The sequence below is a fragment of the Haematobia irritans genome, chromosome 4 (genome assembly GCF_050003625.1).
Source record: "Haematobia irritans isolate KBUSLIRL chromosome 4, ASM5000362v1, whole genome shotgun sequence".
NCBI classification, from domain to species: domain Eukaryota; kingdom Metazoa; phylum Arthropoda; class Insecta; order Diptera; family Muscidae; genus Haematobia; species Haematobia irritans.
In genome coordinates this window covers 4,901,970-4,963,517 of record NC_134400.1, presented here as the reverse complement: position 1 = coordinate 4,963,517, position 61,548 = coordinate 4,901,970, and the positions used below count along the sequence as shown (strand labels likewise).

The following is a 61,548-nucleotide window of genomic DNA, read 5'->3' as shown; positions in this document are numbered from 1 at the left end:
TGAATTTTTTTAACAATTTAGTTAAAATGTCAATAAAAATGAAATTTTCTCTAACGACAATTTTTTATGAAATTTTATCGAAAGACAATATTTTGATTAATTTTAATCTACATAAGCAATTTAGTAAAAAAAAATTATCTATCACTAAAATTCTATGAAATTTTATCTTAAGCTTCATAGATATTTGGATATTACTTTATTTTAATCTTTCTAAAATATCGGTATAAAAAATCTTAGTTAATAAACTCTATGTTAATATAAACGCTATGTGAATAAAGCTATTGCAAATTTTTATTCTAAGCATAGAAATAAAAGGGTGGAATATCGGGCAATCATGGGATTTAGCATTTAATTAAAAAAAAAATACCCTCAAACCCAGATTCAAATTTAAACCAACAATTAAACTTTATTTGAGGTCATTAATATCAAAACACGTTACTGCCATACACACATCTGGTTTTATAGATATTTGCATTTGTGGTTAATGTGCCGATTTTTAATTGCCATAAATAAACCCTACAAATAATTTATGTAATTTTGTTGTTTAAAATAGAAATTAATTTAATTGACACATGGGGAATTATTGCAGAATAAAAAATTAACACATGTTTATATATTATAAACGGAAAGATGAAAAAAACAAATTGTGGTTTATAGCAATTAACTTTATTAGTCACTTTCAACCATAGTATGTAACAATAAATTTAGGGGAAATTGAGTCAAACCATTACATTGTAATACACAAAGAGAAAAAAAATGTTTGTATGGACTGAGAAGGAATATTATCATATCAAACATGTTTCAAGAGCATCACAAGGAACATGGAACATGTTTGCGACAAACATGTTACCCCGTGGAAAAGTAACATTAAGGTCTTGATACATGTTTGAGGTGATAATATTCTTTTTTTTGGTGGATCGTACACACAAAAAAATATTTATTGTCTTCAATCACGAAATTAATTAATTCAATTAATTTTTTAATTGAAATGTAGTATCAATTAAAAAAATTATTGAATGTCAAATAAAAAATTAATTGATCCAATTAAAAGAATAATTGATACTATTAATTTTTGTGATTGGTTTTTGTTTCAAGTAAAACATTTGTTGAATCAATTAAATTTTTGATTGAATATTTTTTAAAACTCAATTAAGACTTTAGTTGGAAAATTGTTCGTGATTTTTTTTTTTACATCATAGTCATTATGTAAGAAAAATACTAACAAACACAATATGGTCAGGGTTATAATGTTATGATCTGGAAAAAAATTATTTTAAAATCCTAGGCATTGACAAAAAATATAATGTAATATCGATTAAAACACTTTTTCCTATGTCCAAAATAAAAAATAATAGATTCATATTATCAACAATTTCGCTCAACTTATTATTCCCATTTAAAACTAGCCATTGTCAAGGTTAGTTATTATTTTCGCATTTTCTATCCGCCTATCATATCTTTTGTCAACCAACCCACTCATTTTAACTACAATCTACAACAAACTCAACCGTTTACCTCAAAACAAAAATGCGGACATTAAACGAACAATTAGCTGGACTCATTTTCATGTGCTTAATTTAAATTGAGTCACACCTCCTGAACCATTTAGCTGAATCGGTCCATATGCAAAGTGATGGCATCTTCTCATCGTTCATCATTCAGTATGACGGGATTTCTGAATTTAGGTTTGTGTCAGTAGCATTTAGAAATTATCGTATACTTTTTAATACATTTTAACTTTTTATCCGTGCTATTTTACCTTCATGTGTGCCTCTTTTTAAAACAGTTCCTTTTATTCTCATGCAATTAAAATTATTTTATATACACTCATAAAAAATGTACCAATATTTCTTAGAGAAAATTTTCGTCGATATTTTATTCCTATAGAAAATTTCGTCGAAATTGTATTTCTATAGAAAATTTCTTCAAATTTTTATTCCTATAAAAAGTTTCGTCGAAATTTTATTACTATAGAAAATTTCGTCGAAATTTTATTCCTATAGAAAATTTCGTCGAAATTTTATTCCTATAGAAAATTTCGTCGAAATTTTATTTCCATAGAAAATTTCGTCGAAATTTTAATTTTTATAGCCAAAATGTTATTTTTTATAGAAAATTTCGTTGCAATTTTATTCCTATAGAAAATTTCATCGAATTTTAATTTTATAGAAAGTTTTGCTGAAATTTTATTTCTATAAAAAAAAAAATATTTTTAGGGACATTTTCGTCGATATTTTTCCTATTCCTATAAAAAATAGGAATAAAATTTCGTCGAAATTTTATTTCTCTAGAAAAATTTCGTCGAAATTTTATTTCTCTAGAAAAATTTCGTCGAAATTTTATTTCTATAGAAAATTTCGTCGAAATTTTATTTCTATAGAAAATTTCGTCGAAATTGTATTCCTATAGACAATTTCGCCGAAAAGGACACGGAAGAATGCACGAGAATGTATCGACACATCATAAACAAGCATCGACACAAACGAAGATTAGTGTACGGTGAACGAACAGCAGCACACGAACTCACGTTAGCTATTTTTAATAAATTATATCTCAAATAATATTTGTGATTTGTGAACATTAAATGTAATTTAATTTTTGTATTTTATGTAGATACAAAATCCCAGAAGATGGTTAGTGGCACTAACCGAAATATTGGAAATAAATATTAAAACAAAATAATCGAAATTAAAATTAATAATCAGAATAAACATAAAATAGGTCAACAACACCCAAAAATACGTAAAGAAATTTTATTCCTATAGAAAATTTCGTCGAAATTTTATTCCAATAGAAAATTTCGTCGAAATTTTATTCCAATAGAAATTTTTTTCTATTCTATTATTTTTATAGAATATTTTGCTGAAATGTTATTTTTATAGAAAATTTAGCCAAAGTTTTATTTTTATAAAAAATTTCGTCGAAATTTTATTTTTGTAGAAAATTTCGTCGAAATTTTATTTCTATAGAAAATTTCGTCGAAATTTTATTTCTATAGAAAATTTCATCGAATTTTATTATTATAGAAATTTTCGTCAAAATTTTATTTTTATAAAAAATTTTGCTAAAATTTTATTTTATAGAAAATTTATTTGTATAGAAAATTTTAATTTTAGAGACATTTTCATCAATATTTTAGTTTTGTAAAAAATTGCGTCGAATTTTTTTTTCTATAGAAAATTTTGTCAAAATTTTATTTCTATCGAAAATTTTGTCGCAATTTTAATTTTATAGAAAATTTTCTCAAAATTTTATTTATATAGAAAAAGTTTATTCTATAGAAAATTTTGTCAAAATTTTATTTCTATAGAATATTTCGTCGAAATTTTATTCCTAAGAAAATGTCTTCGAAATTTTATTTTTATAGAAATTTTCGTCGTTACAAATTTAAATTTTATCTTATTGGTGAATTTAAAAGTTTTATTTGTATTCTTATATTTTCGACTTAGTTGCTTTATTTTGTTTTCTTTTGAGTTTGTGTTGTTTTGCATTATGATATTTTAAGCCAAAATAGAATGTTAATGAAATCTCGTTCAGTGTGGGTGGAATCGGTATATTCTTCACATAACTGGTCATTTTACTATTCAAAGATAGAAAAAATGTTTAAACCACTTCAAACAGGAAATATTTTTGTATATTTTGGGTATTTGCAAAAGCAAAATTAATAGCCAACACCTTTTTATGTTACTGTGACAATTTTAATACACAAAATTATTTATATTTCTAAATACACTTTATTGATAATACTGTATGCTTTGAATGCATATCATTTTGATTCACCACTACTAATTCTCTGACAGATTTGTTTATGGTTTTGCTACTACTAAAACAGTGTCATTTTAAATTATCCGTTCTCACATCGAATTGAGCTATGTTGAACGGCAAACACCTTGAGTGGCTTTGAGTTAAAATGCTTAAAAAATACACTCGAAAAAATTCTGTTGCCACAAACATGGGAAATATTTTCAATCCCATTCGGCGTCTTGAACCGCACATATTTTGATATAGTCCCCTGTAATCTTGAACACATTTTTAAAGCTTCTAATTTTGGAAAAAAATTAAGTTTCGATAGTAAATGTATTCGTTTTGCTATGTATTTGATCTATGCAGATGATATTTCTTTTTTAAGATATTTTTGAATGTATCATGTTTAGAAGACACGTTACTGCTTCAGGACGACTTGAATCGACTTGCTGTTTGGTGTAGTGAGAATCATTTGAGAATCATGTTGAGAAGTGTTATTTTCTTCCTTATTGTCGGGGTAATATGAGCGTTTCTTCGAATTATTGCATTCATGATGTCTTTGAAAGTGATTGATAGGATCTTAGATCTAGGTGTTTATTTTGATAGTAATCTAAGTTTCAAATCCCATATTGATTGTATCTTGCCTAAGGCATATTCTACTTTTGCATTTATTAAAATCAATAGTAAGGATTTCATCAGTCCATATACCCGCAAGATTTTATATACTTAAGTAAGTTAATTAATGGTTATATTAATTGCCCGCCTTTGCTTCGTGAAATTGGCTTCAATGTTCCTGCTAGGAGTTTAAGATTTTTCCAATACTTTCATGTACCTATGCATAGGAATAATTATGCTTGCAATGAGCCTGTTACAAGAGCTCTGAGAGAAGCTCTTGTAATAAATTTAAATTGTAATCTTGATCTATCCGTTCCTTTAAAAGATTTTGATCAAATTTTGGATGTATTTTATTTTAGAAATTAGTAAATTTTTAAGTAAAACATTTTTGAAGTATATATACAATTTAGAAATTAGCGAGTCTGTAAGAATTATATTGTGAATTATCCAAAGACTGAATAAAAAAATAAGATTATTGGCAAAATTATTTCCGTTATCGGTACAAAATTTCGAATTCAAATAAAAATGAATAAGCAGAACAAGAATTACCTATCAAAAAATTAAAATGGACAAAAATTGACTTGGGCGGTTTCTTTTTTTGGAACCACAGATATTGCAAATAATTGGATATGAAAAAGTATACGAAAACCATAAAATTAATTTTCCATTGATATTTTATTTTCCAGTTTCCATCTGATAATCAAATACACGAATATAATCCCACCTATGGAATTAGAAACGTTGGCCCAACGATGATCCCAACATCATTCCCATCGGTGGTGCTTGTGGTTTTCGTGAATGGACAGCAACGGCAGCACCAGGAATTGTTACACAGCCCACACAGGTGTGTAAAGTCTCATGTATAAATATGTCACAATCCAAACAATATATCTGAGAGCATTGTTCACAACGATAGACATTTTTGTCGGCAGCTTCTGTCAAAGGCTTTTGGCATGCATAGCAAATAGCAGCTTGCCCATTATAGACAAGTTCTGTGAAATTCTGTACTGGAAACAAGTGGTGGTAGGATCGTGCCAAATGAGGAGCGGACACCAAAGTCAATCCGCACGTTTGACATTCGACAGGCAATTCACAGTATTTACTTACACACTGAGGACAATGAAAACCACCGGATGATATTTTGCTAGGTTCATCCCCATTTTCTATGTGGCACATACACATGGATAATGGTGGTTCCTTTTCTTTACCCTCGTCCTGTCTGGCATGGGGAAAGCCCATCTTGATTAGGGAATTTTCTTGGGTTTGAGCAGCTGGAGGAGGATCGACATGAGAAAGGAGTTGATCGCGATAATGTGAATCATCCAAGACGGCACCATATGTACCTCCAGTCTGTTGTGTGAGATGACGACAAACATGGATTTCTGCTGACAGCGAAATGACCGAACACCTTATACTCTCTTGTTTGAAAGCATCAATGGTGATATTGATATCGATTGGATCACAAGTGGTAAGTGAACCCATAATAATCAAAACTTCCCTAGAAGCATGGGAAGGTACTACTTTAAGCGTCTTAAGGGCCAAATCTAATCCATTCTGCAGGGATGGTTCGCCGGTTAGATTTATTTTTTGCAAGCTGTAATATATAGAGGAAATTGCTATAATGTTTGAATAAGCTGTCAATATTTAAATACCCTTCCAAAGCTTTCAAATGCAATTTAGCCGTGCCTGTTAATTCTGTTATCTTTTCGGCGCGTTTGCCCTTTAAGATAATAAGACCCATTTGGCTAATAGGGTTTTGATCGAAAAACTCTTCAATAAACTTTTCCAAAAGCTAGGGATATTTAAGATATTGTTAGTTTGTTAATTAATAATTTGATAATTGGAAAAATCACCTTTAGCGTACACAAAAGCCTTGTCGGTTTCAAGTCTGGCACTGACATCGATTCCGAGCAATCCAACATTAAATATAAATGACGCATCATACCCAATTTATTCTGCATGGTCTTTTGAGCCTGCCGTTTTCTTTTGGCTTTTTGGATTATGTCCGCAATAGCCCCATCCAGCAAGCCATCATCATCTTCCTTAATTGCTTCCCTGTGATAGTAAATCATGAGATGTTTATCATTGAAAAATCGTGTTCCTCTGAAAAGTATCACTCACCATGTTTTTTCATAGCCCGTCTCCCAACGATACTCTTTTGGGTCTTCTTCATCACCATGATGATCCATCTCTACAGAAATCAACGTTACTTTTTCCCAGTTATTCCCGGTGTGTTGATTGTTTATTCTTTTTCCCACAGCTGAGACGCAGTGTTGCCAACTCCCCAAGGCCAAAAAGCACCAAAAATATATTATACATTCTAACATCACAAAATCGAAAATTAAATGCTCTGCTAACAAACAAAAAAAAAAACTTCCGAAGATGTATTATAGAACTTTTGTGAATTGAATTTTATGAAGTTAAGCTGCACCCTCACAAAAAATCGCTTCTGTAACATATACCCCCAAACATATTTTGCAAACATATTTTGCTTCAAGCATATACATTTTTGGGTATTTCCTAAACATTTATATGTTTGATCTCTACCAATATATAATATGTTTGAAAGCATATTGGTCTAAACAATATATGTTTTGGTAGTCTAAGTTCCAAACATTTTGTATTTTTGCATCCAAATTCAATAATGTTGTCTTCCAAAAAACAATATGTTATTTTGTGAACATATAATATGTTTGGAAGCATTTTGCACCCAAAAATATTATATGCTTAAAAAAATTCTCCCAAACAATATTGTGCTCAAAATTTTATTTATTTATTTATATATTTACAATCATAATGAATTATGAAAATAAACAGGTAATATAGGTGCTAACAACATAGGTTTTCGACCTGAATGCTCAAAATTTTGTTTCTGCCTAATTGTATATTCCCCCACATCTTTCTCACTTCCACGAGATTTTTTAGTTCTTAGCACCTTTTTCTGTAATACAAACATTGTAGAAGAAATTATTCAATTATATGATTTTTTTTTATTTTAATTTTACCTTTTGCCGGACGGGGATTCGAACAGCGGACCACACAATTTGTAAGGATCAAAGAAGTAGCTGATCAATTGCCCAAGGAAAAATAAAATGTTAATTTTGTAATAACAAGCAACAACCACCAACTTAATTCAATATCGCTCCCTGTTAAATAGCGCTCCAAGCTACTAAACACATATATGTTTATAGGTTATTTCTTAATTTATATATGTTTGCATCCAAGCATATTATATTTACAAACATTTCATGTCCCAAACATAATATGTTCTAACATATTAACATATATGTCCCAAACATGTTATGCTAGTTTATGAACATTATATGCTTGCACTCAAAAATATTGTGTTTAAAAATTTGTGTTCCAAACATATAATGTTTATAGCCAAACATATGAAAAACAGTCTTTTTCATCCGTGTGGGTATTAAGATCGAGTTTAGCTGCTAAAATAGTAATTTTTTCACAATTACTTTTCTTTAATAATTCATTTTAAGGAATACAAACTTTGTGAAAATTTGCTTTTGGCTATACCCCATCAAGTTATAATAAAATTTGCAGCAAATATGCATAATTTTATGCCTTTTTTACTGATATAGTTTTCACTTTAGCGGCAAAACTCAAACTTAGTACCCACCATTATGAACCGCTATTCAAGTATACACCTTGATCAGTTTTAATGCTTTCGTCGAATTCATTTTGATCAGTGATGTTTTTCATCTTTCAAAATATTAATATATGGAAGGAGTCTATTGCTTATTTCAGTCGTGCGTGCTTTTGTGAATTTAATACAAACGTTTTTAATGACATCTTTACCAAATTCAAAAATTCGGCACTCATCGTTCGACTTTCCTACAGAATACCCTAAATAACAATATTAATTAAAAAATAATCATTACCAACTTCATAACAATCAAATTCTATATTTGGCAATAAATTTGAGTTTATTCAGCTCTTGAAAGTCTAACTAAAATTTTTGTATCAATTACTTAATACTGTTCAAAATAAAAAAAGCACCAAAAGCACTAAATGAAAATGCCAGAAAGCACCAAGTTGGTGCTTTTTTTGAAAAGGCACCAAAAAGGTAATTTGGTGCTTTTTAGAAATCAAAAAGCACTAAATTTGGTGCTAAAAGCACCAAATTGGCAACACTGCTGAGACGTTCAGTACAAATTGATAGCAGGGTTGAATTACAACAACGTTGAAAAGGCCCAATAGGCAACAAGAGTGTTGGTTATATATAGTACGTTCACACTTGGGACGAGATAAAACAAAACTCATTAACATTATGCTCAAAATCCTTATTTTTCGAGATTTAAGGTGAGTATTAAGTTCGAGTTCGAGTCATTCACATTATGCTCAAAATCCCTATTTTTCGAGATTTGAGGTGAGTATTAAGTAAGAGTTTAAGGTAAGTGCTATGTTCGCTTTTCGAGTTGAAATTTTCGTGGTTACTTTATTAAAACAGTTCAATATAAAGCAGACAAATTAACTCAATTGATGCACAGTTTCTTTTTCCTCTAAATTTTGGCAAGACATTATAGGAATATGCTGCGTTTTCATTTATAATTTTGATTATTTCAAAAAAAGTAATTGCGAAAATAAAGTGATTTTCAACTCGAAAACCGAACATAGTACTCACCTTTAGCCGCTAAAATTCACATTTACTCGAAATTCACATATATGCAACCTATGTCCAAATAATTACCGCGAGCGCAAAGGGAAAAAATGTTTTATGTTATTTTCACATGTCCATGTTCTTAAAAGCCTTTGTTTATTCTTTTTTTTCTATGAAACTTATTTCAATATTTTGGCATATATTTTGGTATGTTGTGCGCTTTACAGATTATCAGTTATTCCGAACGGAATGTCGGTATTTGTAAATAATCTTATAATGTGTCGGATCGATACGACTTGTCGGCGATGACTAAATAATCGGTAAATGTGTTATCGATCCCATAAACATGCAGCAGTATCGATTATGCCTTCGGACTTAACTTATAATGTGCACAATATATGGGATATGTTCGACGCGAGCACTGTCGTCCGGAATAACTGATAATCTGTAAAGCGCATTATTCGGGGTATATTCCAAATTAGGTGGGTTCACATTCTAAAATTGACACGTTTTGGAGAAAAACTTGTGTTTTTAACTTCCCTGCCAACATTTTTTGAATTTGGGGACTCTTTTGAGAATCCCCACTACGTCGAAAACAATCATATACGACATCAAAAACTCGTCGGAAAAGCGCCGTCACTATTGAGAAGTTGTACCACGCCAAGTTACTACAAAAATGTTTCGCATGAGTGCAATTATTAGGTGCCTTTATAGATCAATTTAGAACGACGCCAATAAGGGACCCTCCAAACAATCAGAAAAAGTGCATTTTAAGATAGTTGTAAAAGATTCATTGTGGTCGAGTAAAACACGTTTATTTAGATATTTATTAATTTGATTAAACATTTACAAATTCTTAAAAATATAACATTTATACCACTATCACATTACATTTAACATAATTTTTGGCATTAATGATGATGTTGAGTTACAAGTAGCGAGTTACATGTTGCTGCGTCTATCAACCAGTGTTTTTATTCCATGGAGGCAGCGTGTCTGTAAAATATCTGAAAAACAATCACTTTATTCCATTTGGAAAATCACCAAATTGTTCACCAATATACCTTTCACAATTTTAAGCGTATAATCTATGTTTTCAGAACTTTATTTTCGTTTTTATTTAATTAAAATATAACAAGCTGGTTACGCTTGGCGTTTCACAAAAAAAAATGGCTTTTTTAACAGTAGGGATGGCAAATTACTTGCATGTACTTTTTGATGTACCTTTTCATGATGGTTGAAGTGACATTTACGAGTCTGTGGTAACGATGAGGTTGAAATGGAACTTTGAAATGCTGGCAGGGTTGTTTTTAGTATGGCGAAAACGACTCGTTTTGACCCTGCCAACATTTTTTGAATTTGGGGACTCTTTTGAGAATCCCCACTACGTCGAAAACAATCATATACGACATCAAAAACACGTCGGAAAAGCGCCGTCACTATTGAGAAGTTGTACCACGCCAAGTTACTACAAAACTGTTTCGCATGAGTGCAATTATTAGGTGCCTTTATAGATCAATTTAGAACGACGCCAATAAGGGACCCTCCAAACAATCAGAAAAAGTGCATTTTAAGATAGTTGTAAAAGAATCATTGTGGTCGAGTAAAACACGTTTGTTTAGATATTTATTAATTTGATTAAACATTTACAAATTCTTAAAAATATAGCATTTATACCACTATCACATTACATTTAACATAATTTTTGGCATTAATGATGATGTTGAGTTACAAGTAGCGAGTTACATGTTGCTGCGTCTATCAACCAGTGTTTTTATTCCATGGAGGCAGCGTGTCTGTAAAATATCTGAAAAACAATCACTTTATTCCATTTGGAAAATCACCAAATTGTTCACCAATATACCTTTCACAATTTTAAGCGTATAATCTATGTTTTCAGAACTTTATTTTCGTTTTTATTTAATTAAAATATAACAAGCTGGTTGCGCTTGGCGTTTCACAAAAAAAAATGGCTTTTTTTACAGTAGGGATGGCAAATTACTTGCATGTACTTTTTGATGTACCTTTTCATGATGGTTGAAGTGACATTTACGAGTCTGTGGTAACGATGAGGTTGAAATGGAACTTTGAAATGCTGGCAGGGGAAGTGCTTATAAAGGGAAAACATCTCAAACCCCAAAATATGCTTGGTAAGAACACCATATTAGATGTTTATTAATTCGATTAAAAATTTATAAATTCTTATAAATATAACATTTATACCACTATCACAACCCATTTAACACAATTTTTTTCATTAATAATAGAATGGTGTTGATTTACATGCAAGGCATATTAAACCTTTAATTAATATGCCTTGATTTACATGTTGCAGTGTCTATCAGCCAGTGTTTTTATTCTCGATGGAGGTAGCGTGTCTGTAAAATATCTGAAAAACAATCACTTTATTCCATTTGGAAATTCAAAAATTGTTCACCAATATACCTTTTACAATTTTAAGCGAAATAACTATGTTCTCAGCACTTCATTATCGATTTTATTTAAATAAATTATAATGCGCTTTACAGACGGATCGATACGACTTGTCGGCGATGACTAAATAATCAGTAAATGTGTTATCGATCCCATAAACATGCAGCAGTATCGATTATGCCTTCGGACTTAACTTATAATGTGCACAATATATGGGATATGTTCGACCCGAGCACTGTCGTCCGGAATAACTGATAGTCTGTAAAGCGCATCAATAACATAATTATTTCATGATGTGTACGTTACATAAATGCATACCATACTGCATATATCAGTGTGGTGAGTATAAAACAATCGGCTAGTTCTTCACCACGACGCGTGATTGGCTCAAAAACTGCTTCCATTTTAAGGCGAACGGAAAAGCTGGTCAAAGAGAAATGTTAAATGTTTCTTCAAAGTCTTTGTAACATTTTCATCAAATAATCCACGGAATTTAACTAAATAAATCGCTTTTAAATGCAGTGCAAATTGAATTTGGATAGTGTATCATATTAAAAATGGAGTTTCAATTCCGTAGACAGTGAAATTAATTCAAAAAAACTATAATAAAGTGAAAAATTTTAGTGAATAAGAATATTTTCGGTGAAGACAGTATACGCTGCTAAATATTGGTTGGTTTACGATAAATTATTGTATTTGCAAGATCGAGTTGAAAGTGGCTCAGGTATATTAAATGCTTAACATATAAAATGTAATTCCCTTATGAGATTCTATTAAAAACCGGAGTGCTTTCGGATCGTGCAACGTGATAGCATTCCATTTTTTTGGCGCCGTTTTTTATGGGATTTATAGAACCTTTGCAATCGTTCCTGGGAGTGCAACTCTTACAGATAGATTTCTTCTTTTTTTGGCTTGAATTTTATTGTGTTTTCTGTTTTCATATCTTCCCAATTTACAATTGCATTCGTATTTTGCATAGAATAGCGTGGAAAGAGCATAGAAGAAACCTATTCAGTGTTGTATTGGGTCGACTGTACCCGAGTGAGTTGTTGCAACATACATTCACTAGGGAGTGATAGTTTGGGCAGCGGTAAAAGTTTATATTTGAGACACTGCAGTTCACCCACTAATTGTGGTATAATTGTTTTATACTGTCCCAATTTGGATTAAAAATAACGCAGTAATCTTGTCACTGAGCTTAGCATGGAATCGGGCAGCACTTAGTGATAAGAGAGAATGGACTACTGAATAGTCTAAGTGAACCTGATACATCGGGCTGCCACCTAATCTAACCTAACGCAGTAATCGCCAGTATGGGAAATTTGTCTGCCTGTCCCATATGTGTTATTCCTGGCAAATGTGTATTGCAGTTGTTCCTGGAACGCTTGGTTTCTACAATACCGTCGAACGAACAGGCCCTAGTAATGTGTACCAATTTTTTTAATGTTGGGTTCATGCCCAAAAAGGTAGATTTTAAGCGACCGTGCTTCACTAGATACATTAATATGAATATGGATTGGCCCATAAACATTTGTGTCCCACAACAATTGATCTTATAGATTTAGAAAGTTCTATATTAGGCTAGGTAGTAAGCGCTCCATTTTTCATAGACATAAGCTAATAATTTGCATTCTCCAACAGTATTTCCCAGCTCTTCTCTAAAATGGTGGGCCGGGAAATTGCGCCAACAGAAATTGGCAAACATGCCAAATTAATTAAAGGTAAGCTACACCAAATATATCATTGATATCCTAAATGCAAATTTGTTTTCCTTCCAGGAGCTCAAGAGGAAATGTCAACTATGGATGTTTTGGTATGCGGTCGCTGTTTGAACGTATTCCACTTCATAGAAGATTTCAAATTGCATAAACAGAAGACATGTTTCAAAGAAAACAACAATGTACGAGAGTGCAATGATACTAAGCCCAAAATATGGGCATTTTTACTATGGAAAGCTACCCAGTTACATAATAGTAAAGACACCAATGCAACCAGTCCAAATTCATGGGCTCTATATCAAACCTGGGTCAAAATGGAAGAAAGTTTAAGGGAGACTTGGATTGTTGCTGGTAAAACCATACAATCCTTTGCCAAAGTTTCTCAAGGCAATCTCCAAGAAATGCCTGTGAAGATAACAAAAACAGTTGTGAACAATAACACCGATGGCGTATCGGCAGGAAGAAGTATGTAACATACTGAAATTACAATAATATATATTATTGATATTCTTTTCGCATATTTCTTTGACATTTAGAGCCTCTCACGCAGACCAAACCACAAGTTGCTAATCTGAAGCCTCCAGCTAAATTAAATCTCAGCAACAAGTCAAATATCGATTCTGAAAATGAAACTTCGCCCATGAAGAGTCCTTTGGCGAATAGTGCTTTGCAAAAGATGGCTAAGAAACCAGTAACAGTTTCGCCACAGTTACCCACCAAACCTCTAACATCAGCATCAGTTACATCAACGTCTCCAGCCACAGCACCAACAGCTGGCGTAATTGGTGCAGGAAAAAATTTAACGTATGTATGAAAAATACTGGGAGTTCAAAATCAAATTGAAAGAGAAACATAAAGCGTTGAACTAAATAATATTTTATGTACATTTAATCGGTATTTGTCACACTTCCAGGAAATTCCGTTTTTTTAATTAGTGGGAAATATGTCACAAAATGTGTTTGAATGTCAAATAAGAAATTGTAAAGAAGTATTTTTTGATTTATTTTCAATTTGATACCAGTTTGTTTTAGTAGGTTACGGCTGATATATTAGATATGGATCATTTTAAAGAGAATAAATGCTGGCAATAAAAACTAGTTTCCACTTAAAATTTTTTTCTTAGATAATACAAGTTTTGTTAATACTCTCAGGGCGAATCAACTTCTGGTAGCCCTAAAATTGATTTTAAACTGAGTCATCATTCTCGTTCCACCGGATGTGAGAGTCTTATTAGTAATTTTGGTTCATTAGCTCTTTGTTATTACCACATTTTGGATAATCATTCTTTCGAAAGATACATCCTTATAAGCAGATAATATAAACTCACGGCATATATTGGTAGTTTATAAGTACAATTCGTTTATGTTTTCGATAGATTTTTATGCCGGACAGAGAAATTTGGTTTGAAGCTTTATGTTTTAATTTGGCAATATGACTCAAAATAATTATATTTTATATCCAATAGGCGTCGAGCAAAACGCACTGTTCCCAATACCGACGATTTTGTTGAGGAAAATGTTGAGAAAATCGTTGCAAAACGTTTTAATCCACGACGTCGTATGCATGAATACTTGGTTAAATGGGAGAATCGTACATTAGAACAGAATACATGGGAGCCAGCGTCTCATTTGGAAAATGTTCCTCATCTATTAGACACATTTGAAAAGCAATTGGCCCGTCAAAAAGAAACGAGGGCAGCTTTACAAGCGAAACAACAGGGTGCTTCCACAGCCAACAAGCCAGGCGAAATAAAAGTGTCGACCAAGGATTCACCATCTCAGCATCCATCTGCAATGGATTCACAAAAAGGTCAATTAGGCTCACCATCAGAAAGACCACAGCGCTCGTCAAAAACAAAAGCTATGGATCAGGTTAAACAATGGGTAGCCGGCAACTCTACTTCTTCAGCGAATTCCCCAAACTCGGAGGCGGCCTCTCATCAAAACGAAAATGATATGAACACCAGTTCTGGATCTATTCAAATGGGAGGCCCAAAACGTAAACTTGATGATTCTGATTACAATGATTCAAATGCTGAAGATATGCCACCAAGTACGACAAATACAATGGAAGATCTAGAGGAGGATCTCATACCATCGCATACATTGAAGAGAATGAAATATGGAAATTCCGTTTCAGTTGAAGTCAAAACCAAGACAGAAGTTGTAAGCATTCTAAGAGATTTATGATCATCTACCATAAACCATTTTTATATATGCTCAGAAATGGACGCAAATGCATTATGTCTAATTCATATCAATTTTTATTGCAGCAAACCAAACAAATTAAAGTTAATGGTACATCGTCCGCTCGCAGCGAAAGCCAGACGTCGTCATCGGCCGAGGTAATTATTACCCAGGACACTAATGCCTCAGGGGTTGTTAAAAAACCAGGTTTTAGTGGAACAGTAACAGTAAGTACAATATTGTCTTTCCTTCTCAAACATTTCCAAAATGTGCTGTGTCGTATTTTAGAACAATAAACCAGAAGCACAAGTCCGTCTCCTTACTAAAGGGGAGTCGGCCATCTCTCACAGTGGAATAGTTCGAGTTGGAAGTAACAATGAAATAAACGCAAGATCATCACCAACACCAACTTCCCAATCAACACCACTTGCGGAAAGCAAATCACACGTTGTTAGTCGTAGTTCCCATATGCGTACAGTAACCAACAATTCGGCTGGCCGTTCAACCCCCACTCCGAGCAGACAATTAGTACAACAAGTCGTCCGAACACCAGGCGGTACAACAATACAAAGGAAAACTTTACCAGCCTCCAGTTCGGGTGCTATTCAGCGAGGTCCTGGTGGAATGATGCAATCTCGTAATGTGACACAGACATCACCATCGTCTGGAAGAATGATTATATCCCGGCATGGAATGTCTGCTAATTCAAGAATGGGTCAACAAAAAGCCGTAACACCCGAACAAAAGATATTACAACTGTCCAAATCGGGCGACTTAAAGGTAACCAAAAAAGTAATGACTCGAGAAGATATTGTAGCGAATCGCCAACATCAGCAGTTGCAGCAACGTCAACGGCAACAGTCTCAAGTTCATATTCAGAAAGTTCAACAACTATCTGGCCCAGCACAGCGCAATACTCCCATAACTCAAAGGAAACAAGTTGTTCAACACCAAGCTGTCCACCAACCGCAGCAACAAGAAGAAGAACACCAAGCCCAGTTGTGTCCCATAACCGGAAATATCATAGGTCAGGAAGATCATCAGCAAATGGGTAACGCCATAGGCCAGGAAGATCAACAGCAAATGGGCAATGTCATAGGACAGGAAGATCACCAGCAACAACAACAGTTAAATGATATTGATCCCAATCTACTTCTTACACAAGATCAAATGTTTACAAATGAGGATGGTACACCTTTGTTGGTCACTGGAGAGGATGGCACTGTATACCAAGTAGCTGGTAAAAATGTAGATGGTCAAACTATCTTAGTAAGCCAGGGCCCAGATGGAGAACAACAATTTGCTTATGTAGCTGCAGCCGAAGGCGAAAATGAAAATCAAGTCTTGACCTTGGACAATGCTGTAGCAGAAGCTGTTGCCCAGTTACCTAATGACGGTGGTGGTCAGTATTTGGTAAAAACAACCCAAGAAGACGGTACAACGCAGGTAGTCACTATGACTGAAGCTGAATTACAACAACATCAAACCATGGCCGCTGCAGCACAACAACAACCAGGAGCGACCAATCAACTATGTATACAAACAGGCGATGGAACTGATGGGAACATACCAGCTGAAGTTGTCCAAGCAGAGTTGCCATCACCGGGTAAGTTTTAATGAAACTTATGTCCCCTTGTAGTGTTATTAAAAATTATTATGATTCTCTAAATAGGTGGAACCCGACGTGTTGTGTTATTGCTGCAAGACGGTACATTCATGATGACCGAAATGCACGACGATGAGTTCAAAGCTCTAAACATTGCAGCCTAACTTGAACAGCGATGAACATACGAAATGCAACGTTAAAAGCACGCCCTTCGCTTTAAAATCATCACTTCAAATAGTTTTCCTCTCCTTCGGATGAATTGAAACAAAAGGCGTTTTTATTCGGTAAAGCGTTTGCTCTCCATTCATTCTTAAAATATTTGTAAATTATTTAAAAAATTTCGTTCGTTAAGTTTTATTTTTTTACATTTCTATTTTAATGCACTACATACAACAGATTATATTCTTTAATAGAAGTTTTCATAAATTTATTATCCAATTTAATGGATATACAAGAATGTCGGCTATTGATAAAGGCAAACGAAAATCGCGTAGAATTTAACTTCATTTTCTAATTAAAATGATTATAAGCATAAATAAAAATAAACAATATTAATTTATAGGGTAATCTGTATTTAAAATTGATTTATATAAACTAACTATAATAAAGAATAGGTTTTAAACATTATAATCTTTTCACAAATTTTGCTATAAAAAAGCCGACGGTATCGATGAGTTTTGGCTCAGTCTTCTCGTCGTTTGGTCCAAAGCGTTGTAGTTTAAGGCGATCGCTCTCGATCAAACCATTACAGGGCCAACCAGGACCGCCATACAAAGGTGTGGTTTGCTCAAGATTTAGTTCGGGAAATTTTGACAAAGCCCAAGCAACTATTTCTTCGTTTTCTGATATATTTACTGTACAAGTGCTGTATATAAGAGTGCCTCCTTTCCGCAAAAGTTTAACGGCATTTGAAAAAAGTTTTTTCTGCACGTTGGGATATGACTTCAACATTTTTGGGGATATGGTATTGGCTAGCATTGGACGAATTCCCAATGCACTGCAGGGGGCATCCAAAAGTATTCTATCGAAAGATTCCGCTTTGAAGGGAGGTTTAAAATCTACGGAATTTTCCTCGATACACTCTGAATAAGCATTGGTGGAATCAAAACTGTGCGCTTTGACACAAGTCACACCATTTCTCTGCGCCATTTGCTTAACTAAGGCGATTTTTGATTCGGTTTTATCCAATGCTACCAACACACCTTGATCTTGCATTAGTTGGGCTATATGTCCAGTTTTATTGCCAGGTGCAGAACACATATCTAATATAATTTCGCCTTTCTGCGGGTCTAATGCCCTTGAGCAGACAATTGATGGAAGATTTTGCAATAAAGCTTCGGGACTGCTTAAATCGCCGATAGATGGTACACCAGATATAGTGCTAAGCATTTCCACAGCAATTCCAGGTATAGGTCCTTCGTTTCTGTATAGTTGATATCTTTGCATTAAGACTTTCCCTTGGCCTAAATAAATTTTTTGGTTCGATTCGTAACGAACATTTAGACCTTTTTTGCATTTGCCAGCTAAGTCTGCAAATACGTTCACCAAATCGCCTACTTTAGTGCCAGATTCCATTCCTAGCACGCCAATAGAATATATATGAGCTCCTCTTAATATTGCCCCTCCACAACAACAATCCACAATGACTTCTTTTTGTTCTCCGATAGTCCCATGGTGGAATGTTGTTTCCGGGCACTGTGCAATACACACAACTTCTGGTATATCCGGTAAAGAGAATACATTTGGTGGAACTTCATAGCGCTGTTTAAGTATGTACTCTACATGTTTTTTAAACTTGTCTGTCGACGTTTTTTGAAGATTTACGCGATATGTTGTTATTGATGGGCTTCGACATAACCAAGGTATTACATTTTCCAACAAAGATAACTGGAATTTAAAAGCACATTATTAATAGGTGATAATTGTCGAAAGAGATTAATGAGCAGTTTATATTCGAAATAATCCTTACAATTAGAGATAACTTCAGACACACAAGAAAATGAAGTAAAAACGTTTTATTTTCAGTCCCAGAAAGTTTATGGTAATAAAAGCTCACAATCATTACGTTATGTAGCTTAGGCTTGTTTAGATGCGGACAATATCATATTGAATATCTAGCTAGTAATTCAATATGGCTGAACAAAATACAAATCGAGAAGGAATACTTTCCGCCCTATTTATTCAGAAACAATATATTATGTTATGGGCATATGAGGCCCATAAACTAGCACAATGTCCTGATTCCCGAGAGCAACAATGCCACTGACGCATGGGAAATACAACAAAGATCTATTACGCCCCACAGCCTTGTGCATAAAGATGACAATTTAGCTAAAAACTACTTACATTGCCTTTGCATAATTCAGTCTCGACTTCAGGATATCGTAGAAATGGAGACTTTGGGTAAAACATTTTAATTAAAGAGCCGGCATGCATCATATGATTCTTCTTCTCGACGATGAACAGCATACCAAATTCAAACGCGTTCAGACACACCACATACAATTTATTTATTTATTAGCTCATTGCAAATCAATCTGGTCTATCCACTCATGAGTTAATATGATAATCTAGCCCAACGAAAAATTTTATAGTCTTATCTATTCGCAGAATATTTGCAGGAAATATATGCAAAATGCAAACATTTTTTTGGATTTAGCGACAAATGGATTTTACCGTCAAGGCGATATATAAAATTTATCTATATAGCTCCCCCATTAAAAGCTACTTAATTAAATTAACCAAATTCCCTAAATATACCGCTATTAGGTCGTGTACATTTAATAATTCTCAATTTGTTTTGAAATGTAAATACCGCAGGATATGCTTGTCGCTAAAAAAAACAATCAGCCTTAAGGCCGGTATGCACCTCTAGCGAAAAATTTCATTCCCATAAGAAATGCATTGCTATTTATGCTAACGAAATTTTCGCTAGCGTTCAATTTCGTAAGCTGGTACGCACCTCTAATGAAAATAAGAGGGTTGTCAAAAGCATATTTTGGCAGCAAACATTTAATTTATTACAATCATTGTGTGCATAAAAGTTTTAAAAGGTCTGTAAATAATAAACAATTTATTTGAGGAATATTTGGAACATATATTAACAATTTTTAAAAGCAATTAGCTGGTTTAAAATTTGTGTACACAGCCCTGTTTTTTTTTTTTTGTTGTAGACTTAAATAAATTTTTGCTACCGAAAATTTCGCTAGAGGTGCATACCGGCCTTTATTCCTGAAGTCGCCCTCGCCGTCGCTTTTTATCGCTTTTCGTCTGTCGCCACTAATTGGTATTCCGTTCGTCGATATATTCTGCTATCGACGTAAATCGGTATTTCTGGTGTCGCTTTTTGTCGCCGTTAAATTTACCAGCGACGAGTTTAGTGACTACTTTTTGAAGAAGTTTTTTTAGACTTTATTAATCGAACAATTGAAAAATAAATTTAAAAAATGGAAATTGGTAAAGGGACTAATCTTCAACAAATAAGCAGAGTTCAGTTTACTTTTTTAATTAATTTACGGCCATTTTCATATAGCTCCGTTAGGCTTTAACTGCCAATTAACAGAAAGTAAATTGCAAATATCTTCTCTCCAGTTAACTTTAAGTGAAAAATTTAGTCATCGCCGACAAGTCGTATCGATCCGACACACTGTAAGATTTTTTACAAACACCGACATTCCGTCCGGAATAACTGATAGTCTGTAATGCGCTTTACAGACAATCAGTTATTCCGGACGACAGTGCTCGCGTCGAACATATCCCATATATTGTGCACATTATAAGTTAAGTCCGAAGGCATAATCGATACTGCTGCATGTTTATGGGATCGATAACACATTTACCGATTATTTAGTCATCGCCGACAAGTCGTATCGATCCGACACACTATAAGATTCTTTACAAACACCGACATTCCGTCCGGAATAACTGATAGTCTGTAAAGCGCATAAAGCGCATAAAGCGCAATAGGGGGTTTCGCAACAAGTTCCCAAATTGAATTCTAAAGAAACGGATAGGCTTGCATGCCGATGAATTTATAAATACCGTCACAATTCAGTATATACTATTTTATTTGTATTTCTTTTTCAGAATATTATATTAAATCACCAAAATGTTGCACAAAAGCACATTACAAGCCTCATATATTGTAGTTTATTTGGACGACTTTGGTGATTTTGTATAAAACACATGGAAATGTATTTTGAATCAATTGAAACCAATAAGTGTCGAATAAGCAAATCACCTATATTTTACAACACAATATAAAATGCAAGGCATATTAAAGAGGTAAAGTCATGCAATCAAGTGACTAATATCGACATTCATCTTGTCAAAGGCTTTGTTTACGTTTAGTATTCAACAATGTTGATGTTTTATATATGCATTCAACAATACAACAACACTACACATGCACAAACACAACAACACTACACATACAAATAAAACTTGAGTGATCTGCCATTTTAGTTTGACATTATTAATATCATGGGGGGGTACACACGCTTGCTCGTGACTTTACCTTTAATTAATATGCCTTGTATAAAATGTTGGAATATTGCTGCGGACATTTTGTATAGCTTATCTGTGCGTGTGTGCGATCCATGTCAGTATAATTACCATCGAATGAAACCGTTGCATATATTTTAATTAGCTCTGCACTCTGCCTCAAACACGACGTGGCAGCTTTTCCATTACATTAGATTCCTATAGCTATCCTACTCTAATCAATGTGTTTTACTTGAAAAAATTAGTTTATCGATCTCTGTCGGCATTGTGTCGTTTGCAGTTTTTTCACAGAAATAATCCAATCATTGCTTGTGCGGTTTTTGAACAATTCCATCGAGATTTTTACAAAAAGTGTGTGTGCGTTTGGTTTAAGTAAGCGGTGCGTATAAAAATTGACTGAAATTATATAGTTTGATGTATAAATGTAGCTGAAATGGTCATAGTTTGAAGAGAAACATGGTTTTATGTATTTGTACTTTGGAATTTTTTTTGGACCTCTAATCCTACTTTGACGGCATGTGGTGAATTCCTGCTTGCTATTCTTTTACACACTATAGTGTCATCTCGCTCCATCAATGTTGCAGATTTGCCCCAAGTGTTGTATTTACGAGAAAACAGTAATGCCAGATAGAAAATGATGGATGAATTTTTAAGCCAATTTCGATCTGTTGCTTGAAAAAATCATATGAATCAAGACCAATAACAATTCGCTTTAAATATTACGGTGTTTTCACAAGTTTGGGGCATTGCATCGCATGAAATAAATTGTTCTTTGTTTATTTGATAAATATGGCAACACTGCCATTAACGAGCTCGTCATTGTTCAGTCTATTTCGTTAGTCATTTATGTTCACCACCGTTCCCGACAGTCATAAACGTTCGAAGAAATATTAATAAAATAATATTGCAAAAAGTAATTCAGTTTTCTGCTTCTTAAAAACATTTCAATATAAAAAACTGTCGCCATAAGTGATTTCAAGCATAGGAATATTAAATATCAATTGTACATACTAGATACATTCGGCATTCTTCTGGGTGAATATTAATAAAGTACCTATGTAAATGTTGTTTTTCATCCATTGGGTTTCGAGAATAACCCTTACCAGGAGACAGGATAATTCGTTGGTTGGCCCCAGTTTTACAATTCTACATTTGAAAAATTTCTATTTACGATTATCACGAAATAATTGAAAAATGAAAATTACGTCGCCGTCATCATAATTGTGGTGAATTATTTTCTCTCAATTGTTGTTGTATGTGTTCTGTGGTGGTGTAGTGTCATACAACTTTATGTTAAATCTCCGTTTTGTTTTTTTCTCACCATACTCTTAAGTTCAGTTTCTTTTTTCGTATTCGTGTGACGTAGGGTGGTGCTTGTTGGCAAAAAAAGTTAATTTAGCAAATTCCTCCAACATTTAAATAAAAGTAATTACTTTGAGTTTGAAACAAGTATAAAAAACGGTAAAGAAAAGTTATATGATGAAAATTACAAGAAAATTAAACTGGAAATGTTAAAAAAATACTTCTTTGTAAGATTTCCGTTCTAAAACAAGGTGGCGGCGTCTACATCGGGGTTTCGGTTTTCTGGGTCTACGCAAGCAAAATATGCCCAGACGAAAGAACTTTATGACGAGTTATTTCGAAATGACGGATATGATTAGAAATGAACTTAAACTGCTGCTTACAAATAGGAATTTTATCTAATTTTGTGGAGAATACCAAAATATACATTTGCTGCTGCTGCTGACTCACTTCTGTATTTCTACTATTTTCGTATTTAACCCCCTTTTGACGTACTTCTTTCCCCACCATTTATTCGTTGTCTTCTCGTCCCATCTATGGAGTTTTTCCATTTGCCTCTACATGTATATTCAACGTCATTGTCTTATTCATTATATATTATCTCGGTGAAATCGAATATCGCAATGTGCCTGCTTCCTTTTCATAGTAGTTTGCTTTTCACATAAAAAAGAAAAATTCTGAAAATTAGAAACTTATTTTCTAATCTTTCGAATTAATAATGTTTCTACATTTAATTGTAGGAAAATTCACTATACTACCTAGTCTGGCAATAATTTCAAGTTTTTTTTTTCCTCTTGTCTGTTTCATTATATATTATCTCGGTGAAATCGAATATCGCAATGTGCCTGCTTCCTTTTCATAGTAGTTTGCTTTTCACATAAAAAAGAAAAATTCTGAAAATTAGAAACTTATTTTCTAATCTTTCGAATTAATAATGTTTCTACATTTAATTGTAGGAAAATTCACTATACTACCTAGTCTGGCAATAATTTCAATTTTTTTCTTCCTCTTGTCTGTGTACTAAGTTTATCATTTTCGCCGGTGAACAAAGTTCCACATTTTCTTTGTAGGCATTTATTAACTTAGTACACCACGTAAAATGGGTAAAAAAAGAGAGGATATTTTCTAATATTAGCAGTCTTATGCAAGAATGGAGTTAAATTTCATAAAAATAGCGTTAAAAGCTTATCGAAGCGATAATAGTTGCTAATTGGACATTGGAATATGGGCTGACCGTCATGTTTAGTATTGGTTGGATGAGGTGGAGGGAAGTCATTCCCGTCTACTATCGCTTTAGAAATATGTTCTGTGGATATACTACTTTAGGACCCACAAAAATTTCCCGATATCAATAAGATACCGTCTCTAAGTTTAAAAATTGTATAACGTACGTTTTTCAAAAGATATATTTCTTACCATTGAGCTGAGTATAGAAGAAACAAAAACTAATGTTTGCTCGATATTCATTCTTATGTTTGCTCGATATTTAGATTGTAAAATTGTAATATTTCGCTATTTTATGCTTTTATTCAAATAGAAGTTGTGTGAGGATAACCCATATTTAAGATTTCATCAGATCTATGCCAGTTTTATGGTGGACTAGTTTTTTGTTTATCGATTTGTGTGGTATACATACATCGCAATATCACATAGCGACATAAAACAGTTAAACCAATTTCCCCTTCCCATAATATTTCCATGAATATTACTGACAGTACATGTTGCTGCTTATGACACAATATTTTCATCATCGTCCCTCATTGAATGGTTTCTGTTAAAATATGCCTTCTCCTGTTGTATTTTAATTGTAAAAATAATACAAACTTTAAGTTAATTAAACCTATATATATTCAGAAAAGAAAAATCATTTTATTTTAGGCGTTTATACATAAACATCTCCAAATAATACTAACATATTCAATAGGTGGTAGATATTGGAAATTAATCTACTAATAAAATTCTTTTTTTTTATTTTCAGACAAACCATCAATCCGAGTAGAGCTTAACATACAAATAGGCTAACTCGGAATAGGATACGAAAACTTAAGAATTCCATATATAAAAAAGAAATCCTTTTTTATATTTATAAATAAAATACAAAGTTTTACGACAAGTAGTAAAGGAAATATAGAGAGCAAACATGGGGAATGCCTTTGCAAATTTATTTAAAGGTCTTTTTGGCAAAAAGGAAATGAGAATATTGATGGTCGGTTTAGATGCCGCTGGTAAAACCACAATTTTGTACAAACTTAAATTAGGCGAAATTGTAACAACGATACCTACCATTGGTAAGTTATTTCTTCTTAAAAACATGTATTTCCTATTTAAAATTGAGAACAATATATACTTAAATTATTATTCAATATTTAGGTTTCAACGTCGAGACTGTAGAATACAAGAATATTAGCTTTACAGTGTGGGATGTGGGCGGTCAAGATAAAATTCGTCCATTATGGAGGCATTACTTCCAAAATACACAAGTATGATTTCAACCTGTATGATCTATGATGGAACATATTTACCATATCCAATTTTTATTTCTTATATCAAGGGTCTCATATTCGTCGTTGACAGCAATGACAGAGAGCGTATCGGTGAAGCGAGAGAAGAACTAATGCGTATGTTAGCTGAAGATGAGCTCAGAGATGCAGTTTTACTTATATTTGCTAACAAACAGGTAAGTCAAGTTCAACTATTCACAAAAAAAGATTTATAAAGTAAAATGTGCCCAATGTTTTCCTTGTATTTTGAATTCTACACCAAAATGCGTTTTGTTAGATAAGATTATGTTAGATAAAATGTTTTTGATAATGATTCTCATATGAATACAGAAGAGATGGTGGTGTATTGTAACATATTTGAAACCAATGAATCCGGTTTCAGAAGATAGGAAATAGGCAATCATTTAGCGAAATAATAATACATTTTTTTTATAAAAATGCTAACATTATACGAAAGTCAGAAATCATCTTTTGTGTGTGTACAATAAGTTCAAAATTTACTGTATTTAGAAAGCCACAAATAGTAAGGCAAAAGTTTGAAGTTTTCATGCACTGGTTTTAATATCAAATGGAATTTTCAATAAAATACACCGATATATCGAAATTTTTTCACAATCGAACAATAGATTTGAATATAAATCTGCGGTAAAAAATTGTTTCGAATCAGGGAAAAATAGGAAACTTTATAAATTTAATTTCTTCCATATAAAAACGGAAATATCCAGAAAATGTCGCTTACTCTACGGCGAGGCGTTGTTGCTAGTGTAATTTCTATTTTTGGCAAAATAGACAATCCATAATTGAAGTCCTTGGACAACGAGGTATTCCTTGTGTCGATTCCACCATGTAGGTCCGACTGGTGTACAGAGGGACTAGTGTTCGAGGCCTTAGATACAGTATACCATTGAATACTGTTCAGATATGTCTATGTACATCACATAAGTTGTAGTTCGTAGTCCTAATTGATGCTTTTCAGAGCTTGTATGTGATTTAACACAATTGATAACACTAGGTTAACTTCAAAATAGTTTAACTTTGTTTGCCTTCTTCACATAAAATTGTGATACCAAAAATACAAATTTATCATTTGCTTAATCTACTAATATGGGAAGAAAATAGTCTGTCCTCAGAAACTTTTTTGCGGCTTTAAATCTTTAAATAGACACAAGTATTAAATTCCATTGCTATTTAGAAATGTGGAAGAGCGCACCGCAAGTAGACGTTTGTAGGCTTTTGATTATGAATATATTTGAACATCCATTTAATTGAGGACCTGCAATTCTTGTCAAGTTGAACCTAAAATGCCTTTTTCCCTTTACAGGATCTGCCAAACGCTATGAACGCTGCAGAAATCACCGATAAGCTCGGTCTACATTCACTACGAAATCGCAATTGGTATATTCAGGCGACGTGTGCAACCAGCGGCGATGGTTTATACGAGGGTCTTGATTGGTTGTCCAATCAACTTAAGAACGCAAATCGCTAAATGAAATTCTTATTTTTCTTTAACTTAGCATCCGCAGCAGCAAAAAAGAAACAACCACAAAATCAACAACAAAATAACATACAAAATAATAAATTTTGATTTAAAAAATAATAATAAACCCGAGAATAAAATTATTACAAAAAAAATCAACCATCATAACAAAAATTTCAGTATGTACCATCCAACACCACCCATAAAAACTACTTCCCTCAGAGAGGAGGTAAAGAGAGACTCCAAAAATTTCTTTTCTCTTAAGCCCACTCATCAACATTTCGCAGGGAAAAGGTTCTTCACCTTTTTCATTTAGGCTTAACAAGATCAAAGACGGTTAACTATTATGAACCATTAAGACCACAGTGTTTGTAGTCCTCTGATTATGCGATTACCAGAAAGAAAAAGAATTTTTAACAAAAGAAAAATTGAAAACTTGAAAATAATTGTATGTTAAAGCAAAGAAAGAAAATCCATTAATTATAAAGAATTACGGAACTATATAAAACACACTTTTCTAAGTATAATTTTATCTCTACATATATATTTTTAATTTTTTAATAATTGTGTATTTTTATTATTTAAAAAAATCTCTTGTATACCATCCGAGAGAAAGAATATTCGCTTGTGTTGTCCGTTACTCTAATAAGATTACAACCCCATTTCTTTTTCAAAAATCGTTTATCCGTGTATATGTGAAAGTATTTTTTTTCCAAAAAACACAAAAATGTATCAAACAAAGAAAAACTGAACATTTTCATTTGCTACAAGATAACATCAAACAAAAACAACAACCAACTACTACAACACATACTTTATATTTAAATATAATTAAAAAAGAATAAACATTAAATTTAAATAAAAAAACTGTGTAATAAAAAACCATACAACGTTTTCTATTTGTACGGAAATGAATCATCATGTAAACTAGAACATAAATTGACTAAAGGGCAAAAATCATATGTCTTATGGGAAAAAGAAATGATAAGAGTTTTAAAAAACACCAATTGGAGTTAGTAACCCCATGGTAAGTTAGCGATTTAACAATGCGCTAGGTATCCTTTTGTATTTCAATTGATTTTGCTATTTGAGTGTTGGTGTTTTCCTATAATATTAACATTGAAGAGATACATCAAGAAAATCATTTTTCTAAAAATATTGTCGGCTCTGTATTCTGATTGTATAAGTTAGTTGTTGTTTTGTACTTGGTAAAGAATTGCAGATTTAAAGTAATCTATAATTAAATTTGCATAGTTAAAATTTGAACTATTGTTTACAATCTCTTGAAATGCTTTTCTATGAAGCTAACCTTTGGATGATGCGATGTCCTTCAAAAATTTAATTTCATATACCTTAACTCTTATTTCTTAATATTTTTCTCGATTTTTTTTTAACGATTTGTCATTAATTTTCTAATAATTGAGACCCATATGTTAAGCCTGATACTAAATCTGTAACAACCTATCGCTTACGAAAACTGGATATATATGACAAAATTCCCTGATTAATTTAAATTGTGTGTTTTGAAATCAACCATTATCTTTTTTTCAACTTTTACTCGCTTTTGCACACTCTCAAGATGTATATTTGAAACGCAAAGACAATAATGAGTTACAAATTCTCCCTTGACTCCCTCTGATCGTGAGAACGAGTGAATAAGATCTTCCATTCGTGAGTGTGAGTTTGTTAAAAGTTTGTTCATGCGTGAGTACTAAATATTTTTCCGAATGCATGGGCGTAAATCCCAAAGATAATAAAAGAGGAAGATGGGAGATTGGCTACTGAGCACATCAAACCATTTACCACATTAGTTTAATACTCGAACCAAACGCGTATACGACAGGTATTGACATAGCATTAAAATGCAAATAAAAAGAAACTAAGAGCACGAAATAAATTTCCATAAAGGGGAAAATGTAATTTTTTTTGTTGTTGCCTAAAATTTATCATTGTTTCATTAAGAAAATTAAATTTTTCATTTAAAAAATAAAAACTAAAAACAACTAAAAGGATACAAACATGTATTAAACTAATCTGGTAAATGCAACATTTGGTATGACGCAAGCCAATCTCCCATCTTCCTCTTTTATTATCTTTGGTAAAATCCTGCCATAAATATCGTGACTGAGTGAAAATTGTTCATTATGAGTGTTCATGAGTGAAATTTCACTCTCTAGGGATTATAATTGAAAAGTTATATGATATATATTTTATATACATATACATTGCAGATGCTCGTAATCAACGCTACCTTAATTTGAAACAAATACACTACCTGTCATATTTCTTTAGTAATAGATTTCTACGGCGGTTTTATGATGGTAATGATGGAGCGTTTTTTAAAGATTACACATCTCTACGGCGAATGTTTTGTACTAACTTCATATAGTTTCATTAAATGAAATGTCAGTCTGACGTTTTTGTTTTAGTACACGACATTTTTTCTGCATGTGTGTGTGCTTGTATTAAATTCATTTCTTTAAAGGAATTTAATTGGACTTTTCAATAAATATCAATTAGCAAAATGTCAAAGCAAACATCCAAGAAGAGTAAATGGTGCCTGGATTTCAATACAAGGTAAGAAACTGGAATCCCCATAGATCCATAGTATTTGCTAAATAACTCTCCCAATTGCTCTCTGCACTTTTCAGCAAATCCAATGACTTGCCTTCCCCTCCAGGATACAATCCCAGCAGTGCTATGGTAAATCAAACTGAAGTGGTTAGAGATCAACGTCTTGTAATGAAGAAATCATGGGATTTAGCTTTAGGACCATTGAAACAGGTAGGAAGTGACACAAAATAACCATTTTGGATTAAAATAAATGTTAAATATTGTTTTGCAGATTCCTATGAATCTCTTCATCATGTATATGTCTGGCAATACAATTTCTATTTTCCCTATTATGATGATTGGAATGATGTTAATAAGACCAATCAAAGCTATGTTCTCGACACAAGTAACATCTAAAATGGCCGAAGGTGCCCAAGGGACTGGACAGAAGTTGGTATATTTTCTGGGAAATTTAGCGAATGTTGCAGTTGCCTTGTACAAATGCAATAGCATGGGTCTTCTGCCGACCCATGCCTCTGATTGGTTAGCTTTTGTGGAGCCACAAACTAGACTGGAATATTATGGTGGCGGAGTTTCCTTTATTTAGACACAATAATTAGGGTGTAGTAAACAAATATATACGCATTTGGTGTAACTATATATTTTTTTGAAATTTGGTACGACTCAGAGATGTTCTATATAATGGGGTAAGTAGAATCAAAGTATAGTATTCTAATGCATAATATAATATAGAAAAAATCCATGTCAGCACGTTACTTGTGCTAAGTGATATTCAAATATTAACTGGATAATAATGCATTGGAGCGAACATATAGAGCCTATGAATACTTTCATCAGTTTCTGGAATTCATTTGGAATGGATATCATTTATTTAACTCTTATTTCTTAATATTTTTCTCGATTTTTTTTTAACGATTTGTCATTAATTTTCTAATAATTGAGACCCATATGTTAAGCCTGATACTAAATCTGTAACAACCTATCGCTTACGAAAACTGGATATATATGACAAAATTCCCTGATTAATTTAAATTGTGTGTTTTGAAATCAACCATTATCTTTTTTTCAACTTTTACTCGCTTTTGCACACTCTCAAGATGTATATTTGAAACGCAAAGACAATAATGAGTTACAAATTCTCCCTTGACTCCCTCTGATCGTGAGAACGAGTGAATAAGATCTTCCATTCGTGAGTGTGAGTTTGTTAAAAGTTTGTTCATGCGTGAGTACTAAATATTTTTCCGAATGCATGGGCGTAAATCCCAAAGATAATAAAAGAGGAAGATGGGAGATTGGCTACTGAGCACATCAAACCATTTACCACATTAGTTTAATACTCGAACCAAACGCGTATACGACAGGTATTGACATAGCATTAAAATGCAAATAAAAAGAAACTAAGAGCACGAAATAAATTTCCATAAAGGGGAAAATGTAATTTTTTTTGTTGTTGCCTAAAATTTATCATTGTTTCATTAAGAAAATTAAATTTTTCATTTAAAAAATAAAAACTAAAAACAACTAAAAGGATACAAACATGTATTAAACTAATCTGGTAAATGCAACATTTGGTATGACGCAAGCCAATCTCCCATCTTCCTCTTTTATTATCTTTGGTAAAATCCTGCCATAAATATCGTGACTGAGTGAAAATTGTTCATTATGAGTGTTCATGAGTGAAATTTCACTCTCTAGGGATTATAATTGAAAAGTTATATGATATATATTTTATATACATATACATTGCAGATGCTCGTAATCAACGCTACCTTAATTTGAAACAAATACACTACCTGTCATATTTCTTTAGTAATAGATTTCTACGGCGGTTTTATGATGGTAATGATGGAGCGTTTTTTAAAGATTACACATCTCTACGGCGAATGTTTTGTACTAACTTCATATAGTTTCATTAAATGAAATGTCAGTCTGACGTTTTTGTTTTAGTACACGACATTTTTTCTGCATGTGTGTGTGCTTGTATTAAATTCATTTCTTTAAAGGAATTTAATTGGACTTTTCAATAAATATCAATTAGCAAAATGTCAAAGCAAACATCCAAGAAGAGTAAATGGTGCCTGGATTTCAATACAAGGTAAGAAACTGGAATCCCCATAGATCCATAGTATTTGCTAAATAACTCTCCCAATTGCTCTCTGCACTTTTCAGCAAATCCAATGACTTGCCTTCCCCTCCAGGATACAATCCCAGCAGTGCTATGGTAAATCAAACTGAAGTGGTTAGAGATCAACGTCTTGTAATGAAGAAATCATGGGATTTAGCTTTAGGACCATTGAAACAGGTAGGAAGTGACACAAAATAACCATTTTGGATTAAAATAAATGTTAAATATTGTTTTGCAGATTCCTATGAATCTCTTCATCATGTATATGTCTGGCAATACAATTTCTATTTTCCCTATTATGATGATTGGAATGATGTTAATAAGACCAATCAAAGCTATGTTCTCGACACAAGTAACATCTAAAATGGCCGAAGGTGCCCAAGGGACTGGACAGAAGTTGGTATATTTTCTGGGAAATTTAGCGAATGTTGCAGTTGCCTTGTACAAATGCAATAGCATGGGTCTTCTGCCGACCCATGCCTCTGATTGGTTAGCTTTTGTGGAGCCACAAACTAGACTGGAATATTATGGTGGCGGAGTTTCCTTTATTTAGACACAATAATTAGGGTGTAGTAAACAAATATATACGCATTTGGTGTAACTATATATTTTTTTGAAATTTGGTACGACTCAGAGATGTTCTATATAATGGGGTAAGTAGAATCAAAGTATAGTATTCTAATGCATAATATAATATAGAAAAAATCCATGTCAGCACGTTACTTGTGCTAAGTGATATTCAAATATTAACTGGATAATAATGCATTGGAGCGAACATATAGAGCCTATGAATACTTTCATCAGTTTCTGGAATTCATTTGGAATGGATATCATTTATTTATGAGACAAGGTATAACCATAATGCACTTGGTACGCAAAGTTTGTCTGAACGGTGAGCCAACTTACTTCACCTAACCTAGTGCTAACAGTAAATATGTGTGTATTGCAGTTGACATCTGAAAAATCCAACAATAATACCCCTATATTGGTCGATTTTTTAATTCATTTGAACTAAGATATTATTTCCATTTCTGTGTAATCAATTGATAGCTAATGTAAGTAAAGCTTAAGCTTACCCAGGTTGAATCAGAAATATCCTTCTGCTTGGTATTTCCATAATAGTATTGGTATACAGAAAATTGCTGGTACCCCCATTAGATTAGATTAGAAATCAAGAGATTGTGGATAAAATTTGTTGATTCCAAAATCCACTGTTGGATATTCTTTATCATTTTTTACGATTTTGTCAATCATATCAATTCCCTTTAATTTGAATATAACGAAAAGTCAATTTTAGTTTTTCGAAAAAAAAAACAGAAAATGCCCATTTGTTCTGCTTACATTTATTAGTCAAATTTCATATTGATTAAAATATTCTATTGCATAATTTTACTATTCTGTAATTTACAATTCCGTAAAATTAAAAAAAAGACTTTGCAGGTTATTGAAATAGCATAAGGAAAATAAAGACTATACGCCCATCAGTGCGTGATTTCAATCCACAATTTTCTTAGCCCCTTTCTTGACATCATACAGCAGCTGTTCCGCGGGATTCCTTGGAAAGAGGAAAATAATATGTCATAAATAAATAAATTATTGAAACATTTCTAGAAAATAGGGATAGGTATGAAACACTTAATAAGAGGCGTATTGTTATGCACATTTTAAGGCGTTACACCTTAGTCTAGTATAATTTGATCTTAACAACAGATCTAAAAGTTGAAATATGTAAAATAAAATATGTTAGATATTTTATAAAACCACAAAATGTTGGTAACAGGTTTATGTCATAAGGTTTTTGTTAATTCTTAATGCTGCATTGGGAAGTCATATTAGAATTTATGTTCATCCTTATGGGAGCCAAATAAAAGATTGATTTCGGTGATATTTTGTCGAACAATCAATATACTGGAATTTTTCTATCCAAATTTTGACTAGAATTAATAATGTATATTTCTGGACATATGTATCGAGTTTGGATGTGAAAATCGAAAATGCTCGAAAGTAGTTGTGTAGTGTAAGACACCACTTCTAGAGCAATTTTACATGGGAAATACTCAAAAATGTAATGGGTTTAATGGCTCCAAAATATTATTAAATATGACTAGTTCAGTTCTGGAACGTAAAATGCTCACGGAATATGTGAAAACCACTTATGTAAAAGGATAAATATTTAAGATGGACATTTAAAGGTAAAAATGCCCATTAACATTTGTTTTAGAAAATGTTTGCCAATAGCATAGTAATAGCTTAAGGTGGATTTTCAGACTTCTTGACCAATGCAACATTTTTAGTTATTGAATCTAGAGATTTTCCCAGATTGCGACAATGAATATTATATGATTGTGCTCAAGACAAACCAACAAATCTTGAGTTTCAGCAAAGAGTTTTTATATGGATATGAGTTGTATAATATGGACAATTCAGAAACATTTCCAACTTTAGAACATGTTTATATATCTTAGAGGGGTTTTAGACGATGCAATTGGTTGCGTGCAATTTTTTGTATTCTCTTTTAAAGTTGCTTCTTAAAAACTTCAGCATTTATACGTTGAAATTTTTCATGCAATCGCTTGAAATTTCAAGTTTCAGAAATGTCAAAAAATTGCAAGAGGAACGGAAAACATGAAATTTTTTCTACCCCCTTTGCTTCTCTTCCCCGTTTGCCTACAAACAAGAATTGCGTGCAATTATTGCATGCAATTATTGCATCGTCTAAAACCCTTCTTATAATAATGTACACAACAAACACAAATTTCATAATCAAACTGCACAACAAATTTTGCTTAGGATATTTATTTTTATTATAACCCATAATGTTTACTTTTTACGATGATCATCCGCCATTTCCTTAATTTTGTCAATGATTTTGCTTGGTTCATCTACCCGTGGTACCTGCAAATAATCCCGCATTAACAAGATATGGATATAGATAATACGCACACTTACTTCATAATTTTGACTGATATATATGCCGGTATAAATGCCAGCACTAAATGTTAACTGAAAGTAGAAAAAACAAAAATAAAATTAGCATAGAAATAAAAAACATTTTTAGGTAAAACAGAAAAAAAAATACAACACATGACAATCTTTAGATGGGGAAGACATCTATGTCATGCCTAATACTAGGTGCTAAAACCTAGATGTTATGAACAAATGCTTGACATCCGGCTATACATGTTTCTGTAGTTGTCTTATAAGTTATACAAGTTGATATTTTCAAGAGAGTTAAACTTATTTCAGGGGTGTTTCTATCATGTAGCATGTTCTCTTGAACGGATTTGGATGTAGATTCCATAAAAAGTAGCTATCCCTTTGTAATATGTATAATAAAGATGGGCCGCCCATTTTTTCAATTTCCGACAAATTCTGCACTATAAGGTACCAATCTGAAGTCGCTATGGGTCTATCTCGTTTTCTTCTTGGTATTACATAAAACGTTTAAAGTCGTTGAGCCCTATACATCAGTATTGCTGTACGATATGAGTATGATATTTAAGAACGACTTATTATGATGTAAAACTTTGTTTGAGTACTTTCCAAAAATCGAATTCCTAATTTGCGTATTAGTTTAGATGGTCACGCAAAACCATTTTAATTTCTCCGTGAAATGGATGGCTCTATTACCATCTAGTTATGGAGAACATGGTAGTTAATTTTTCCATTTCAAAACAAAATAAAATACGAGAAATCAGTATATAGATATTTGCGAAACACATTCCATGAGCACATTATATAATTTAAATTTTGCCAGATTTTTATGCATAATTAATGCAAAATTGTTGTTGCAAATTAGCAACGAACAAAGAAAATCAAACGAAAAATTATAATGATGAGATGAGGGACAAGTGAAATCATAAAACCAAAAATAAACGTCAGATGAGCCAAAAAAAAAAAAAAACAACGGAATTAATCTAGGTGCGGAGAAGATGAAAAAAAAAGCAAAATCCTTATCAGCTAGCACCAATTTATCTAACAAAGCTTGGAATTTACAACAACTACAGCACCATGATTGAAGTTTCCAGATTCCGCAAGAAAAACTTACCAAAAATTTCAGCATATTTTTGCGGTCAAAGTGAAATAGCCTATCGTCTTGGAAAGTTGAATAAATAACAATAAATCTACAATGACTTCTTCGATAATCGATAACGATAACAAGAAATAGAATGATACAGGGTGCAACAACGCCATTGTATATGATGAATTTATGAAATTTTACTAGGCATTGTTTTTGCCTGTTCAGGCGGACATTCTTTTATTATCAAATAAATCAACAAAAAACATGATATTGCACGTTTTTATTCAGCTCCTTTTTAGATATTTAAAAATCATGCTTTATTGACCATCAAAAACACTCGGAAAAAAGAAGAGACGACATCTTTGCCGACAAGCTTATTGAATTTGTTGTCGCGGCAAAAATATTTCGCCTACCGCCTATCGCTATGGTTATATTTACATATAGCGTGTAAAAATATAACCATAGTTATTTTAGACGATGGCAACACTATACTATTTCCCGCCAAGGAATTAGAATAAATTTTACTTTGGTGATTGAACACTGATATCAATATCGGCGTTTTTGAAGAAAAAATAACGTAAATAATGTCAAATCTATTGGAAAAACAAACATTACGAAGAAATCAATTATTTTAACAACGAAAATATCAATTACTTTAACAAAAAAACTCAATTAGTCAATACCAATAAGGGTGTTTTTTAAATATTACCATAGAGTGCTTTCTACAACGATATAATGACCATAACGTTCGTGAAATACATAAACAAAGAAAACACAGGAACTGGTGAGTATAATATAGTATTTTTTAAGAAAACAGAGGAGGGACTCCTTGTGATGGTAGTCATGGTAAGAGTTACAGATCCCAATAAACACAAACGTTTGAAAAATACTAAAATTCAATAATTTTTCAAACATTTTTTCAAAGGATTAGGGTAATATTCAAGTTGAGAAATTGTTGAGAAAATCGCGTTCTCAACAAAAAACAGACATTACCCTCAACAGTAAAATTCAACACAATAGCAATAACTTCTCAATTGTAATCCTCAAATTGAAATGCATCGCTACTCAATAATTTCTCAAACAGTTTTCAATGTGATAAAAATAAAAAAATAGCATTGTTGCGAATACTTTCAAACCACAATTTGTATGAAAGTCAATCCTAGTTCTAACTGAAAGTCAATACTAAATTTCTAGAGATTTTGTAAATTTTATTATTTTTTTCGTTAACAAATATAATAATCTTAAAAATAACATTAATAATATATAAAAATAATAATATAATACCAATCAAAATGTAATTATCTTATTAAACGTATTAATAAATAAAACTATGAATACAACTTTAAATATCTTAAACATTTTTACATGTATAATTCCATTTCCTCCATAATGTTGGTGTCAAATAACTATTAATTAATATCCTGGCAATTTGAAATAATTACTATCGAGGAACTTGCTGGCTTGTGTGTTAGAATAGATTCCAGCAAGAGGAAATCATAAAATATCAAACTGATGACGGGATGTAAATTGATGTAATGCACATTTTCATCCAGAAGTTCTTGATATAGGAATTGTTGCACTTTGTTTTAATTGGTTGCACCTTGTAAGTTTTCTGAAAACTTTTCTTTGTTGTTCCCTTCATCGGTTTTTCATCGGCCAACATCTTCCAAGAATATACCATCCAATTATTTTAGTTTTCTGCAAAACAATCGAGTTTTGTGATTTCCATTATGTTTTCATTTCACTTTTTATTTTGACTTACCAATTTGTATTTCTTCCAACTGACCACGTACTTCGTGTTTTCCTCAAGAACGTTGGTTTTACAAAATTGTTGTTATTAAAATACTGGCAATTTTCAGGAACTTGATGACTAGATAATTGGAATAAATTTCCAGCAATTTCAATTCACAAAATAACAAATTAAACCGATGATGCGATGTAAATTAAACTATCGATGTGATGCGAATTATCATCCAGTAGTTGTTGATATGGAAAAGAATAAATACCACGTGTTTTTGGTTGCACTTTGATTTATGGAAACTTTCTCTTCTCGATATGCCACTATCATTTTTCATCGGCCAGTCTCTTAATGTGTCCAAGAATCAGCATCCAAATATTTTAGTTGTCTGCAAAGAGATTTGATTTTAGTGACTTCCTTAAAGTTTTCATTTCGTGTTTTAATTTTACTTACCAATTATTATAAGCAATTTCAATTGATTATTAAAAAATTTCCACATTTTTTTATTTCTTCCACGAACTTTGTTGTCCAAAGTAGTATTGAAAACCATGTGGTTTTTTCGTCAACAAATAAGAACAAAAAAAAAAACAAACAACAAAACTTTAAATATCTTAAACATTATTAGTAAACACTTTTGCATTTATAATTCGATTTCCTTCCTTTTGGTTCCTTCCTTTTATTAACATGCGAGCAATTTGAAATTAGGAACGTACTGGACCGCGTGTGAGAATTGATTTTCAGCAGAAGGAATTCACAAACTATCCATTTTAAACTGATAATAGCATATGAATTAAACTGACGATGTGATGCACATTTTCATCAAGAAGTTGTTGATTTCAACAATTTGTTGTTTTTAACAATTTTAATTGGTTGCACTTGTAATGTTTCTGGAAACTTTTTCTTGTCGATAAGCTACTCAATTTTCATTGGTCAGCTTCTTATTGTTTGCAAGAATGTAGCATCCAAAGATTATAGTTTTCTGCAAAGAGATTTAAATTTAGTGACTTCTTTAAAGTGTTGATTTAATTTTTCGTATTGACGTACCAATTATTATAAACTATTTGAAGCAGTTCCAGTTAATTGTCCACCTTTTTTTCATTGGTCAGCTTTTTAATGTTTTCAAGAACGTATAATCCATAATTTTAGTTTTCTGCAAAGAGATATACATTTAGTGACTTCCTTAAAGTTTTATTTCATTTTTTATTTTCACTTACCTATTTTTATATACTATTTGGTTATTTGTCTAAAATTTTCCATTTTTTTTTATTTCTTGCAATTGACCACGAACTTCGTTGCACAAATAAGTATTGAAAACCACATGGTTTTTTCGTTGCATTTTAGGGTAGTGTTTTGTCAAAGTTTTCTCATATCATCTTCAACACCTTTTCAAAGATTTCGTCAACATTTTGGCAAATTGGAAGTAATTCGCAAACAATTTGAAGATGTATTGCAGATGAGCTATTTCAAGTCAAGTTGAATTTATGTTGAAAATTATATTTACCCTCAAACTGAAAAATTGTTGCATTTGAAAAACGCTCATCCTGTGTTTATTGGGATAGCATCGTTTTTTTAAACTTCTTCAGATTGTCTTCTAAACTGGAAGAAACTGATTACTATGACAGTGGCCAATAGGCTCGAATGAAAATTACGTGCAATGGGAAGATATCTTGCAACTTCTTAACATTGTCTTCTAAATTGTAAGTTGGTAGATATGGAATCTAGGTCTGAAAAAAAGGCAGATGAAATACCTATAAATATAAGTGACTTTCGTTCTTGATTAGTTTATCACATTAAATACCTATATATGCCTCTTTAGTTCTTGATCGGTTTATATAGAGGAGTCTATAGATAAGTATAAACCAATATGAACCAATCTTCTCGTTGTAATTAGAAGGAAAAGATTTCAATCGTATACATGATGGCTAGAGACCAGATACTGACATCGTGTACCAAATGTAAACCGGATCCAATGCAATTTGCTGCCCCCAGAAGTCAAATCTGGGGACCGGTTTTATGGAGCATATCAAACCTCAACGGGATCCGATGAAATTTGCTTCTCCAGAGGATTCCAAAAGCTATACATAAAAGTGGTCAGCCTTTTACAATACTATGCGACCTAGATGGTACCGCTACTTTTGTTTCAAGTTTCAATTTCATAGCTTAGTTCGGCAGCTAGCTATCGATTTAGAATTTCACCACGACCCATAATATATGTACTTTATGGTGTACGAGACCAATATTTCGATGTGTTAAAAACGGAATGACAAAGTTATTATACCCGCCATCCTATGGTTGAGGATATAATAAAGTATTAGGATCAATACAATTCCTGTAGTCGTTTACTTACCAAAAACTTTAACATATCGTAGACACTATTTCCGTCGATAGCCAGTTTGCTGGATTTTAGATAACACCGATAAATGTAAAATTTATATTGGAAATCGTCGCACGTACACACGTACAAACAATAGTCAACGGCAATTACCTCACTTTTGAGAGCACATAAAATATTTAAAAAAATTCTCTCTTTTTTGTTGGTGTTTTTAAAAAATCAGTCGCGTGTCGTAGGATGAGGTACGTGTGTGTGTTATATGTTTATTTGGTTAATTAATAAAGCAGATGTCTAGTGAAAAGGTCGATGATGCTATTGCTAAACAAGTAAATAACGAAAATAAAGAGAAATTATATGCTCATTTCACTTTCTACACTTGTCACAGATGGGACACACAAAAGATCTAAGGTTCGTTTATATTATTTGCACTCGATTCGAATTAGATAATCAAATAAAATAATAAAGCTACATATTTTTAAAACAATTAAATATATTTAATAAACTCAAACTTGTAACAAGATTTGCTAACTATAAAAATATTTTTTTTATTGTTGAGGTAATTTGTCTATCAAAATGTAAATCTAAACACTTTTTTAAAAATTTTACTTTTGATCAAATCTGAGTGGAGAGTGCACAATTCACTATACACTGAATAACTAAATAATATGGATCGGTTGGTCGATCTTCAGCAATTCTTTTCCAACCACATACATTCGTATAAACTATTCAATATATGTATGTATAAATGGATTTTAGATTTGTTGTTGTTCATTTACTATTGTTTAATTTTATTCATGTTTATAAATGACCATGCTCACTGAGCGATAAATTTCTAATGTAGAGTTGTATTTTTATTTGTCAGCTTTTTTAATTTAACGGAAAATATAATTCGATTTCGATGAAATATTGATATCGTATCGGTTAAATGCAGATAGTAAGTTTAATTTTGGTTCTATATGAAATCACAAATATATTTTATGTGATGAATTTAAGGGGTTTAGAATTTTGTATATAGTATATGGTGCCATATCCCATTGTGTTTTTGTACACTCAGCTGCTAATACATTTTTTGTAATTTTTGGTCTAGTGGAACACAATTCATAAAACTTTTAGGTGTTGAATTTAAGTCAGCAGATTAGATTCTTCCAGATTCTTAATTTCACATATAGAAAAAATCTGCAGAAAAGCAACCGTAGTTTGCTGTTAAAATTTTTCTAATTCCAGATAGGGCAAAGAATAATATGTAAAATATTTACATTTTAAAATTTGACTCCAAGTATTCTCAAGATCCATAGAATTTTTTTTAATTTGAGAAACATTTTGAGGAATACAAACTTTGTGAAAATTTGCTTTGGGCTATTCCCCATCAAGTTATAATAAAATTTGCAACAAATATGCATATTTTTATGCCTTTTTACTGATTTTGTTTTCACTTTAGCGGCTAAACTCGAACTTAGTACTCACCTAAATGCAAAACATTTTCTAATAAATTTCTTTTGTAGTGCTACAATAGCAGCCAGATTGCCTTTTTTGGTTTAAGCAAACATGGAAATCGGGTTTAAAAAATAACTGACAAAGCTTGAATATTAGCAAAAAAGTCTGTTTTTCAGCGGATTTTTTCCTGTTTCTACTTAAAAATTGCTTTGAGTATTGAACATTTACAGATTTTTGTATGTTTTTGAAAATACAGTACATTCAAAAGATTAACAAGTATTTACGGCAGAAAGTTCGACAGGGCCGAGGGTTATGTCGCCTTGGTTTATATACAAATTCGACTAAAGACATTCATGCTAAGAGATACTGATGGCAGCATATCTTAAAATTGCTTAAGATTGTTTTCTAAACTGGAAGAAACTTATTTCGAACGTCATTCCAGAAGGGTTAAGAACAAAATTATGAGTATAGATTTTCAATCAAATCGGATCGGTTTATAAAAGGACTATGTATAATTAACCCATATGGGCTAATTTTGATATGGTAGTTAGAGAACGTATGGTAATATCAGGTCGGATGAAGATTGTTGCCCCAAGGAGACTCAATAAATCATATATAGGTTTCTAGACATCGAAGGGGCGTTCAATAATGTCCATCCGAGCTCGATATTAAATGGACTGACAACTCTGAATGTTGATCCATGTATACTCAGGCTGTTAGACGAACTGCTAATGAAGAGACGTATTTCAGCCACACTAGGACAAGCAAACATACAAAGGTATGTGAACAGAGGCACTCCCCAAGGAGGAGTCCTATCACCTCTTCTTTGGAATGTTGCTATAAATAGCCTTCTGGTTACTCTAGAAAAAGAAAGGATAAAAGTGGTGGCATACGCAGATGATGTGGCTCTGGCAGTCAGGGGAAAATTCCCATCCACAATCAGAGATATTATTCAGAGGGCCCTCCGGATGACTGAGAAATGGGCGAAAGACAATGGTCTTGGGGTAAATCCTGCAAAGACAGAATTAGTCATGTACTGCAACGATCGCAAAACTCCCACGGTTAGGCCTATTTCCTTAGGGGGTATTGAAATTCCCTTTGGTGAATGTGCAAAATACCTTGGCGTTATTTTGGACAGGACGCTGAACTTTAAGCTTAATATTGAAGAAAGGGCGAGAAAGGCAACTGTAGCTTTGTACTCGTGCAAAAAGGCAATAGGAAAAAAGTGGGGACTGAAACCAAAAATTGTGCATTGGCTATACACGGCAGTGGTTAGACCTATAATGCTATATGGTGTTGTAGTCTGGTGGCCGGCACTTCAGAAACCGACTTGTTTAGATAAAGTTCAGCGTATGGCGTGTTTGTGTATTTCAGGCGCATTCAGCAAGACAGGAACAAATTCCCTTAATGTCGTGCTGCATCTATTGCCTTTAGACATTTTGGCCAAACAGTCAGCTGCAACAACGGCTGTGCGGTTGCGCGAACTATCGCTGTGGTCGGAAAAAGGTTACGGTCACAGTTCTGTCCTCAAAACAATGCCAGATGTGCCTAACGTAGTGGATTACACTTTGGCGAGTCCACTTTTCGACAAAAAGTTTGAGACTCTAATCCCCAACAGTGAGGCGTGGTGCACACAGACCCCGGGGAATAAAGAATATATAGATTTCTACACTGATGGCTCCAAATTGGATGGACAAGTGGGGTTCGGAGTATATTCTAATGATCTGGAACTTCGAATAGCGAAAAGATTACCTAATCACTGTAGTGTTTTTCAGGCTGAAATATTAGCAATAAGAGAGGTGGCGAATTGGCTGAGAAGTAATGTTCCAAAAAATGTGGGCATTAATATATACTCAGACAGTCAACCTGCAATAAAATCCTTGGACTCTGTGTTCCTCAACTCGAAAACGGCCATCGACTGCCGCAAATCTCTCAATGAGATGGCTGAGCAGTACAATATTCACCTAATATGGGTGCCTGGCCATAGGAACATACCGGGGAACTGCGAAGCGGATGAGTTGGCAAGGCTAGGGACTACCTTACATATTCCAGGGGAACTAGAATTTGTTGGTATGCCCCTAGCTACCTGCAAGCTCATGCTGCGTGAGAAGGCTGTTATGATGGCAAATGTTCGATGGGAGAATTGTAAGGGTTGTAACGACACCAAGCAAATATGGCCCCATTTCAACTTAAACCGCACACTAGATATGCTAATGTTCTCGAGACGTCAGATATCACTCCTGATATCTGCTATAACGGGTCGCTGCCTGATAGGCGATTTTGCAAAAACTATTGGCGCGAAGTATAATGACTATTGTATGAGCTGTCATGATGCAGAGGAAAAAGAATCAATTAAACACCTCTTGTGTGAGTGTCCTGCATTTTGTGTAAAGCGCAAGCAACTTTTAGGAGCATATAGCTTCAGATTACTGGCGGATCTGGAAAACGTTAACTTAAGCAGTCTGCTACTGTTTTTGGAACAATCTGGTTGGTTCAACAAAGAAAAATAATCAAGAAGGTTCAGCGGTTAAAACTAGAAGTGCCCATATGTAATAGGTACTTTTAGTTAATGTGGTATCACAATGGACTGAATAGTCTAAGTGAGCCTGAATCTTAATCGGGCTGCCACTTTAACCTAACCTAACCTAACCTATATAGGTTTATATGGGTCATTATTTGTGTGGTAGCTAGAGGGAATATACTGATATCACGTATCAAATTTCAACCGGATCGGATGAAGTGTGTTGTTCCAGCAGGCCCAATAAGTCAAGTAAAAATTTATAATAAATATTAACTAGTTTTAATAGCGAACTGCTGGTTTACAAATTGTGTACTGTTTCTATACACTCTCTAAACAAACCATATTTTGTCGGAGACAAATAGATTTTTACTAGCGTTATTTCACAAGAGGTGCATACTAGGGCTGTTATTCGGGATCGATTTTTTCGGGATCCCAAAATTTTCGGGATTTCTTAAATTTTTTAAGTAATAACAATCTACAGCGGCAAAAAATTGTTCTGTATTAATCCAACTTAGTTTAATTTACTTTTATTAACACAAGAATATAAGAGTAAATTTAAAAAGCAATTTCAAATTGTGATAAAAATAAATTAAAAAGTAATTCAATTCAAAATCAATCAATTCAGCAAATCATATTATGGATTTTGATTAGATTAGGTATATTTTCGTACACTTGAGTTAATCCTTAAGTAACTTCTTAAAAATATCAAGGCATCCAAATTTTTATAAGATAAACGCGATCTTGTCATATATTGTTGACGGACCTTTTATCATTGCTTGAGGACCTTTTTGTTTACTTCGCTTTTTGATGAAATAGTCCTTTTTATAATATGCCTCATTTATAACAAATTCTTACTCAATGTGTTCCATAAATGTTTATTATTTTGGGTATTTGTTAGGTTTGAAATCTAAGAGCCGTTTGAACTGAATAAAGACTCCAATTTATTAATAAATAAATAAAAAATGCTAATAAAGCCACAAATTTAACAAATTTGAATTATGTTTCGGGATCCCGAAAAATCCCGGGGTTCAAAATAAAAAATCCAGGGATTCGCGATTAATCCCGCCCCGAAAACCCCGGGATTTCGGGACGGGATTTATCCCGGGTGATAGCCTTAGTGCATACAGATCTTTTATTGGGAAAGCCCTTATCCTGCGCGGGAATGTTGACAAAGTCTAAAACCTGGCAACTACCACCAATAACATATCCAAAGATAATTGAGAAGAAGATACAGTCTTGTCATAGCAAAACTGAAGCACCAGAGGACTCTGCCAACAAAATATCATAAAGTTTGCGTCGACGTGTCTCTCAAATGTACTGCCGTTTGCGTCGGAAAATATCATAACATTTGTGTTTTTCATAAATTTCTGAATAAAAACCCACAAAAGCAGTACCAAAACGATTGTAGAAAATTAAAATAAAACGTATGTGTATTTTAAATCAAATATTCATTATGGTTTTATGTGAATATTGCCGTTTAAATTTATTCTTGGGCAGAGCTGCTTTGGAAAAAATGGCAAATAAAACAATTTTTTCTCATAGCCCTCTACACCTTGACATTTGTCTTCTCTTGATAAGAGCACAATGCTCAATCTTGTTATACTCAATTATCTTTGACATATCAGAGAGAATAAAAAGACGAAACCGTGAAGCGAAACTGCGTCAGTCATGAGGAAATTTTCTCTAAATCATGCAGTTTTTGTCGGCGCTTCTCTCAAATATCATACAGTTTGAGTCGGCGTCACCCAGTTTAGTTCTCTGCCGGCTTTACGAAATGTAAGGAAAATAGGATTTAGAACCTAATTTCTTTTCATTCTATTAATTTTTTTCGGCAGACCATTTGAAATTATAACTGCCGACGCCTTTATAAACAATTTATCAAAACAGCGCTTCTACCGCAACGTCGGTAATACCACGCTGCAGGCATTGTGCGACATCTATACGGTTGACATTTGTTGTTTTTGTAGAAGAGAAATTTTCGTCCTCTTGTGTTTTTATTCTCTCTGAACATTAGTTTGGTCATACGGCAAACCAAAGCAATGTCAGCTGTTTGTGCTTCAACGAAAAACAAATTATAGAAACGATAGGCGCAATAGATTGGGATGCAATTACCATGACGCACTTTGAAGAAGATAATAGAGGTATATCCCGTTTACATATCTAGAAAACCATATATTGAATGCCTACTGTCGTTTAGAAAAAGATGCCATAACTACGACTACCATAGAAGATTTAAACGATGACTGTCTGGAATACATATTCGAATGTATCAAAGATTTACCTACACAAATCAAAATCTCCAAATGCTGCAGACGTTTTCAATCTGTAATTTTGAATCTGTGGAGAAGGCAACCGCATCTTAGAATTTTGGATTACAGTGTTTTGCCCACAATATTACAGAACTATGAGGAATTTGGCTATTACCTGCGGACTATGCGTTTAGAATTCAATACATTGCTTATTGTGGACGATTGTCTAAATGTATTCCTCAAGGAAATGGAAGAATGCGGTATCGCCAGCTTGCCGTCAGTGTTGAGATGTTGGTTCAATGATGATATTACAGAATGCTATCCGGAAGATGACGATGTGGAATCATTAACTAGATTAGTGCCTAATTTAAAATACCTCAAAATCACCGTACCAATTTCAGGGCGACATTTGTCAAACTTTCGTCATTTAGAAGAGCTACATTTGTACGATGAGAAAACAAAACTGATCGAAATTGAAGATGATGCGTTTAGAGACATTCTCTTAAATGTGAAAAACCTTAAAGTACTGGATGTACGAACTTTTGAATGCAGTCATTTAAAGCTAACTTCAGATATTTTAGAATGTACCTCGTTGGAGGTATTAAAATTGAATTTAAATACATTAAAATCCGGTTTAGAATATGTTCTACAACTGCCACATTTGAAGCAACTAAAAGTTTTATTAGATCAAGAAATCGATGTATCACAAATCGAAAACGTGGATACATATGACTATAGAATTTACGAAACTGAAGAATATTATCATATACTACGAGAGAAGGGTACCCAAATTCAAGGTTTGGCTGTGGACTTTCATTTTTTGCCAGTAAGCTCTACATGGATGAAAAACGATTTTCGCTGTTTGAAACCAGAAAACTTGAGAATCTTAGCATTGTGTAATTATGATTTCGAGGTGGAGGACTATGGCAACTGTTGCTTTGCACATTTAGAATTGCTATGTCTCAGACATTCGGAAAGACTACATGCAGTAACTATTCTTGATATGTTGCATCTTTGTCCGGTGCTTAAACATTTAGATCTATGTTACTGTCTAAATTTGGATAAATCTCTACTCAATGGTCTGATTACATTCTTGCAAAATCAGAATAGGCCCGATGCCTTATGTGTGTACTACAGAATGTCCGGCTTGGAAAAGGAAATTGAAGAGGTATATGCATGAATTTTATAAAATAAAACAAAGAAATCTTTCAATTTATATTCGGCTTTGTCCTTACAGAATTCTGCGTTTTGGACATCCCAAAAATACCTGAAACTTTCAAATGATTTTCCTCCAGATTCCGATATGGGATTAAGTTATGTCCAAAGGGGTTATGCTTTCTATTTCTGAGTTTTGATATTGATCGACAAATAAAGAGTTTTTCTGTTATTTAAATAACCAAATTATTGGTATAAATTAAAATTGATTTGTTTCTTAAGTTTAAAGGAATAATCTTCTAGTTGCCATTTCAATAAATTCGACAATTCCTTAAACCCCAGGAATATCTGGTGAACGCTACGCTAATAAATAATTGTTCTGTTCCCTTTTTTGTATCAATAGGGATTACACCCAGAATCAAATTTGTAAAACTTCGGTTAAATAGGTTTTTTACTACTTCCTTATATAGGATGTACGATTGTTGAAAATGGTATGAATGTATCATTGGCGGCGTTGCGTATCGCGGACAAGGAGAGAGAGTCCACCTGCTGAAACAAAAGCCAAGAAGAGTGTTTGTATACATTTCATTGTTACTAAACCCCACAAAAATAGAAATTTCGTATCTTAATTTGTTATTTTTTTTATTTCTAAAAAAGCTATGAACAAATTCTACTATACTTAAAATATATATACATACATACATTGGATTTGGATTGGCTTACGGAACTAACAGTTTCAATAGAATTTTAATCACAAAACTAGATTTAAAATTTAAAACATTAAATTATAATTGATTTAATATAAATATTTCCATCATTAGTTCTATTAATTCCTTCAATTAAGTTTTGTGGCGATCATATTGTATATATTAAAATCTCGTTATAACTCTAAAGACAGTTAATGTTTTAATCGAAAACATTTTGGCTAACTTTTTAGTGAGCATATTACTTTGGACATTAGGAAACGGCACGTGTCTCTACAGACCTATGTACAACAAAGTCCCAGGTATCCTTCCACCGTAAACTCAAAATATCTTGAACGTTTAATTTTTTCATTCCATAACTAATGGGCAGGAAATATATGTATACTCCAACAACTGCTAGGAACCAGGTTAATATAGCCAAACGATAAGCTCGAATCAACCATAAGCGTGAGCTAAAAAATCGTCGAATTAAATAATCAATATGATCGATGACAAAAGAAAATAATTGCACTTTATAGAGAAACGCTGGCATATAGTGATGGAGAAAGAGATCACTGTCGGTAAAAAAATAAGGTATATAGTGTAACAGATAACCCACAAAGAACGTATGGCCAACATTTGAAAATCGTTTCCACTCCTTTTCGTCAATATCAAAACAGAGGCGTCGACGTCGTAGTAAATAAAAAATGAACAAAGCAAAGTATACAAGGAGAGACAGGGTGCTTGTATACCAGATCAATATGTTGCCAAGTAAATGTATTTGGGCATTTGAATTAGACGATACCCAATATGCAATGCCTCGAGTTAATAGCGGCCAATCCAAAGGACTCGAACTATACATATGACTTTGAACTTGGCCGCTTATGGAAAACATTTTGAATTGCAGCTCCAGGAATTTTTGCATGAATGATAGTTTTGTTGGCCCCGTAGGTATCATTTCGGCATTTAACATGGTTCTTTCGCGTTCGGTCCGGTCTGAATCTGTAAAGAGATGAATTGTTTTTCAAATGTTGCTATAACAGTAAAGGAAAATATGGAATGCTAAGAGAAATGAAATAATGTCTGAACATTTGGGAAATTTCTTTCAATGTTAAACGAATTGCTATGAAATATAGTAGTTTACAGTACATTAGGGAAGTGTTAAAAAAGAAGACTTCATGTCATGGTCTAGGTAGACATGAAAGTAAATTTTTAGCCAATTTTAAGATCAGAATCAAAGCCGATTCATAAAGAAATGAGGACAATATAGCACCCGAAGTAATGCCAGAGGCGAATAAGATACTTCGTCTATACGTATATTTGTTTTTGGAATGACTTCATGGTTAGCAGGTCAGACTTGTACGAGTTCAATCTCTCTTTACTACGCCAACATATTAGCACATTATAACCTAATTCTACACGGTTTAAAAAAAGAGGTTCCAAATCATTGAGTTAAGGAAGAAGGCCGCTCTATCAATGATGAAGAAAAATGTAAAACAAAAATATAAAAATTCTTGTGCGAGTTATTACAATGAAAATTTTAACGAAAGGGTGTTAGAGGCTTCGGTCGTATACCTCTATCATTGACCAGCTTATAACAATATGGACTGTCTTTAAACAAATTGATAGTTTTAGTTTCCCATGAACACTACTTCATTTCTTTGTGGGTCCTTACTTCATAGACACTAGTTATCGGTGTATTTTTTGTTTCCTTACCCTTGGTATATCGATGTTCTTCCACATTCCATATTACATCTTTACCACCTGTTTCCCTATCCGAGACAATTTCATGTTGACGAAAGCCCCATTCAGGTAACATACGATTTGAATATTTAAGGGCAGCTCCGGTTGAGACATGTATAAAACGAACCTCCGATTTTATTGTTTTCCAGATTGGACCTTCCTAATATGGAAATAAAAAAAATATTAAGATAAATTTTATGTTCTTATTTGTGTTACCTACCTTTTCCTTATTTATTATATCCACTTTCCATAAAAGTTCACTTTTCATATTAATTCCATAATCAATATAACAAGAAACTTCTTGACAACTCGGTGTTAAAGGAGCGGCTACATCATGGGTATTTAAAGCTCTGCTTGTTATGCCATGTACCAATTGGATGATGTCCCCGTCGCGTATGTATTCTGGATTCTCACCAACTACTATGTCATCGTATTTTGGTTTTTTTACTATCCACCAATTGTTAACATCTTTAAAGGGATAACATGTCACTTGCTGTTGATGAGAAGATCCTCTACCATCCGGATATCTGATAGGATAAACATGGGCATGGGAATGTAACCAACACATATGTCCATGTGTATGTCTTAATGTTATTTGGGAACCATGTGCAACTTTAAGTGGTTGATTACGGGTAATGGATGCTAGACCACCTTCGAGAGATGCCTGGAAAGCACTTGTCAATACAACATCGTGTGGTCCAGCTTTATAGAGTGTATTCAAATGCAGGTAAAATACACCAAGATATATGAAAATGGGTACGACGGAAAATAAAATAAACTGTGCAATAGTTTGAAGAACTATGTGAAGATCTATGGTTAAAAAAAAAAAAACAATTGCAATAAATGTGTTGTATTGAAAACTGAAAAAAAGTAAATTATTTCGGTGTTTCATTAAGTCAATATATTAAAAAGAGTTTCTGCTTTCAATTACGAAATAAATTGAAATTGAATCAATCACGAAAGTGATAATATCAAGCATCGAGACTACTTAAAAATTGGCTAATTAAAGATTTAGTTAATTCAAGTAATTTTTGTTATTGAATTTTGTTTTGATTAAAAACATGGTGTTCCTAACGGCGTTGATTGATTAAATAAATGAAAACAGAAAAAAGTCTCCTGAAAAAGAGAAAACATTAGCTATTTGCTGAAATATCAATCATTGTCCTCTATTTTCTAAACTCGATTATACTAAAAAAATGTCTTCTAAGGACAATTGTAACACAATAAGGCGATTTTTTTACCTCTAACAGTCGCAAATGACACCTGCATTATAGAGGTGTGCTAATTCGCGGAAACCCTTTTGGTGTTCAGCCGAAACTGGGATGGAACTCATGGCTCTTTGTATGCTACACTGGCTTATTAAACATTGTTTCAATAAAACGTTTTTCGAAAAAATGTCGTTTCCCATTTTGTGTCCCACACTTACCAGTTTTTGTGCCATCGTAGAGAAGATCCCAGAGATATTTGAGTATTAAATATATTGCCAAGAAATAGGTAAAAAATCCAACGTATTTTACACTAAATGCAAAAGTCAGGAGAGCTGCAGATGCAAATCCATTTAAAAACCAAGAGATATGCAAAAATTTCGACCTGTGAAGCCTTAATAAAAAATACAAGCCTGCCGTGCAGAACAGCAGTAACATTGACTCCATTAATATGAGGCGTGACTGGATCAGAAGAGCATTGTCAAAGACAACAAGTAGACCTCCTAAAAATGAACTACGCCTTGATATACTCATCTCCTTTAGTAGAGAATAAACAGCACTAGGAAGTAAACTTCCACAAAGAGCCGGTATTAAACGCATCCAAAATACTGGAAATGTTGACTCATATGGAGAGCCTACGTGGGAGGCTGTATAGTTACCATCATACCCTACGGAATCGGCTACAGCAGCTATAAGTTGTTTGCCCAAAGGTGGATGAGTATCGAAGAAGAATTGATTGCGCATATAGTGGGCCACAGATTTGCCATAATGTAATTCATCAAAGACCACATTGCGTGGATATGAGAGTCTATAGAAACGTGTTACGAAAGCGAGTATAAATAAAACCCAGGCAAAAAGATCCAAGTGTATTTGGAGCATGTAACTTTGATCCTCATTGTCTAATGTCGAAGAAGTCTGCGGATTTTCTAAGGAGGGTATTTTCGTCTGGGCTATGTGGCTTGTGTCTGAGTTCTTCTTATTTCCCAATTGCTTAGACTCCGATGACTTTTCTCTGCTTGTACTTCTTTCTCGATCATCATTAGTGGGTGTATGCAAAGACCTGGAACTGGAAGTCGATGTAGAACTGCTTAATTCCGTGGCATTGGTTTTGGCTTCACTGGTCACATCTATCGTATTTAAAACACAATTGGCATCACGACAACAGTCTATGATGGGTGTTAGTAACTTGCCATTGCATAAGCTATGTGCGCTTGTCTGAATAATATTGAGAGCTGCTATTGTTGCTGTTGTGACTGGTGGCTGTGTGTTGTCATCATGGTGTTTGTTGCTTTCTCTGTCCGGTTGAAGTCTTTCGTTTACAACGACATCGTTGGCAGAATTTGTATGTTGATCTCGCTCATTGTTAACTTTTGTTTTTGAGTTTTTCTTTTTTCGCCTTTGCCCCACACCAGTTGAATTTGGAGAAGACGAAAACATTATTTTGGCCAAGAATTCATAAAAAATGTATGTCGATCAAAATTTTCGTAGCAAAAAAAATCAAGGAAGAATTCTTGATCTAAAGGTAAAACCGACTCTTTTTTTCATAATCTTTTCTTATTAATTTGTATTATTTTTTATTGGACCTTGTTTTATTAGTTGGTGTATAAGTTTGCACTTTCACCTTTTCTTTTTCATTAAATATCTTCGATTTTGTTACTTTTTCTTTTTGTAAATGATAAAATACAATCGTATTATTGAGATTTTCCATTCACTGGGTATTTCATTTCAATTCTGCCACAGAAAATTTTTGTATTAATATGCTTCCAAAGCCACGTCTTTTGAAATTGATAATAAACCTGGCAAAAAATGTTCACTTCCATCTACACACGATCCATAGTCTTTTAACACTGACCAGTGCTGCCGCTAGTGAAAAATTGAGTGAACTAGATTTTGGAAAAAAGTGGAGTAGATTGAATAAAATTGAAGTAGCATACATTTTTGAAAACAAAACAAAAGAATTCATTTTATTATACCCTCCACCATAGGACGGGGGTATATTAACTTTGTCATTCCGTTTGTAACACATCGAAATATTACTCTAAGACCCCATAAAGTATATATATTCTGGGTCGTGGTGAAATTCTGAGTCGATCTGAGCATGTGCGTCCGTCTGTTTAAATCACGCTAACTTCCGAATGAAAGAAGCTATCGACTTGAAACTTGGACAAGTAGTTGTTATTGATGTAGTTCGGATGGTATTGCAAATGGGCCATATCGGTCCACTTTTACGTATAGCCCCCATATAAACGGACCCCCAAATTTGGTTTGCGGGGACTCTAAGAGAAGCAAATTTCATACGATCCAGCTGAAATTTGGTACATGGTTTCAGCATATGATCTCTAACTACCATGCAAATTGGTCCACATCGGTCCATAATTATATATAGCCCCCATATAAACTGATATTAAATGAATAGGAAAAACAAATAGGTAATATGGGGAAAAATTTTAAAATTTGAAGCAGAACAAAAAGTGAAGCAGATTTTTAGAAGAAGGAGTGACGAAGTAAATTTTGTGAAAATGAAGCAAAATACTTCGATTGAAGTAGTAGCAGCAGCACTGACACTGACTGCATGAATCTTGCTATGCTGGTTTTTTGGCTCTCTCACATGTGCACATTGACTTTATGTTCGATTTGTTTTTTCTTTGTTTTCTCTTTAATTCTTTCTTGTCTGTTGTTTTTTTCTTCAATTAAAACTTGTTCTTTGGAGAGTTGGTTAGAGTCTGTTATGACTTTATTTACGTTTTTTTTTTGCTTTGCTTTAGACCAGATCATAAGTCGTAATAAGTCTCCTCGTCTGGCTATGTGGGGAATGTGGTGTTTTGACCATGTTAGATGATTTCGAGTGTGGCTTTTATTCTTGTAAACAAAAACAAAGCCGCATTTGTCATTTCTTACGCTGCTGTTAGTATGTGTGGTTGTGTGCATTGAGAGGAAATGTGTTTATTGTCTATAGGGCTGCTCTTTGCATCAGGGCTGCCAATAAAATTTAAAGAAAAATCGTCACTTTTTTCCGAAGAAATCGTCATAATCGTCATTTCTATTTTAAAAATCGTCAAAAAATCTGCAATGTAAATAATATTAATATTAAAATTAACATACGTATGTTAACTATGCATTTCAACAAAAAAGCATAATAAATTCAGTTTTGTAAAAAAATAAAAAACAAACATTTTTTATGATTTTTATTTAAATATAACAATAAAAATCTTTAGTATTTACGTATATAATCGGGCAACGATTTTCCAAAATTTGATCATAAAACTCTCATTGATTGACTCTCTAATAAGGAGGTACAATTTTCTATAGAAATAAAATTAAGAACATCTTCTATAGAAATAAAATGTTGACGAAATTTTCTATAGAAATGAAATTTTGCAAAAATTTTCTTAGCAATAAAATAATAAAGAATTTACTATAAAAAAATTGACAAACATGTTCTATAGACATAAATTTTTGCAAGAATGTTCTATAGAAATAAAAATGTGCAAAAATTTTTACAGATGTAAAGTTTTGAGAAAGTTTTCTATACAAAATAAAATATTGACGAAATTTTCTACAGAAATAAAATTTTGACAATATTTTCTACAGAAATAAAATTTTTGACAAAATTTCCTATAGAAATAAAATTTGTTTATATACTAACCACAAGAATTTGATCAACAACTTCAAAATATTTTTTTTTAATTTGGTAAAATTTCCTTTCAAATTTTGGTGGATTATTTTTGACACGAGTGGCAACAGTGATATTAATACTGTAGATTTAAAACGAGGTATAGCTCCTACATGTAGCAAAAACTCCTACAACCACATTCTAGCAAAAACTCTTTTTTGCTGGATCTGAACTCCTTCTATTCAAAATTTTTGAACGGAGCTAATATCGTCATTTTCGGGGCAAAAATCGGAAAATCGGCATTTGCTATTTTTTTAGTAAAAAATCGTCAAAATGCCGATAAATCGGCAAAATTGGCAGCCCTGCTTTGCATACAGCTATGTATTTAATAGTTTTCGCTCTTTTTCTCAGCTCAAATAATAACGGTATTGTTATGTCAAATTTATACCACGAACAGCCACCTGGTTTTAGATTGATGCTAACAGCTTTTTATCTTAATTACATACAAAATAATGGTGGTGCATTACAATGTAAATTCATAACTCAACGAATTTCGTAAGCAAAAACGGTAACAAGCTTTGCTGAAAAATATCATGTAAACATTGAATGGTGAAATTCAAATGTGAGTTTAGTCTCGTTTTGAAACAATTTTAAACAAAAATTGAGAGAAAGAAATTTACATTTTCCCCTAGTTAGGCATAATAAAATCGAAATGCTTGATGATTGAATTTTAATGTTTTTAATCATATTTTATTTCATGCAAATCTCTTTCTAAATTATTCTTTGAATTTTACTCCACTAGCTTGAATTTAATTTTCATTACATACATCAGCAGATAGTGGCTGCTGTTTATTGTACCATAACTTCGATTTTCTTTAAAATTATTAAAAAAAAATCTCTACAATGATTCAAGTTCAGGGTGGATGATATAGAATTTTCTGCCCGGCGAAATTCATCATCATTCTTACTTGACTGCAATGAAGAATGTGGACAATATGCAAAATGAAGTATGCGAGATTTATGTGTGAACATATCGTCAAATAGAAAATATTACAATCATAAAAAACGAACACATTTGTTCCAATCAACAGCATATAGTGTTGACAATGTGCCAATGGTGCAATATCTTTTGGATATACAAACATACATATATAGTGCTCAGTTGGCCAAAACATCGGAAATATTAACATTGAATAAAATGCTGCCGCAGCAGTTAGGTTAGGTTTAGAGGATGACACCAATTCGCAGAAAGGAAAAATTGTGTGCACTTAGACCATGTTGGTCCATTGTGTCTACTCATAGTTGTTTCTTTCCTCTACGTCATCTATCTTCCTGACTGCTAGTATCAGTCACATATCATTTGTGTTCTCGAAAAGCAAACGGTTCTCTAGATCTTCCATCCAGAAACCTTGATAAAGGCGTGTATATCCTTCAGATTACGCTACCGTAATGTCCTGAAAGAAAAAGGAACCCAGTATCTTATTTCTTCAAAAAGATAATGCTGACACAGAAAGTGGTAAGAGTCTTCCGTAACCTCCGGGTCCAGGCACCATTTACAAATATCATCGGTCATTAAGCCAATCCTTACCATGTGATTCCCAAGTGTGTTATGTCCTATTATGATGCTTATTAAGGGTCTCAAATCCTCCCTGAATCATTATATTTAACATTTACTTTATAAGTATATCAATATAGCGGGGGAAAATCGTCCGTAACGATGAAATCCATGCCGCGTGTACCTTCCTTAGCCAGTACATCTGCCTCCTCATTGCTCCTTATTTCATAATGTCCAGGTACCCTGCACAGAGTAATATTATGCTGTTCAGTGAGATCTCTAAGTTCTCTACGACAGCGGCTGACTAACTTCGACGTTGTGTTTGTATTATCCAAGGCATTTATTGCTGCCTGACTGTCGATGAAGAAGCAGATCTCGCTTCTGAATATCGGCCTCAACAACAGGAGCTCCGCAGCTTTGGCAATAGCAAATACCTCAGCCTGAAACATGCTGCATGCGCTGTCCATTCCATATTACTCTCACAGCAGTCACCAAGGTGCAATTATGTCCTAGTTGAATCAATGTTAAAAAATCAAAAGCCGATTAGTCGTTTTCGATTTTTCTACCTTTTCTTTTTTATAAAATGTCGATTAGTCGAAAAGTGGATGTTCGGCATATGAACACTAGTAGAAAAAGTTTCATTATAATAACGAAATATGTCGTTAAAATTCAGCCAACGAAACAAATTCGTTAATTCAACGATTTTTTTCGTTAATATAACGAATTTTCTGCAAATCAACGTAACGTTTCGTACTATTAACGAATATTTTCATTGTATTAATGAAAATGTTATTATATCAATGAAAATATTTCGTTGGCTGACTTTTAATGAAATTTTCTTTGTGTGTATCCCTAGTATTAGTTTCGTTAAATTTTTCTATATTTGATGCTCCATATTGTGTGACATGCCAAATGCCTTATTTAAAATAGGTCTTGAGAAAATTTTCAAAATTTAATTTTGTATTTAATAAGACGAAATCTACATGTTCATCCATATAGTTTAAGAACACTTTGGCCACTTGGGTATATTTGGCTTTCCATCCATATGTGTCTGCGTTCATCTTATCCCGAGATGATCCCATCGAAGAGCAAATATTTTTTGAAGATGACAAAGGCAAAAAGCACTTTGCGCAAATACAAGACGAATTCCAGAAACACATTTAGAGCACTTGCACTTGGCTGGTATGCGTTTTACAATGCTTTTGTGACACAATTCCATGCAGTGGCACAACTTAATCATCGTCATCCTGCACACTCAGATTCTCATACACATCGAGGTCTGCTCTTTAGGTGTCATTTTTACTGTGTGTGAATTTCTTCTTTTATTTTTGTGCTCTATTAAGGGTATGTGGATAAGGATGTACAGGGCTTGGAGTGGATGGAGTATTATCTCGAGAAGAATGTTTTTAGCAATTTGTTGACTAAGACGTCTGAAACGGTGGTTCGAGAAGGTGGTGGCTGGTTTCTTCATCACTCGACTGCAAAATGGTGCAACGGAAGTGGTACGATGGCGAAGTTTAAATGGCACTTATGCGTGAAAGAAACTTGGGATATGCAATTGAGTATCCAGATGAAAAGACATAAGGATATAAATGGCAAATACTTGAGACAGAAAATTGAAAACTTGAAAAGAAAAGAGGAAAACTCATTTTTTGTCTTTCCTCTAAAGTCAAATGGCAATGTAAATGGAGGAAGAGCGAAAGTTCGTATAGACGGCAACATAAAAAAACAAAACACTTTTAGGGAAATGATGAGAAAGCCGTAGCGAATTAGCTCTATTATGTTAAAGGAGAAGAAAACGGGTGAAGTGCATTGCGAAACCAAATCCACAGAAATCAAGATTATTTTGAACATTTAATGATGGCCCATGAATTTGAATGGTTATATTGTTATGTGCAGTTATGCATACACAATTCGGTCTAATGTGTTATAGATAAGAGAGGAACGGGTCAATGGGACCGCTTCACCGTGCTTTTTTAACACGTTGGACCCATTAAAGCTCCAGAAGTCATATGGCCCATTAACCATATACCAATGACAACAGCTTGTGCCAAGTTTTAAGCTAATAGCTTATTTCGTTTGGAAATTAGAGTGATATCAACAGATGGACGGGCATCGCTGGATTAATTCAGTATTTCACTACGACCAAGAATATTTCCATGCGTTACAAACGAAATAACTGTTATTAACTTCATTGATTTTTGAAATCTTTCAAGAAATTGGAAAAAATTAACTAAAGAGGAATAGATGTTTTTGGCAAAAAAAAATCTATATACTCCTTTTTCTGAGTTTTGTTGAAAAAAATATCATTTTGCTAATAATTTTTATCAGTGTACAAAGAACGAAATATGAACATACTTTTCCAAATTTGATTGCATATTAATATATTAATATATCATAGACAGACATACTGTCATGACTACATGGACAACATACATAACATCCGATTCCATCCAATAAATTCACACAAAACTTTCACAAACTCTCATTGACTTCCGTTTCCCTTCCGTTTGTAAAATGGTTGCTAATTTGACGTTATGTGGCTGAATGTTGATGGTTCATTTGGCCATTTGTAATTTGATTGTGAAACGTATAATTTGTGAACGATGATGTCTTAACATTGCAATTGAGCCATTGATTGCGGAAATTCGGTCAAAGGATCCTAAGGCTTCTTGGCAAATGAAATTTTGCTACTGCCTTACATAAGCCACACCCGCGTAAACTTTTGATTATATGAATGTAGCCTGCGGCCACAGCATAGGTTTGTAATTGTGTATCTGATTAAGGGATATTTCATATTTTGGTTATTAATGTTACCATAGATTACGAGGGCTGTTACTTATAGTAAGTAAGAATCTTGTGTAAAGAACCTTGGTAGTATATATGACTGATAGATGGTTGCACTACTCGATATTTAAGATATGGCGAGATACACTGCAATGGCATTGATTCGTGGAATAAACCAATTTGGAAAACTAATCCTAAGACCCAGAAATCGTCTAATGGTTGGGCCCAGTGTTACTGTTGTAGCACTTTATTGGCATAATTGTCACTTTTTCAAGCGATGCTACTTTTAAGCCTCTAAATGACATACATTTTTGCTTTTTGTGCCACTTTTTTATTGTACTGTGCCACTTTTTAGTTACATTGATGATATTGTATTATTTTTAGTACATTTTGATTTCAAATACCGTTAAGATGACCGGTTTCCTAACAAATAATCGAGTTTATGAGTCGAATGCTTGCATAGAAAGGATCATGGGTTCAATCCCAGTTTTTTCAGCGGTGGATAATACCCTCTTAGTAATGCTGATATCATTCAAAGCTTATCTTATTGGTTTTACCGCAATGTGAAATGCCGCCCAGACTCGGAGAGATAAAAATTCAAGTATATTTAGTCTTTACATGCCCATATACCCTTAAATGTCCTTTGACCGCATTTTTCTCGCACACTGACATGATTGGTTGTAACTGACGCTATTAACTCATTTACCATTGAAGGCTACATTGCTCACCGCCACCACAACTCGCTGGGCCTACGTGTTGGGCAACCCCTTCACCGACTAAGTTATCCTTAAATTAATATGCCACTTGATGAACCACAATGTAGCGTTAATGAATTTTAAAATAGCATCATTATCCATAAATGACATAATCTGTGTAAAATGGGAAGGACCACATGGGCCTCATATAGAGCGAGCAGAGGAATAATTGCAACTATGTGCCAGCTCTGACACCAACCGCAACATCTTCACCACATCATCAAAGGAAAGGACAAGTTAAAAAAATTAAACGAGACTTTTTGCCAGAACGAAACATGTCACTTAATAGACATCAACCGTTTTAACGCTCCTCCTCTAACAGCAGTAGGTTTTTGATTTAACGTTCCTTGGTGCAGAACAGCAAACAGTGTCAATAGCACACATGACAGAGCCATTACCATCATACCCGCACCAACCAAAAGACCACAGCCAGAGGCAGTTTACATTTTATTTTGCACCAGTCTCCCCCTCATTTACAAACAAAAGAGGCATCCATCCATCCTTTCGATTTTTAGAGCTCCGTTTTTTAATTTGTGTGCTTTTTTATTTTTATATTCTTCACCACATCATAGTCTAGAGGCGTATACTAATCTAGTATTGTCGTTTGTAACACATCGTTCATTTCATTTCTATAGAAAATTTTGTCAAAATTTTATTTCTGTAGAAAATTTTGTCAAAATTTTATTTCTGTAGAAAATTTTTTCAAAATTTTATTTCTATACACTCAAAAAAAGTGAACTCACTATTTCACTAAAGCCAATTTAACTATATTTTAGTTCATGAACTTATTCTTGAATTTGTCGAAAAATATTTACTTATTTTTGTGATATCGGCGCGATGCTAGCGCTTGTAATACTGTTTAGTTAAATATTTCTAAAAATATTAAAAATTTTCTAAAATTAATCAAAAGTTGTCTTCCTGGGGGGTTCACTGTTTTTTCAGTGTAGGAAATTTTGTTAAAATTTTATGCAAATTTTATTTCTATAGAAAATTTTGTCCAAATTTTATTTCTATAGAAAATTTTGTCCAAATTTTATTTCTACAGAAAATTTTGTCAAAGTTTTATTTCTTTAGGAAATTTACCAAAAAAATTACCAAAATTTTTTTCTATAGAAGATTTTGCCATATTGTATTTCTATAAAAAATTGAAAATCTACCAAAACTTCAAAGATTCTACCAAACAGTAAACTTTTTGGTACAATTGTACCAACTGTGGCAACCGTGTTAAGGACTCGTTTTAGTATTTGAAGTCTAGCAGTATTAACACAATAAGTTTCTCACAAACAGCTTCTTTGATTTTAATTGCTACAGAAGTTTATATTCAACCCTATTTTGATATAAAGGGTGGTTAAAATTTCAAGGGCCAATGTTGATTTTGAATAAAACACAAACTATTTAGGAAATTATTCTAATTTTATTTTATTATGATATATTGGTATTACTCAATTATGTATGGAACAAAATATTGGCCAAATGGGCGCCGCGACCTCGGTGGCACACCTTCATCCAATGGTCCAAATTTTCGATGACGCTGAGGCATAATGGGAGGTTCTATGCCGTTAATGTGCCGAATTATCCCATCCTATAGCTCTTGAATTGTTGCTGGCTTATCGACGTACACATTTTCACTCAAATAACCCCAAAGAAAAAAGTCCAACGGTGTCAAATCACATGATCTTGGCGGCCAATTGACACCGCCATTACGTGATAACACGGCCACTGAATTTGTTGCGCAAAAGAGCCATTGTTTCGTTAGCTGTGTGGCAAGTGGCACCGTCCTGCTGAAACCACATATCGTCCACATCCATATCATCCAATTCGGGCCATAAAAAGATCGTTATCATCTCACGATAGCGAACACCATTCACAGTAACTGCCTGACCGACCTCATTTTGGAAAAAATACGGCCCGATGATGCCGCCAGCCCATAAACCGCACCAAACAGTCAATCTTTGTGGGTGCATTGGTTTTTCGACAATCACTCTTGGATTCTCATTCGCCCAAATGCGGCAACTCTGTTTATTGACGAATCCACTGATGTGAAAATGTGCCTCATCACTGAAGATGATTTTCTTCGAAAATTGATCATCCACTGTTGCCATTTCTTGGAACCATTTAACACGTTGTTGGATTGTGTATCTCTCCATGGTTCAAATTGAGTAAGTCTGAAATAGAGAAATGTCAAATAAAATTCGGAAAAAAACTTGGCGTTTAGGTGTGGTTCACATTCAACATCGGCCCTTACAATTTAACCACCCTTTAGGTCCCACACCCTCAAAAAAGTCGCTTCTGTAACATATACCCCACACATTTTGCTTCAAGCATATATAATTTCAGGATTGATCCAAACAAAATATT

The 61,548-nt window shown here is 33.2% G+C and overlaps 9 protein-coding genes and 3 long non-coding RNA genes across 17 annotated transcripts; 5 read left to right on the top strand and 7 right to left on the bottom strand.

The window, feature by feature from the left end:
• Positions 1–5,015: 5,015 nt before the first annotated feature.
• On the bottom strand, positions 5,016–6,631 carry Ssl1 (general transcription factor IIH subunit 2 Ssl1). Its single transcript, XM_075304037.1, has 4 exons — positions 6,481–6,631; positions 6,213–6,414; positions 6,012–6,151; positions 5,016–5,953 (listed from the first exon to the last, which is right to left on the bottom strand). The coding sequence occupies exons 1-4, from the start codon at positions 6,546–6,548 to the stop codon at positions 5,092–5,094; spliced, it is 1,272 nt and encodes a 423-aa protein (XP_075160152.1). The 5' UTR covers positions 6,549–6,631; the 3' UTR covers positions 5,016–5,091.
• A 3,142-nt stretch (positions 6,632–9,773) lies between these two features.
• LOC142235956 (uncharacterized) lies at positions 9,774–10,278 on the bottom strand. The gene is made up of 2 exons (XR_012721874.1): positions 10,039–10,278; positions 9,774–9,981 (listed from the first exon to the last, which is right to left on the bottom strand). It is a non-coding gene; the product is annotated as an uncharacterized LOC142235956 (long non-coding RNA).
• Positions 10,279–10,567: 289 nt separating this feature from the next.
• Positions 10,568–11,158, bottom strand: LOC142235957 (uncharacterized). Its single transcript, XR_012721875.1, has 2 exons — positions 10,839–11,158; positions 10,568–10,781 (listed from the first exon to the last, which is right to left on the bottom strand). It is a non-coding gene; the product is annotated as an uncharacterized LOC142235957 (long non-coding RNA).
• Positions 11,159–11,825: 667 nt separating this feature from the next.
• Chro (chromodomain-containing protein chromator) lies at positions 11,826–17,547 on the top strand. 2 transcript variants are annotated; one of them, XM_075308438.1, is made up of 8 exons: positions 11,826–12,131; positions 13,049–13,128; positions 13,186–13,590; positions 13,662–13,929; positions 14,591–15,290; positions 15,398–15,538; positions 15,600–16,917; positions 16,984–17,547. In XM_075308438.1, exons 2-8 carry the CDS (start codon positions 13,071–13,073, stop codon positions 17,079–17,081), a joined length of 2,988 nt encoding a protein of 995 aa, XP_075164553.1. In that variant the 5' UTR covers positions 11,826–12,131; positions 13,049–13,070; the 3' UTR covers positions 17,082–17,547. The 2 variants fall into 2 exon arrangements, with proteins under 2 accessions (XP_075164553.1, XP_075164554.1); XM_075308439.1 differs by lacking the exon at positions 11,826–12,131 and adding an exon at positions 12,971–12,992.
• On the bottom strand, positions 17,469–19,512 carry LOC142237094 (tRNA (cytosine(72)-C(5))-methyltransferase NSUN6). 2 transcript variants are annotated; one of them, XM_075308441.1, is made up of 2 exons: positions 19,264–19,512; positions 17,469–18,804 (listed from the first exon to the last, which is right to left on the bottom strand). In XM_075308441.1, the coding sequence occupies exons 1-2, from the start codon at positions 19,384–19,386 to the stop codon at positions 17,542–17,544; spliced, it is 1,386 nt and encodes a 461-aa protein (XP_075164556.1). In that variant the 5' UTR covers positions 19,387–19,512; the 3' UTR covers positions 17,469–17,541. The 2 variants fall into 2 exon arrangements, with proteins under 2 accessions (XP_075164556.1, XP_075164557.1); XM_075308442.1 differs by lacking the exon at positions 19,264–19,512 and adding an exon at positions 18,887–19,213.
• A 2,128-nt stretch (positions 19,513–21,640) lies between these two features.
• Arf1 (ADP-ribosylation factor 1) lies at positions 21,641–26,855 on the top strand. The gene is made up of 5 exons (XM_075303346.1): positions 21,641–21,799; positions 24,701–25,010; positions 25,093–25,202; positions 25,274–25,399; positions 26,545–26,855. The coding sequence occupies exons 2-5, from the start codon at positions 24,863–24,865 to the stop codon at positions 26,707–26,709; spliced, it is 549 nt and encodes a 182-aa protein (XP_075159461.1). The 5' UTR covers positions 21,641–21,799; positions 24,701–24,862; the 3' UTR covers positions 26,710–26,855.
• Positions 26,856–29,101: 2,246 nt separating this feature from the next.
• Positions 29,102–29,913, top strand: LOC142235187 (ER membrane protein complex subunit 4-like). Its single transcript, XM_075306439.1, has 3 exons — positions 29,102–29,277; positions 29,352–29,484; positions 29,546–29,913. The coding sequence occupies exons 1-3, from the start codon at positions 29,225–29,227 to the stop codon at positions 29,858–29,860; spliced, it is 501 nt and encodes a 166-aa protein (XP_075162554.1). The 5' UTR covers positions 29,102–29,224; the 3' UTR covers positions 29,861–29,913.
• Positions 29,914–31,193: 1,280 nt separating this feature from the next.
• On the top strand, positions 31,194–32,005 carry LOC142236522 (ER membrane protein complex subunit 4-like). The gene is made up of 3 exons (XM_075307753.1): positions 31,194–31,369; positions 31,444–31,576; positions 31,638–32,005. Exons 1-3 carry the CDS (start codon positions 31,317–31,319, stop codon positions 31,950–31,952), a joined length of 501 nt encoding a protein of 166 aa, XP_075163868.1. The 5' UTR covers positions 31,194–31,316; the 3' UTR covers positions 31,953–32,005.
• A 715-nt stretch (positions 32,006–32,720) lies between these two features.
• LOC142236523 (uncharacterized) lies at positions 32,721–40,255 on the bottom strand. Of its 3 annotated transcripts, none has more exons than XM_075307754.1 (5): positions 40,097–40,255; positions 39,506–39,808; positions 34,349–34,402; positions 34,224–34,294; positions 32,721–32,954 (listed from the first exon to the last, which is right to left on the bottom strand). In XM_075307754.1, exons 2-5 carry the CDS (start codon positions 39,518–39,520, stop codon positions 32,894–32,896), a joined length of 201 nt encoding a protein of 66 aa, XP_075163869.1. In that variant the 5' UTR covers positions 39,521–39,808; positions 40,097–40,255; the 3' UTR covers positions 32,721–32,893. The 3 variants fall into 3 exon arrangements, with proteins under 3 accessions (XP_075163869.1, XP_075163871.1, XP_075163870.1); XM_075307756.1 differs by having other exon boundaries at positions 40,020–40,143; XM_075307755.1 differs by lacking the exons at positions 39,506–39,808; positions 40,097–40,255 and adding an exon at positions 35,448–35,580.
• LOC142236524 (uncharacterized) lies at positions 36,608–39,493 on the bottom strand. Of its 2 annotated transcripts, XR_012722075.1 has the most exons (7): positions 38,957–39,493; positions 38,660–38,882; positions 38,373–38,540; positions 38,203–38,308; positions 37,612–38,137; positions 37,183–37,546; positions 36,608–37,118 (listed from the first exon to the last, which is right to left on the bottom strand). It is a non-coding gene; the product is annotated as an uncharacterized LOC142236524 (long non-coding RNA). The 2 variants fall into 2 exon arrangements; XR_012722074.1 differs by having other exon boundaries at positions 38,373–39,488.
• A 5,179-nt stretch (positions 40,256–45,434) lies between the features above and the next one.
• Positions 45,435–47,114, top strand: LOC142236521 (uncharacterized). Its single transcript, XM_075307751.1, has 3 exons — positions 45,435–45,586; positions 45,643–46,862; positions 46,932–47,114. Exons 1-3 carry the CDS (start codon positions 45,559–45,561, stop codon positions 47,040–47,042), a joined length of 1,359 nt encoding a protein of 452 aa, XP_075163866.1. The 5' UTR covers positions 45,435–45,558; the 3' UTR covers positions 47,043–47,114.
• Positions 47,115–47,474: 360 nt separating this feature from the next.
• Positions 47,475–52,324, bottom strand: rt (Protein O-mannosyltransferase rt). Its single transcript, XM_075307750.1, has 4 exons — positions 50,702–52,324; positions 49,496–50,085; positions 49,249–49,435; positions 47,475–48,534 (listed from the first exon to the last, which is right to left on the bottom strand). Exons 1-4 carry the CDS (start codon positions 51,915–51,917, stop codon positions 47,807–47,809), a joined length of 2,721 nt encoding a protein of 906 aa, XP_075163865.1. The 5' UTR covers positions 51,918–52,324; the 3' UTR covers positions 47,475–47,806.
• Positions 52,325–61,548: the final 9,224 nt, after the last annotated feature.

Bases quoted from the DNA above. Each gene is read 5' to 3' on its own strand.
- Ssl1 (XM_075304037.1), bottom strand. From the start codon at position 6,548: ATGGATCATCATGGTGATGAAGAAGACCCAAAAGAGTATCGTTGGGAG. The intron at 6,152-6,212 runs GTGATTTTTCCA...AAATATCCCTAG, and splicing joins GGCTTTTGTGTACGCTAAAG to CTTTTGGAAAAGTTTATTGA. The intron at 5,954-6,011 runs GTATTTAAATAT...TATATATTACAG, and splicing joins CATTTGAAAGCTTTGGAAGG to CTTGCAAAAAATAAATCTAA.
- Chro (XM_075308438.1), top strand. From the start codon at position 13,071: ATGGTGGGCCGGGAAATTGCGCCAACAGAAATTGGCAAACATGCCAAA. The intron at 15,291-15,397 runs GTAAGCATTCTA...TTTTTATTGCAG, and splicing joins TCAAAACCAAGACAGAAGTT to CAAACCAAACAAATTAAAGT. The intron at 15,539-15,599 runs GTAAGTACAATA...GTCGTATTTTAG, and splicing joins GTTTTAGTGGAACAGTAACA to AACAATAAACCAGAAGCACA.
- LOC142237094 (XM_075308441.1), bottom strand. From the start codon at position 19,386: ATGCTGTTCATCGTCGAGAAGAAGAATCATATGATGCATGCCGGCTCT. The intron at 18,805-19,263 runs GTAAGTAGTTTT...TTTAAATTCCAG, and splicing joins CTGAATTATGCAAAGGCAAT to TTATCTTTGTTGGAAAATGT.
- Arf1 (XM_075303346.1), top strand. From the start codon at position 24,863: ATGGGGAATGCCTTTGCAAATTTATTTAAAGGTCTTTTTGGCAAAAAG. The intron at 25,011-25,092 runs GTAAGTTATTTC...TTCAATATTTAG, and splicing joins AACAACGATACCTACCATTG to GTTTCAACGTCGAGACTGTA. The intron at 25,400-26,544 runs GTAAGTCAAGTT...TTCCCTTTACAG, and splicing joins TTATATTTGCTAACAAACAG to GATCTGCCAAACGCTATGAA.
- LOC142235187 (XM_075306439.1), top strand. From the start codon at position 29,225: ATGTCAAAGCAAACATCCAAGAAGAGTAAATGGTGCCTGGATTTCAAT. The intron at 29,278-29,351 runs GTAAGAAACTGG...TGCACTTTTCAG, and splicing joins TGCCTGGATTTCAATACAAG to CAAATCCAATGACTTGCCTT. The intron at 29,485-29,545 runs GTAGGAAGTGAC...ATTGTTTTGCAG, and splicing joins CTTTAGGACCATTGAAACAG to ATTCCTATGAATCTCTTCAT.
- LOC142236522 (XM_075307753.1), top strand. From the start codon at position 31,317: ATGTCAAAGCAAACATCCAAGAAGAGTAAATGGTGCCTGGATTTCAAT. The intron at 31,370-31,443 runs GTAAGAAACTGG...TGCACTTTTCAG, and splicing joins TGCCTGGATTTCAATACAAG to CAAATCCAATGACTTGCCTT. The intron at 31,577-31,637 runs GTAGGAAGTGAC...ATTGTTTTGCAG, and splicing joins CTTTAGGACCATTGAAACAG to ATTCCTATGAATCTCTTCAT.
- LOC142236523 (XM_075307754.1), bottom strand. The intron at 34,295-34,348 runs GTAAGTGTGCGT...GATTATTTGCAG, and splicing joins ATATCAGTCAAAATTATGAA to GTACCACGGGTAGATGAACC. The intron at 32,955-34,223 runs GTAAACATTATG...CCTCTTTCCAAG, and splicing joins GCGGATGATCATCGTAAAAA to GAATCCCGCGGAACAGCTGC.
- LOC142236521 (XM_075307751.1), top strand. From the start codon at position 45,559: ATGACGCACTTTGAAGAAGATAATAGAG. The intron at 45,587-45,642 runs GTATATCCCGTT...ACTGTCGTTTAG, and splicing joins CTTTGAAGAAGATAATAGAG to AAAAAGATGCCATAACTACG. The intron at 46,863-46,931 runs GTATATGCATGA...TTGTCCTTACAG, and splicing joins TGGAAAAGGAAATTGAAGAG to AATTCTGCGTTTTGGACATC.
- rt (XM_075307750.1), bottom strand. From the start codon at position 51,917: ATGTTTTCGTCTTCTCCAAATTCAACTGGTGTGGGGCAAAGGCGAAAA. The intron at 49,436-49,495 runs GTAGGTAACACA...TTTCCATATTAG, and splicing joins ATATAATAAATAAGGAAAAG to GAAGGTCCAATCTGGAAAAC. The intron at 48,535-49,248 runs GTAAGGAAACAA...ATCTCTTTACAG, and splicing joins AGAACATCGATATACCAAGG to ATTCAGACCGGACCGAACGC.